Below are 72,089 nucleotides of genomic sequence, written 5' to 3'. Positions count from 1 at the left end.
TGGCCACATCCCAGTTTTTTTGTGATTTGCCAAGTAAGTCGCTTTGTCGGGCCTGTTGAGCTGCAAATCTTTCAAGACGAGGAGAGCTTCATTCGGCTGGCCGAGAAAATGGCCTAGCAGTAATGAGAAATAGGTTGTACATTTTTAAAACACATCAAACCAGCAATTAGTTTAGATTTCTTTTTTCATTTCGAGATTTTAAATTGCATTGATTTTTATGCGTGGACAATTTGCTGGATTCTATATTGATATACATTTATTTTTAAAATCAGTTTGAATGTGACTCGAAATTTCAGGATTAAAAACAGTTCGGACCGCACCGAAATATGCAAAATTTCGTATAATTGTTTTAACCGTGGCCACAATAAGGGCTGTAATGCTAACAAAAAGAATATGGGCTCCAAAAAAACCCTTAAGAATTAGCAAATGGTGTAAATTACTAGAAATAATGGCAGATGTGTTGTATGATGTTTTCCACAGATTTGAGGCTTTCCTAAAAAAAGGTTGACGCATAAGCAGTGACTGTTGGATGTCCATCCAACGGACGTCGTGCTTCTTCAATCTCTGCTCTTCCTACTCCAGCCGCTCAAACAAGCACCGGCGGGACTGCCTGCTCCCTCCTCCCCGCGGCCAGCTGTGCTACCGCGCAGGCCTCACCGCCCCACCGTACTCCCATCGCTGGCCTAGCCATCCCTCTACTCACCCACACTAGTTGTTATTCTCCGGCGACGGCAGATGAACCAGTAAACCCTCGTACAGTCATACTCCCCTCTGCGTGGGAAACAACTGACGCGTCTTCCATGCCTCCGTGTCATTCCCTTCCTAGGCCTCGCCGTCGTCCACCGCCCTGGTGCTCTCAGCGCGGCCAGGTCAACATGGTCAACGACCGACATGCATCTGAAGTGGACTGTACATGGAGAGGCTGACAGCTGGGTCCACGGCTGCACGCAAGGAAATGTCTCCTTATTACATGCAAAATAATGATTCCTCCACCTGACATCTGGGACCCACCGAAAGGGCCTCTGTATTTCGCGAAAAAAAACATTACCGCCACTGACAGCTTGGACCCACCAGCTATATCTTCACATGCAAGGAAGTGCCTCCTTATTACGCACACAAAAATGAATACTCCCCTGCTAGCTGGCACCCAGTATAGTGGCAGGCTGACTTGTGGGCCTACTAAATTGACAGGGATGGAGGGCTTTGTCAACTTACTCAATATGCACGTTCTAGCTCCACTGACCGTACGATGTCCATCCAACGGCCGTAGTGCTTCTTCAACCTCTGGTCTTCTTGCTCTAGCCGCCCAAACTAGCGGCGGTTGTGCCTCGTGCTCCTGCCTCCCGTGGACGGCTCCGGTGCGGCGGAGGCCTCACCGCCCCCTACTACTCCCACCGCTGGCCAGGCCATCCCTCTACTCACCCACACCCCCTGTTATTCTGTGGCGACGACAGCCTCACACCGCAGCGAACCAGTGAACCCTCATACTCCTCTACGCGTGGGCATCCACTGCCACGTCTTCCCTGGCTCCGCGTCGTCCCCTTCCTAGGCCTCGTCTCGTCCACCGCCCTGGTGCTCTCGGCGCAGCATGGTCAACGTGGTCAAGGAACGGCTTCCATCGGACGTGGACTGTACGTGGAGAGGCTGACAGCTGGGTCCACAGCCGCAGCAAGAAAGTGCCTCCTTATTACATGCAAAATAATCATTCCTCCACCTGACAGCGGGGACCCACCGGACGGGCCACCGTATTTTGCGAAAAAACGTTTCCCCTGACTGCTGGGACCCACCAGCTACATCTTCGCACGCAAGGAAGTGCGTCCGGGCCAAAAAAACAATTCGCCCCCTGACTGCTGGGACCCACCAGCTACATCTTCGCACGCAAGGAAGTGCCTGATAGTCGGGACCCACCTGGTCGAAGCGTACGTAGCGTTGTCATTCTGGTCGTGAACGTGTACGTACATATTGGTCGATGTAGAGGCGCACACGTAGCATGTACACGTACATATAGCGGCCAGTGTGCAAGAAAGAAAATACGGCCATGTACGTACATACGGGCAGGGTCTCGAACGCCTACTCGCGCATACGTACGGCCAGGGCTCGTGTACATGGCTGGGTCGGAACGGAGAAACAGCATCGCCGTCATGTTCATGGGGAGCCAACTGGCTGGGTCGGAACGTAATGCGTTGTCGTGTTCATCGGGAGGGCTTGGACGGAACAGCCGATGGAAACGAGGCCTGGCGTACCGTAGAACGGAGGAAACGGCCTTGTGTTCGACCGGCCACGTTCAAAACGGGATCCTGTTCATCGGGAGGGGTCTGGCGTATCGCAAAACAGAGGAAACAGACCTCCTACAGTCGAAACGGGGGTCCTGTTGATCGGGAGGGGTGTGGCGTACCGCAAAACGGAGGAAACAGACTTGTGTTGGAGCGCTACGGTCGAAACGGGGGTCCTGTTCATCGGGAGGGGTGTGGCATACCACAAAACAGGACTCCACGGGATATTGTTCATCTCCACCGTCGACCCCCTCCAGCCTCCACAGGCTACTGTTCATCCACCGTCGACCTCCTCCAGCCTCCACCTGCGACTGTTCATCCACGGGCTCCTGGTCATCCAGCCTCCACTGCGCACTACTCCACCAGCTACTGTTCAACCAGCCCTCTCCACGGGCTCCTGTTCAACCACCCCTCCACGGGCTACTGTTCATCCTGCCCTCTGATAACCCACAAGTATAGGGGATCGCAACAGTTTTCGAGGGTAGAGTATTCAACCCAAATTTATTGATTCGACACAAGGGGAGCCAAAGAATATTCTCAAGTATTAGCAGCTGAGTTGTCAATTCAACCACACCTAGAAACTTAATATCTATAGCAAAGTATTTAGTAGCAAAGTAGTATGATAGCAGTGGTAACGATAGCAAAAGTAACGGTAGCAAAAGTATTGTTTTTGGTATTTTGTAGTGATTGTAACAGTAGCAACGAAAAAGTAAATAAGCAAAGAACAATATATGGAAAGCTCGTAGGCAATGGATCGGTGATAGAGAATTATGCCGGATGCGGTTCATCATGTAACAGTCATAACCTAGGGTGACACAGAACTAGCTCCAATTCATCAATGTAATGTAGGCATGTGTTCCGAATATAGTCATACGTGCTTATGGAAAAGAACTTGCATGACATCTTTTATCCTACCCTCCCGTGGTAGCGGAGTCCTAGCGGAAACTAAGGAATATTAAGGCCTCCTTTTAATAGAGTACCGGACCAAAGCATTAACACATAGTGAATACATAAACTCCTCAAACTACGGTCATCACCGGGAGTGGTCCCGATTATTGTCACTTCGGGGTTGCCAGATCATAACACATAGTAGGTGAATATATACTTGCAAGATAGGATCAAGAACTCACATATATTCATGAAAATATAATAGGTTCAGATCTGAAATCATGGCACTCGGGCCCTAGTGACAAGCATTAAGCATAGCAAAGTCATAGCAACATCAATCTCAAAACATAGTGGATACTAGGGATCAAACCCTAACAAAACTAACTCGATTACATGATAAATCTCATCCAACCCATCACCGTCCAGCAAACCTACGATGGAATTACTCATGCACCGCGGTGAGCATCATGAAATTGGTGATGGAGGAAGGTTAATGATGACGATGGCGACGGATTCCCCTCTCCGGAGCCCCGAACGGACTCCAGATCAGCCCTCCCGAGAGGTTGCAGGGCTTGGCGGCGGCTCCGTATCGTAAAACGCGATGAATCCTTCTCCTCTATTTTTTTCTCCCCGAAAGCAAATATATAGAGTTGGAGTTGAGGTCGGAGGAGCTCCAGGGGGCCCACGAGGTAGGGGGCGCGCCCAGGGGGGCAGGCGCGCCCCCCACCCTCGTGGCTAGGGTGTGGGCCCCCTAGTCTTCATCTTTTGCAATGATTTTTTATTATTTCCAAAAAGACGTTTCGTGAAGTTTCAGGTCATTCCGAGAACTTTTGTTTCTGCACATAAATAACACCATGGCAATTTTGCTGAAAACAGCGTCAGTCCGGGTTAGTTCCATTCAAATCATGCAAGTTAGAGTCCAAAACAAGGGTAAAAGTGTTTGGAAAAGTAGATACGACGGAGACGTATCAACTCCCCCAAGCTTAAACCTTTGCTTGTCCTCAAGCAATTCAGTTGACAAACTGAAAGTGATAAAGAAAAAGTTTTACAAACTCTGTTTGCTCTTGTTGTTGTAAATATGTAAAGCCAGCATTCAAGTTTTCAGCAAAGATCATAAACTAACTACATTCACAATAACGCATAGGTCTCATGTTTACTCATATCAATGGCATAATCAACTAGCAAGCAATAATAATAAATCTCGGATGACAACACTTTCTCAAAACAATCATAATATGATATAACAAGATGGTATCTCGCTAGCCCTTTCTGAGACCGCAAAACATAAATGCAGAGCACCTTTAAAGATCAAGGACTGACTAGACATTGTAATTCATGGTAAAAGAGATCCAGTCAAGTCATACTCAATGTAAACTAATAGTAATGAATGCAAATGACAGCGGTGCTCTCCAACTGGTGCTTTTTAATAAGAGGATTATGACTCAACATAAAAGTAAATAGATAGGCCCTTCGCAGAGGGAAGCAGGGATTTGTAGAGGTGCCAGAGCTCGGTTTTGAAATAAAGGTGAATAATATTTTGAGCGGTATACTTTCATTTTCAACATAACAACCAAGAGATGGCGATATCTTCCATGCTACACATATTATAGGCGGTTCCCAAACAGAATGGTAAATTTTATACTCCCCCTCCACCAACAAGCATCAATCCATGGCTTGCTCGAAACAACTAGTGCCTCCAACTAATAAGAGTCCCAGGGGGAGTTTTGTTTGCAATTATTTTGATTTAGTTTGCATAAAGCATGGGATTGGGCATCCTGGCGACTAGCCACTTTCTCGTGAGTGAGGAGAGGAGTCCACTCCTCTTGAGAATAACCCGCCTAACATGGAAGATATGGACAGCCCTAGTTGATACATGAGTTGTTCGAGCATACAAAACAGGATATTTATTTGAAGGTTTAGAGTTTGGCACATACAAATTTACTTGGAACGGCAGGTAGATACCGTATATAGGTAGGTATGGTGGACTCATATGGAATAACTTTGGGGTTTATGGGATTGGATACACAAGTAGTATTCCCGCTTAGTACAGGTGAAGGCTAGAAAAAGACTGGGAAGCGGCTAGCTAGAGAGCGACAACCGTCATGAACATGCATTAAAATTAATCAATACTGAATGCAAGCATGAGTAGGATATAATGCACCATGAACATAAATATCGTAGAGGCTATGTTGATTTTGTTTCAACTACATGCGTGAACATGTGCCAAGTCAAGCCACTCGAATCGTTCAAAAGAGGATACCACCCTATCATACCACATCACAACCATTTTAATAGCATGTTGGCATGCAAGGTAAACCATTATCAAGCATGGCACAAGAAACTATGATCTCTAGTTGTCATTGCAAACATGTTTATTCATAATAGGCTGAATTAGGAACGATGAACTAATCATATTTACAAAAACAAGAGAGGTCGAGTTCATACCACCTTATCCCATCTCAATCAGTCCATCATATATCGTCATAATTGCCTCTCACTTGCACGACTGAACAATGTGAATAATAATAATAGTGCATGTGCATTAGACTAAGCTGGAATCTGCAAGCATTCAAGAAACAGGAGAAGACAAGGCAATATGGGCTCTTTTGTCAGATCAACAATAATGCATATAAGAGCCACTTCAACAACTTAATTATGGTCTTCAACTATCGACCTCCAAAGAAAATAAAAGAAATAAAACTATTTTGTAAGTGCACCTAGTGCCACCCCTAGTTGGTTTTGGAGTATTGACGACAAACCTAGTTGAGGGACTAATGTGTTTGTGAGAATTGCAGGATAACACAGGTAGAAGTCCCTCATTGATTCGGTTTTACTACCAGAGATGACCCCTAAAACTTTATGAAGACATTGAAGTCAAAGGTGGTATATGAAGATATTCACATTGAAGACTATGACAAAAGAAGACACGATATGAAGCCAATGGAGCTCGAAGACTTAGATCTTTTGTAGTTCTTTTTCTTTTGTGTTGAGTCATAGGAACCACCGTACTGTTAAGTGGGGTCCAAGAGAACTAGTCAGAATGACTGAAGTGATGCCTAAACCAAAAACCTATGTCTTCGAGTGAAGATTATGAGAGCGAATCTTGTCTAGAGTCGGACAAGTCAGCTTTGCTTGTAGCCCAAGTAAAGTTGCCGTGTGAGTTTGAAATCTGACCGTTGGGACACGTATCAGTTCCTTAGTGACCCAGGGTCATTTCGGACAAATCAGGTCGGGTTGCCAAGTGGCTATAAATAGCCCACCCCCTACAACCATAAACGGTTGGCTGCTCGGATTGAAAGTACGGCTTTTGTCGTTTGAGAGCAACCCACCTCGAACCCTTTGAGAGAGAATTCCCTGCGAGGATAAAGCCCTAACCACCAGAGCCAGAGAGAATTGGGCATCACTTAAGTCTTCTTGTCTGTGTGATCTGAAGACTTATTACACTTGAGGACTGTGCATCCTCCAGCCGGTTAGGCGTCGCGTTCTGAGCATCCAAGAGACATTGTGGATTGCCGGTGAACGAAGTCTGTGAAGGTTTGGGAGTCTACCTTGAAGACTTACCAGAGTGATTGGGCGAGGTCTATGTGACCTTAGCTCAAGGAGAATACGGTGAGGACTGGGTGTCCTGAGCTGCGTGTTCAAGACTGTGTGTCCTAAGGTTTAAATACCTAGCCGCTCCAACCAGACGTACAGTTGTCACAGCAACTGGAACTGGTCCAACAAATCATTGTCTTCAACGAGTCACTGGTTTCATCTTCACTTCACTTTACTTACTGTTACTCCTTGTGAAGTCATTGTATGTTTGCTCTATCATTTGTCTTCACTGAGTGACTGTGTGTTCTGTTTGGCTTCACAATATCTTCCTACCTGATCCTTACTACCTAGCTGCTATTAGTCTTTGTGCTTTCAGTTCATTGAATACTTGACTATGGTTTGCCTAGTGTAGCCTAGCTTCCGCTGCATGGTAATAGGTTTAATTTTATTGTTTGTCTTCAAAACTTCCATGTTCTGAAGACTTTCATAAAAATCGCCTATTCACCCCCCTCTAGTCGATATAACGCACTTTCAATTGGTATCAGAGCAAGGTGCTCCCTTGTTCTGTGTGATTCGGTTTAACCACCTAGAGTTTTAGCTATGTCGACTGCAGGGATAATTAAAGTCTCCGCTGCGTGCCCCGTCTTTGATGGAACTAAATATCCCTACTGGAAGAATAAGATGCGTATGCATCTTGAAGCCATTGACGTCGACCTATGGTATGTCGTCGAGAACGGCGTTCCCAAGGCTGGAGAAGGTGTCACTGCTGCTGATGTCAAGAAATTCGTTCAACTGGACTCTACTGCCAAGAATATCATCTGTGGTCATCTGACCAAAGGATAGTATGGCCGTGTGAGTGCTTTAAAGACATCCAAGCTGGTCTAGGACTGGCTCTCCAAGGTCAATGAAGGCATCTCAACCCAGAGAGATCAGAGAATCAGTGTCCTTCGCAACCTCTTCAACCGCTTCAAGTGAAATGACAATGAGAATGTCCAGCACACATTTGACCGACTCACTGACATCACAAATGAGCTTCAAGCCCTCGGCGCCACTGAGATTACCAAACACGAAGTCGTCAAGACGCTGCTAAGATCACTTGATAGTTCGTTTGACATCCTCGCCCTGATGATTCAAGAACGTCCTGATTTCAAGACACTCGATCCGTCTGACATACTTGAGAGGCTCAACACACATGAGTTTCAGCTTTCGGAGAAAAGAGAGATCTACGGTCCAAACTATGGGCGAACTCGTGCCTTGAAGGCAAAAGCTGTCTCCTCATCTGAAGAAGAATCTGAAAGCAGTTCTGATGACCCTGAAGACATTGGAAGGGAACTTGCTATGCTTGTCAAGAAGTTCCAAAAATTCACCAAGAAGAAAGGCTTCAGAAAGTCTTCCCGATCAAGTTCAAGGAATGATGAAGCTCCTGCTCATGACTACAAGAAGAAAACATGTCACAGGTGCAAGAAATTTGGCCACTTCATCTCTGAGTGTCCACAGTGGGACAATGAGAACAAAAAGAAGAAGAAGATCAAGGAATATGACTCTGACGACAAGAAGAAGAAGAAGAAATACTCAAAGTCTTCTTCCAAGTCTTCCTCAAAGTCTTCATCACTCAAGAAGAGCTCATCTGGCAAGGCACGTGCGTTTGTTGGCAAGGAAATGGATTCAGAGGAGGAGTCTGCTTCTGAGGAGGCGGAGGTGGAATCTGAGGAGGAATCCGACTTAGGCGTCGCAAGTCTGGCTACAGCATATGTTGCCAAGTCCATCTTCAACACTGAAGACAATGACTTCATCACCGACACCGATGCAAATGACAAGGACTACTCCACTTCTACCTACTGCTTCATGGCACGCGGTGCCAAGGTAAACACACGCACTACTCACTATCAAACATCTAGTGACGATGACTCTCATTGTGGTTCAAAACCTAGCTACAAAACACTTGCTAAAATTGCAACTGAACAACAGAAAGCTATGGAACATATTCAAAAACTGTTAGACAGAAGCGATGATCTGTTAGGTGCTGAAATGACTCGATCTAAATCCTTAATTGAAGACATAAAAAATCTTCACGTTAAGTATTAGGAACTTGAAAGTCGTCATGAAACTCTCTCAACAACTCATGAAAAGCTTTCCTATGATTATCTTCAAAGGAAGCAAGATCTTGAGAAATTGAGAGCGGTTCATGAAGATCTTCAAACGGAAAATGAGTCACTTCGCGCCAAACAGATCGGTCCCGCTCAGGAAGGATTTGAACCACCATGTCTTAAATGCATTGAGCGTGATAATGCTACTTCTATTGCTAAATGTTCTACTGCTACTGCTATTGCAATATCTTCAATTGTTGATGCGGTAACTAACCCCTCTGCTGAGGATACCACCGCTATTGCTGATGAGAATGCTAGGTTGAAGACATTGCTTGAAACAGGGATGTACAAAAGTCTTAAAGGGCATCAAACGCTATGTGATGTCCTGAAAAAGCAGATTCTGAACCGAAACCCTAGGAAAGAGGGTGTAGGGTTCGTAAGGAAAATGAATGTAGATGGCTCTTACTGGAAACCTGAGTAGTACCCCAAAACCATGTGGGTTGCTGCAAAGGAACCTTCAGCAGATCCATCCAATCTATCTGGCTTCACTTGTGCTAACCCCATTATCATTGATGAATCCTTTGATGCAAACTATATACTGTTTAAGAATCAGAATGGTGAAGTGTTTGCCAGGTACATTGGTACTAACTGCAGGAATGGACCGCCTATGAAGAAGATCTGGGTTCCGAAAAGGTGTCTGGAGAGTCTTCCTGTGAATGTCATCATGACACCTCACGTGAAGAAGATAAACCTCAGACCAAAGGCTTCATACGGTCCAAAGGCTTCATACAGACAGAGGACTCACCTGAGTCGCACTAACACAAATGTTTTGCAGGAAAATCATACTCAGGCATATGAATATGAGAGCGGTTCATCAAACCGCCATGTTCATAAGACTAAGAACTATTCTGCTTATTCTTATGAGTACTATTGTCCGCCTGCAAGACTGTTAGCTAAGGCTTCAAAGCCAAAATTCTCAGATGCTGCACTTAGCTTATTGCTTCTAAGCCACCCTTGAAGATGTGGGTGGTTAAGAAGGCTTAACTCTCTTTAGCAGGGAAAGGTCTCCAGAAGAAAACCAAAATCGTCTGACGCTATTGCTGGGGACCTTAAACATCTTGTAGGGCGCAAGATCAAATCCCCAAATGGTCTTACTATGTACTTCGTACCTGAATCGCTTGCTACTCTCCCTATTAGTCCTAACCTGGATCTAAGCTTTCATAACCCACTGGTTCATCAAATGTTTTTGCTTCACAATGCTCTTGGTGAAGCCTATCCCCCTAACTGCACTGTAGGGTACGACACCAGCGTCTTCAGAATGGATTATTGACAGTGGGTGTACAAATCACATGACTGGCAAAAGAAGTCTTCTTATGGACTCAACATTATGTCCATCCGACAAGAGCCACATCACATTTGCTGACACTGGTAAAAGTAAGGTATTGGGTCTAGGTAGAGTTGCAATCTCAAGGGATCAACACATGGATAAAGTCATGCTTGTTGAATCCCTTGGCTTCAACTTAATGTCTGTCTCAATGCTTTGCGATTTGAACATGATCGTAATGTTTGGAAAATATCGTTGCCTTGTACTAATGGAATCTGACAAGTCTCTAGTGTTTAAAGGGTATCGAAAAGATGATTTGTACGTGGTAGATTTCTCGGCAGGGCCACAGCTTGCAGTATGTCTTCTAGCAAAGGCTTCAGAATGTTGGCTCTGGCATCGGAGGCTTGGACATGCTGGCATGAGGAACCTCCACACCCTTGCAAAGAAGAAGCATGTCATAGGCATCGAGGGCGTCAAGTTCAAGAAAGACCACTTATGCGGTGCCTGTGAAGCAGGGAAGATGACGAGGGCCAAACATCCCTCGAAGACAATCATGACTACTACTCAACCCTTCGAACTGCTTCACATGGATCTTTTCGGTCCCACTCATTACTCAACTCTAACTACTACTGCTTGCCTCTATGGCTTCGTTATTGTTGATGATTATTCTAGATATACTTGGGTGCACATAATTCTTTACAAGATTGAAGTGCAGGATGTCTTCAGACGCTTCGCCAATCGAGCTATGAACAATTTTGGCGCCAAGATAAAGCACATCAGAAGTGACAATGGCACTGAATTCAAGAACACTGGCCTTGATACATATCTTGATACCTTGGGCATCACACATGAATTCTCAGCCCCGTACACGCCACAGCAGAATGGCGTCGTCGAACGCAAGAACAGAACACTAATTGAGATGGCCAGAACTATGCTAGATGAATACAAGACCCCAAGAAAATTCTGGCCCGAAGCCATTGATACTACATGCCATACAATCAATCATGTTTATCTTCACAAGCTACTGAACAAGACATCTTATGAGCTCCTTACTGGCAAAAAGCTAAATGTCAGTTACTTCAGAGTATTTGGCGCAAGGTGTTGGATCAAGGACCCACATCACACCTCAAAATTTGCACCAAAAGCACATGAGGGTTTTATGCTTGGATATGGAAAGGATTCGCACTCCTACAGAGTCTTCAATCTCTTTCATTACAAAGTGGTTGAAACAGTGGATGTGCGGTTCGATGAGACCAACGGTTCACAAAGAGAGCAGCTGCCAAGTGTGCTAGATGAAGTTCCATCCAGTGAATCAATCAAGCTAATGGGAACTGGAGAAATTATACCTTCTGAAGCTCATCCTGAAGAAGAACTTATCATTTCAGCACCTGACCAACATGAAGACAATGCTCAGCCTGAAGACATTCCTTCCAACAACGACAATGAACAGCAAGAGCAAAGTCTTCGCCCTATACATCCTCGCGTTGCCAATGAAGTGCAGATTGAAAGAATAATTGATAGCATCAATGCACCTGGTCCACTCACTCGTTCAAGGGCAACTCAGCTAGCAAATTTCTGTGGGCACTTCGCATTCGTCTCAATATCAGAACCCAAGAAAGTTGAAGAAGCCTTCATGGAACCTGAATGGACTCAAGCTATGCAAGAAGAGCTTCAACAGTTTGAGCTGAATAATGTATGGGAACTAGTTAAGCGTCCTGATCCACGGAAGCACAATATAATAGGCACCAAATGGATATACCGCAACAAGCAAGATGAGCATGGTCAAGTTGTCAGAAACAAAGCTCGTCTCGTTGCTCAAGGATATACTCAAGTGGAAGGCATTGACTTCGATGAAACATTTGCTCCTGTGGCTAGACTTGAAGCCATACGCATACTGCTGGCCTATGCAAATCATCATAACATACTTCTATATCAAATGGATGTGAAGAGTGCCTTTCTCAATGGCAAGATTGAAGAAGAAGTGTATGTTGCACAACCGCCTGGCTTTGAAAATCCAAAACATCCTGACATGGTATACAAGCTCAACAAGGCACTGTATGGCCTCAAACAAGCCCCTAGGGCCTGGTATGACACACTCAAATACTTCCTGAAGAGCAAAGGCTTCATACCTGGTTCCCTAGATCCCACTCTTTTCACGAAGACATATGATGGTGAACTGTTTGTGTGCCAAATATATGTGGATGACATTATCTTCGGCTGCACCAATCAGAAGTACAGTGAAGAGTTTGGATATATGATGCAAGAGCAATATCAGATGTCCATGATGGGGGAGCTGAAGTTCTTCCTTGGTCTTCAAATATGACAACAACGTAATGGCATCTTCATATCTCAAGAGAAGTATCTCAAAGATTTCCGGAAGAAGTTCGGTATGCAAGACTGCAAAGGCTTCACAACACCAATGCCAGCCAAACATCATCTGGGTCCTGACGACAATGGTAAAGAGTTCGATCAAAAGGTATACCGCTCCATGATTGGTTCTTTACTTTATCTATGTGCATCTAGGCCAGATATTATGCTTAGTGTTTGCATGTGTGCTCGATTTCAAGCGGCACCAAAGGAGTCGCATCACTTAGCTGTGAAGCGAATTCTTCGATATTTGGCTCACACCCCAACTCTAGGATTATGGTATCCAAAGGGCTCAGAGTTTGATCTGGTTGGATTCTCGGATGCTGATTATGTTGGTGACAAAGTTGATCGCAAGTATACATCAGGCACATGTCACTTTCTGGGACGATCACTTGTTTGTTGGTCTTCAAAGAAGCAGAACTGTGTATCTCTCTCCACTGCTGAATCTGAATACATTGCTGCTGGATCTTGCTGCCCTCAGCTTCTCTGGATGAAGCAAACACTCAAGGACTATGGCATTCATTTGAAGCAAGTGCCACTTTACTGCGACAACGAAAGGGCCATCAAGATTGCCAACAACCCAGTTCAGCACTCGAAGACAAAGCACATTGAAATTCATCATCACTTTCTCAGAGATCATGTTGTGAAGGAAGACATTGATATCATACACGTCAACACTGAAGAGCAATTGGCAGATATCTTCACCAAGCCCTTGGATGAGAAGAGGTTTTGCAAGTTACGGTGTGAGCTAAATATCCTGGAATCCTCAAATGTCCTGTGATCAGGCACACATCCTAACCCATATGCATATTGATGACTCAGATGTGCAACACACGAAGTGAAGTATATCTTCAATCAATGAAGACATACATTCTAAGTGTGAATACATTAATGTGGAATTTGACTTCGGAGCGCCACGATAATTGTGCGCCGTGTCTGGGTCTAATACTTCCTATACGGTGGGTAACGCCAGCACCAAACGTTCTATTTTGAAGTGTTTCACTCATGGCATTACCTTGCAATGTCTTCACATTTGGTTTGGCTTCGAACTCAACATATTTTCATGATTATCTTCACTATGTTGATTATATATATATATATATATATATGCTAGTGTTCTGTCCTCTACAGCATTCACTTGTAGCTATGTCTTCGTGTTGAATCTTTTGAACTAAGTGAATGTGATCGGACCCCAACTTCTCTATGCTTTCTATCTCAAACTCTATCTCTCCAAGTCATATGCATTCTATTGAAACTGTCGAATGTCTTCTCTGCGTCCTTGTCAGCAGAAGATACAGAGACAACCATTAAGTCCGTTTTCAATGCTCATTCCTCCACATGAAATCCGGAGAAGTAGGAACGACCGCCCGACAATCCAGGCGTGCGTGGGATGTGGAACAAACCCCAAAATTCCGCATACTGGCCACGTGTTCCTCATATGCGAATCGCCAGGGGCACCTGTGTAATAGCACAGTGCCGCCCCTGTGCTTATAAGTACACACTCACAGCAGTCATTATCTCTTCTTCCACCCTCGCACGAACCCTAGCGCCACCGCTAGCTCTCGACGACGCCGGCGACGAAGCGCTTCGCTGCCGCAACCTCTCCGACGCCGTCTTCACGCCGACCGCGGACATCATCCTCTCCGCCGTCACCGTAGGTCTCCTCCGTCGCCAAGTTAGGGCACGGAAGAGTGAACTGCTCGGCCTCATCTCCCACTCCGTCTAGCAGTTCTTAGTGTGGTAAATAAAATTCCCTTTTTACAGCACCGTTTATCCTATTGATCTGTCACTTTCTACCACAAGCAGTTTCTGTTCACACAACCTAGATCTCTCTCATACTGCATCTCATAACATGCCTAGTATATTCACTTGTGCTTCACAAAGTAGTTAGATTCCTCACTTGTACTGATCTGTGGATTCGTACAAATCTGGAACCAACTTCTTATCTATGAGTGAATGTCTTCGCACGATGAGGTCAATGTCTTCTAAACTGATTTATCTTCAAAATCTTCTGAGAATGCATATGACCTCTTCCCCTTCCCTCGCACCTTAATGCTGTCACAGGTACATGTCCGTGGGAGAATCCTTTGGTTCTCATAGTCTGCATTCATTTGCAGAATTCTTACAGCATCACATCAATTCTCCCGAAGCCAGTTCCTGTTGGTCCAGCAAACGAAAACCTTTGAAGTCGTTGAACGTCTTGAAGCCTCTCAAGTTAAAGTTTATGGCTTCAGAGAAAGCAGCAAGGAAGGGGGCAGACAATGTCATGGCAGAACATCCAGAGATCTGCCTGATGAACTCACAGAAATGTATAAGACAGATCCTGAAGAGGATTATAGTCAGCACAAGACCCGAATCCAATGGATTCGACGCTATTGGGCAGAACAATGGTTCAAATACCGCTTCACAACCCAAGAGTATGCTGAGAAAAGTGCCATCAAAAGACCGTGGGGAGACATCTTATACAAGAATCTTCTACCCAGGTCCAGAGATGAAGCTATTGCCCAAAGCTTCTATCCATGCATGGTTCGTGGGCCACAGCCTGATGATGCACATCCGTTGTCACTACTCTGGTGTCGTGACGACAATCTGTTCAAGCACAACTTCCAGTTTGCCCAAAACTCAGCGAAGCAGAACAAGAAGAAATTTGGGTTAGACTTCAACCCTGGTCCCTCAGCACCAAGGGCAGATGGCACACGAGAAGCAGAACCCAATGTCATTGGTCCTTATGCTAACCTTGAAGGCCTCATCACCCGCATCTGAGTTCAAGGGACCGCAGTCAATGAGCCTCCAGCTGACTCTGAATCAGAAGAAGCTCCTGCAGTGCTGAAGCCAAAGAAGATGAAGAAGCCTAAAGCTTCAAAGCCTGCCTCTTCACCAAAAATCTCAAGGGCGAAGCCTCTTGCAACTGCACCTCCTGAAGACAGTGTGCAGTCTGAAGATTTATCACGCGTCTCCAAGCCCCAGAAGGCCAAGATGCCTCTGTCTCACACTGGCAAAGAGCTAACAGCTGCTGCCATTCTGCGCAACGACGACATTGATCTATCAAGTGATGAAGATCTTGCAGATGACGCTCTTGAGCAACTCATCAAGAGCAAAGAAGAAGCAGAAATCTTCAATGATCTGCCTCTCTTTGATGTCACCATCATCCACAACTTCATTGACGAGTGGTTTGACACGCCAAACATCAGCTTTGAAGATCTGCAGCTACCCATTGGCCTCAGTGTCGCCTTCCAAGGCGCCATTGCTTCAGAACTTGCTATTGCCCAGCGCATTGTTGAGCTGAAGCAGAAGATTGACTATGAAAAGGCTCAGTTCAAGAAGCATATGGCCAAGCTCAGCGTGCAAAACGTGAAGAACTTCAAGACAATGATGCACGAGCTCAAGGAAGCCTTTGTGAAGAAGCATGCAGAAGCTCAGGGTTCGCGTGAGCGCATGAAGACTCTGGCTGACAGATGTGTGCAAGCCTATAATGAGGCTGAGAAGCGCAAGGCACTTGGGCGTCCTGGCATCGACCCCAGGATGGCCGCAAAGAAGAAGAAGAAGCCTGCTATGGCTGAAGCTGATGCACCAAGGCAAGAAGCAGTTCCGATTGTCTTCCAAACAAGAATGACTGGCTCGAAGCCAAAGAGCCGGTCAACAGCTTCAGAGCTCAAAAAGACAAGAACTACTGAGGCTGAAGCCAGGAAGAGGATGTTGGAAATATGCCCTAGAGGCAATAATAAAAGCATTATTATTATATTTCCTTATTCATGATAATTGTCTTTATTCATGCTATAATTGTGTTATCCGGAAATCGTAATACATGTGTGAATAACAGACACCAACATGTCCCTAGTAAGCCTCTAGTTGACTAGCTCGTTGATCAATAGATAGTCATGGTTTCCTGACTATGGACATTGGATGTCATTGATAACGAGATCGCATCATTAGGAAAATGATGTGATGGACAAGACCCAATCCTAAACATAGCACAAGATCGTATAGTTCGTTTGCTAGAGTTTTTTCCAATGTCAAGTATCTTTTCCTTAGACCATGAGATCGTGTAACTCCCGGATAACGTAGGAGTGCTTTGGGTATACCAAACGTCACAACGTAACTGGGTGACTATAAAGGTAGACTACGGGTATCTCCGAAAGTGTCTGTTGGGTTGGCATGGTTCAAGACTGGGATTTGTCACTCCGTATGACGGAGAGGTATCACTGGGCCCACTCGGTAATGCATCATCATAATGAGCTCAAAGTGACCAAGTGTCTGGTCACGGGATCATGCATTACGGTACGAGTAAAGTGACTTGCCGGTAACGAGATTGAACGAGGTATTGGGATACCGATGATCGAATCTCGGGCAAGTAACATATCGATTGACAAAGGGAATTGCATACGGGGTTGATTGAATCCTCGACATCGTGGTTCATCCGATGAGATCATCGTGGAGCATGTGGGAGCCAACATGGGTATCCAGATCCCGCTGTTGGTTATTGACCGGAGAGTCGTCTCGGTCATGTCTGCTTGTCTCCCGAACCCGTAGGGTCTACACACTTAAGGTTCGGTGACGCTAGGGTTGTGAAGATATGTATATGCAGTAACCCGAATGTTGTTCGGAGTCCCGGATGAGATCCCGGACGTCACGAGGAGTTTCGGAATGGTCCGGAGGTAAAGAATTATATATAGGAAGTGCTGTTTCGGCCATCGGGACAAGTTTCGGGGTTATCGGTATTGTACCGGGACCACCGGAGGGGTCCCGGGGGCCCACCGGGTGGGGCCACCTGTCCCGGGGGGCCACATGGGCTGTAGGGGGTGCGCCTTGGCCTAGATGGGCCAAGGGAACCAGCCCCAAAAGCCCATGCGCCTAGGGTTCCACTTAAGGGAAGAGTCCCAATGGTGGAAGGCACCTCTAGGTGCCTTGGGGGGGGGAGGGAAACCTCCCCTTGGCTGCCGCACCTAGGAGATTGGATCTCCTGGGCTGGCACACCACCACCCCTTGGCCCTCCTATATATAGTGGGGGAGAGGAGGGACTTCATACCTCAGCCCCTGGCGCCTCCCTCTCTCCCCGTTACGTCTCTCTCTCGTAGTATAGGCGAAGCCCTGCTACTGTGACGCCCTGCATCCACCACCAAGCCGTCGTGCTGCTGGATCTTCATCAACCTCTCCTTCCCCCTTGCTGGATCAAGAAGGAGGAGACGTCTCCCGTCCCGTACGTGTGTTGAATGCGGAGGTGCCGTCCGTTCGGCGCTTGGTCATCGATGATTTGGATCACGTCGTGTTCGACTACATCATCACCGTTCCTTGAACGCTTCCGCACGCGATCTACAAAGGTATGTAGATGCATCCGATGACTCGTTGCTAGATGAACTCCTAGATGGATCTTGGTGAAACGAGTAGGAAAATTTTTGTTTTCTGCAACGTTCCCCAACAGTGGCATCATGAGCTAGGTCTATGCGTAGTTCTTCTTGCGCGAGTAGAACACAATTTGTTGTGGGCGTAGATTTGTCAACTTTCTTGCCGCTACTAGTCTTTTGTTGCTTCAGCGGCATTGTGGGATGAACCGGCCCAGACCAACCTTACACGTACGCTTACGTGAGACCGGTTCCACCGACTAACATGCACTAGTTGCATAAGGTGGCTGGCGGGTGTCTGTCTCTCCCACTTTAGTTGGAGCGGATTCGATGAACAGGGTCCTTATCAAGGGTAAATAGAAGTTGACAAATCATGTTGTGGCTTTAACGTAGGTAAGAAGACGTTCTTGCTAGAACCCTAATTCAGCCACGTAAAACTTGCAACAACAATTAGAGGACGTCTAACTTGTTTTTGCAGCAAGTGGTTTGTGATATGATATGGCCAAAGTTGTGATGAATGATGAATGATCTATATGTGATGTATGAGATGTTCATGCTATTGTAATAGTAATCACGACTTGCATGTCGATGAGTATGACAACCGGCAGGAGCCATAGGAGTTGTCTTTATTCTTTTATATGACCTGCGTGTCATTGAGAAACGCCATGTAAATTACTTTACTTTATTGCTAAACGCGTTAGCCATAGTAGTAGAAGTAATAGTTGGCGAGCAACTTCATGGAGACACGATGATGGAGATCATGATGATGGAGATCATGGTGTCAAGCCGGTGACAAGATGATCATGGAGCCCCAAGATGGAGATCAAAGGAGCTATGTGATATTGGCCATATCATGTCACGTTTATTATTTGATTGCATGTGATGTTTATCATGTTTTGCATCTTGTTTACTTAGAACGATGGTAGTAAATAAGATGATCCCTCATAATAATTTCAAGAAGTGTTCCCCCTAACTGTGCACCGTTGCGACAGCTCGCTGTTTCAAAACACCACGTGATGATCGGGTGTTTTATTCAGACGTTCACATACAACGGGTGTAAGACAGATTTACACATGCAAACACTTAGGTTGACTTGACGAGCCTAGCATGTACAGACATGGCCTCGGAACACAGAAGATCGAAAGGTCGAGCATGAGTCGTATAGAAGATACGATCAACATGAAGATGTTCACTGATGTTGACTAGTCCATCTCACGTGATGATCGGACACGGCCTAGTTAACTCGGATCATGTAATACTTAGATGACTAGAGGGATGTCTAATCTAAGTGGGAGTTCATTAATAATTTGATTAGATGAACTTAATTATCATGAACTTAGTCTAAAATATTTTACAATATGTCTTGTAGATCAAATGGCCCACGTAGTCCTCAACTTCAACGCGTTCCTAGAGAAAACCAAGCTGAAAGACGATGGCAGCAACTATACGGACTGGGTCCGGAACCTGAGGATCATCCTCATAGCTGCCAAGAAAGATTATGTCCTACAAGCACCACTAGGTGAAGCTCCCGTCCCACAAAACCAAGACGTTATGAACGCTTGGCAGACACGTGTTGACGACTACTCCCTCGTTCAGTGCGGCATGCTTTACAGCTTAGAGCCGAGGCTCCAAAAGCGTTTTGAGAGACATGGAGCATATGAGATGTTCGAAGAGCTGAAAATGGTTTTTCAAGCTCATGCCCGGATCGAGAGATATGAAGTCTCCGATAAGTTCTTCAGCTGTAAGATGGAGGAAAATAGTTCTGTCAGTGAGCACATACTCACTATGTCTGGGTTACATAACCGCTTGTCTCAGCTGGGAGTTAATCTCCCGGATGATGCGGTCATTGACAGAATCCTCCAGTCGCTTCCACCAAGCTACAAGAGCTTTGTGATGAACTTCAACATGCAGGGGATGCAAAAGACCATTCCTGAGTTGTTCTCAATGCTGAAATCAGCGGAGGTAGAAGTCAAGAAGGAACATCAAGTGTTGATGGTCAATAAAACCACTAAGTTCAAGAAAGGCAAGGGTAAAAAGAACTTCAAGAAGGACGGCAAGGAGGTTGCCGCGCCCGGCAAGCAAGCTGCCGGGAAGAAGCCAAAGAATGGACCCAAGCCCGAGACTGAGTGCTTTTATTGCAAGGGAAGCGGTCACTGGAAGCGGAACTGCCCTAAATACTTAGCAGACAAGAAGGCCGGCAAAACAAAAGGTATATGTGATATACATGTAATTGATGTGTACCTTACTAGTGTCCGTACTAGCTCCTGGGTATTTGATACCGGTGCAGTTGCTCACATTTGTAACTCAAAGCAGGGGCTGCGGAATAAACGGAAACTGGCAAAGGATGAGGTGACGATGCGCGTCGGGAATGGTTCCAAGGTCAATGTGATCGCCGTCGGCACGCTACCTCTATATCTACCTTCGGGATTAGTTTTAAACCTTAATAATTGTTATTTAATGCCAGCTTTGAGAATGAACATTGTATCGGGATCTCGTTTAATTCGAGATGGCTACTCATTTAAATCCGAGAATAATGGTTGTTCTATTTATATGAGAGATATGTTTTATGGTCATGCTCCTATGGTGAATGGTTTATTCTTTTTGAATCTCGAACGTAATGCTACACATGTTCATAATGTGAGTACCAAAAGATGTAAGGTTGATAATGATAGTCCCACATACTTGTGGCACTGCCGCCTTGGTCACATAGGTGTCAAACGCATGAAGAAGCTCCATGCAGATGGACTTTTAGAGTCTCTTGATTATGAATCATTTGACACGTGCGAACCATGCCTCATGGGTAAGATGACCAAGACTCCGTTCTCAGGAACAATGGAGCGAGCAACCAACTTATTGGAAATCATACATACTGATGTGTGCGGTCCAATGAGTGTTGAGGCTCGCGGTGGCTATCGTTATGTTCTCACGCTCACTGATGATTTAAGTAGATATGGGTATATCTACTTAATGAAACACAAGTCTGAAACCTTTGAAAAGTTCAAGGAATTTCAGAGTGAGGTTGAAAATCAACGTGATAGGAAAATCAAGTTTCTACGATCAGATCGTGGAGGAGAATACTTGAGTCACGAATTTGGCACACACTTAAGAAAATGTGGAATAGTTTCACAACTCACGCCGCCTGGAACACCTCAGCGTAACGGTGTGTCCGAACGTCGTAATCACACTCTATTAGATATGGTGCGATCTATGATGTCTCTTACCGATTTACCGCTATCTTTTTGGGGCTATGCTTTAGAGACTGCCGCATTCACTTTAAATAGGGCTCCGTCGAAATCCGTTGAGACGACACCGTATGAATTATGGTTTGGGAAGAAACCTAAGCTGTCATTTCTAAAAGTTTGGGGATGCGATGCTTATGTCAAGAAACTTCAACCTGAAAAGCTCGAACCCAAGTCGGAAAAATGCGTCTTCATAGGATACCCAAAAGAAACTATTGGGTACACCTTCTACCTCAGATCCGAAGGCAAGATCTTTGTTGCCAAGAATGGGTCCTTTCTAGAGAAAGAGTTTCTCTCGAAAGAAGTAAGTGGGAGGAAAGTAGAGCTTGATGAAGTATTACCTCTTGAACCGGAAAATGGCGCAACTCAAGAAAATGTTCCAGAGGTGCCTGCACGGACTAGAGAGGAAGTTAATGATAATGATCAAGATACTTCTGATCAAGCTCCTACTGAAATTCGAAGGTCCACAAGGACACGTTCCGCACCAGAGTGGTACGGCAACCCTGTCTTGGAAATCATGTTGTTGGACAACGGTGAACCTTCGAACTATGAAGAAGCGATGGCGGGCCCGGATTCCGACATATGGCTAGAAGCCATGAAATCCGAGATAGGATCCATGTATGAAAATGAAGTATGGACTTTGACTGACTTGCCCGTTGAACGGCGAGCCATAGAAAATAAATGTATCTTTAAGAAGAAGACAGACGCGGATGGTAATGTGACCATCTATAAAGCTCGACTTGTCGCTAAGGGTTATCGACAAGTTCAAGGGGTTGACTACGATGAGACTTTCTCACCGGTAGCGAAGCTAAAGTCCGTCCGAATCATGTTAGCAATTGCCGCATTCTACGATTATGAGATATGGCAAATGGACGTCAAAACGGCATTCCTTAATGGTTTCCTTAAGGAAGAATTGTATATGATGCAGCCGGAAGGTTTTGTCGATCCTAAGAATGCTGACAAGGTGTGCAAGCTCCAACGCTCGATTTATGGGCTGGTGCAAGCATCTCGGAGTTGGAACATTCGCTTTGATGAGATGATCAAAGCGTTTGGGTTTACGCAGACTTATGGAGAAGCCTGCGTTTACAAGAAAGTGAGTGGGAGCTCTGTAGCATTTCTCATATTATATGTAGATGACATACTATTGATGGGAAATGATATAGAACTCTTGGACAGCATCAAGGCCTACTTGAATAAGAGTTTTTCAATGAAGGACCTTGGAGAAGCTGCTTATATATTAGGCATCAAAATCTATAGAGATAGATCGAGACGCCTCATAGGTCTTTCACAAAGCACATACCTTGATAAGATATTGAAGAAGTTCAATATGGATCAATCTAAGAAGGGGGTCTTGCCTGTGTTACAAGGTATGAAATTGAGCTCAGCTCAATGTCTGACCACGGCAGAAGATATAGAAGAGATGAGCGTCATCCCCTATGCATCAGCCATAGGTTCTATTATGTATGCCATGCTATGTACCAGACCTGATGTAAACCTTGCCGTAAGTTTAGTAGGAAGGTACCAAAGTAATCCCGGCAAGGAACACTGGACAGCGGTCAAGAATATCCTGAAGTACCTGAAAAGGACTAAGGAAATGTTTCTCGTTTATGGAGGTGACGAAGAGCTCGTCGTAAAGGGTTACGTCGACGCTAGCTTCGACACAGATCTGGATGACTCTAAGTCACAAACCGGATATGTGTATATTTTGAATGGTGGGGCAGTAAGCTGGTGCAGTTGCAAGCAAAGCGTCGTGGCGGGATCTACATGTGAAGCGGAGTACATGGCAGCCTCGGAGGCAGCACATGAAGCAATATGGGTGAAGGAGTTCATCACCGACCTAGGAGTCATACCCAATGCGTCGGGGCCAATCAAACTTTTCTGTGACAACACTGGAGCTATTGCACTTGCCAAGGAGCCCAGGTTTCACAAGAAGACAAGGCACATCAAGCGTCGCTTCAACTCCATTCGTGAAAATGTTCAAGATGGAGACATAGAGATTTGTAAAGTACATACGGACCTAAATGTAGCAGATCCGTTGACTAAACCTCTCCCTAGAGCAAAACATGATCAACACCAGAATTCCATGGGTGTTCAATTCATCACAATGTAACTAGATTATTGACTCTAGTGCAAGTGGGAGACTGTTGGAAATATGCCCTAGAGGCAATAATAAAAGCATTATTATTATATTTCCTTATTCATGATAATTGTCTTTATTCATGCTATAATTGTGTTATCCGGAAATCGTAATACATGTGTGAATAACAGACACCAACATGTCCCTAGTAAGCCTCTAGTTGACTAGCTCGTTGATCAACAGATAGTCATGGTTTCCTGACTATGGACATTGGATGTCATTGATAACGAGATCACATCATTAGGAAAATGATGTGATGGACAAGACCCAATCCTAAACATAGCACAAGATCGTATAGTTCGTTTGCTAGAGTTTTTTCCAATGTCAAGTATCTTTTCCTTAGACCATGAGATCGTGTAACTCCCGGATAACGTAGGAGTGCTTTGGGTATACCAAACGTCACAACGTAACTGGGTGACTATAAAGGTAGACTACGGGTATCTCCGAAAGTGTCTGTTGGGTTGACATGGATCAAGACTGGGATTTGTCACTCCGTATGACAGAGAGGTATCACTGGGCCCACTCGGTAATGCATCATCATAATGAGCTCAAAGTGACCAAGTGTCTGGTCACGGGATCATGCATTATGGTATGAGTAAAGTGACTTGCCGGTAACGAGATTGAACGAGGTATTGGGATACCGACGATCGAATCTCGGGCAAGTAACATATCGATTGACAAAGGGAATTGCATACGGGGTTGATTGAATCCTCGACATCGTGGTTCATCCGATGAGATCATCGTGGAGCATGTGGGAGCCAACATGGGTATCCAGATCCTGCTGTTGGTTATTGACCGGAGAGTCGTCTCGGTCATGTCTGCTTGTCTCCCGAACCCGTAGGGTCTACACACTTAAGGTTCGGTGACGCTAGGGTTGTGAAGATATGTATATGCAGTAACCTGAATGTTGTTCGGAGTCCCGGATGAGATCCCAGACGTCACGAGGAGTTCCGGAATGGTCCAGAGGTAAAGAATTATATATAGGAAGTGCTGTTTCGGCCATCGGGACAAGTTTCGGGGTTATCGGTATTGTACCGGGACCACCGGAGGGGTCCCGGGGGCCCACCGGGTGGGGCCACCTGTCCCGGGGGGCCACATGGGCTGTAGGGGGTGCGCCTTGGCCTAGATGGGCCAAGGGCACCAGCCCCAAAAGCCCATGCGCCTAGGGTTCCACTTAAGGGAAGAGTCCCAATGGTGGAAGGCACCTCTAGGTGCCTTGGGGGGGAGGGAAACCTCCCCTTGGCTGCCGCACCTAGGAGATTGGATCTCCTAGGCTGGCGCACCACCCCCCCTTGGCCCTCCTATATATAGTGGGGGAGAGGAGGGACTTCATACCTCAGCCCCTGGTGCCTCCCTCTCTCCCCGTTACGTCTCTCTCTCGTAGTATAGGCGAAGCCCTGCTACTGTGACGCCCTGCATCCACCACCACGCCGTCGTGCTGCTGGATCTTCATCAACCTCTCCTTCCCCCTTGCTGGATCAAGAAGGAGGAGACGTCTCCCGTTCCGTACGTGTGTTGAATGCGGAGGTGCCGTCCGTTCGGCGCTTGGTCATCGATGATTTGGATCACGTCGTGTTCGAGCACATCATCACCGTTCTTTGAACGCTTCCGCACGCGATCTACAAAGGTATGTAGATGCATCCGATGACTCGTTGCTAGATGAACTCCTAGATGGATCTTGGTGAAACGAGTAGGAAAATTTTTGTTTTCTGCAACGTTCCCCAACAGAGGAAACACTCTGAAGCCTCTCCTTCTGTCCCCACCAAGAAAAAGAGAAAGACCAAGAAAGCTCGGGCTGCTCCCATAGAGCCCTTGATAGTTGAACCCATTTCTATGGTTCATCCTGACGCAGAACGTCAACTGACAGTTCATGAGCCTGCTTCCACAAAGGCTCCTGAAGCTGAAGACATTCCAACAGCTGATCCCATTGCTGCTGAAGACATTGGTCATCATGACAATGTAGAAGATGATGCAGTCCTTCCTCAGTTTGAAAACAGCGAACTCATCAGCAATGGTCGTCCACTGACGCCAATTGCACAGGATGCTTCATGGGCGGATCGCCCACAAGAGGAAGAAGACTATGAGGCCCAGCCCACTCCAACTCCACAGGCGTCGTCTGCGTTCCGCAGGCTTCACAGAGGTCCAAGGCCTCAAGTCTATGCGGAAGACATTCCGGTTGCATCAGCCGCAGAAGAAGAAGTACCACAAGATCCCATTCCCTTACTCCACCAAGAAGTAGTTCTCCAGGAGAACGTGCCTGTGACCGACCCTCCAGCTAGTCAAGTGGAGGATGAAAATCTTGAGGCTGCCACAACCAACACCGAAGCTAATGTGGAGCCCTCCCCAGCAAAAGCTTCAGAAGACAGCGAAGCCACTTATCCCGCCACTTTTGTTCCTGAGTCTGCTGCCGGTCCCCAATTCAACTATCACGTTGAGCACAGGACTCAGGTCCAAAAGCTAATCCCAAGACTGCCAAGGTTTCCAGGTCCTGCATCAGCACCTGGCTCCTTCAACATCAATGGCTTCAGGGCAGACAACACGTTCTTCAATAGCTCCAGGAACCCCTACTCAAGGGAACGAATATCATCTGATCGGTTCTGGAGCTATCCTCAGCGCAGCTATTACTCTTGCATTCTTTACAACCAAGGTCGCATCTTCCCACACAAGCGCCTTGACGTTGAAGCTATCGCTGGTCTGCCCTATCTAGAAGAAGCGTTGGATTGCTTCAAGCAAGTGGGTCTGCTGCAATTTGTTACTGCTGAAGAGCATTGGAATGAAGAGCTCCTGCTACAATTCTATGCCACATTTCACATCAAAGGATACAGCAGAGATCCGAAGACTTGGGTCCTGGAGTGGATGACTGGCAACGTTCATCATGAAGCCAAAGCATTTGACATCATTGAGCTCACTGGCTTGCCCACTCCTGGCGATCTCTTCGAGCAAGGGTGTCAGCTGCATGCTGAAGCTATTGAGAGCATCTTTCAGCGGCCAGAACCTAATATGAGCAAATGCTCAGCATGATGAAGCCATTGCCTCTAGATGCTGCGTATCCCACAGAGTTCTTCGTTGAAGACCTAGAGTACCTGCCCAGAACCATCTATCACATCATCAGGCGAACTCTCTGGCCTATCAAAGGGCACTCTCCAAATGCCAAGCTTCAGGGTGCAATGAAGACTTTGGTCTTCTATATACTTAATGGCAAATGCTTCAATGAACAGGACTTCTTCATACGCCAACTTGCTGCATCAGGCATTGATCTGTTTGGTTTGAAGTTCTATGCCCCTTGGGTCATGCGGTTGATCAAGATACACTCCGCAATCTCTTATCAGCCCTCAGCCCGCAACCATCGGATCTTCTTGCCTAACGTGGACATGTCTACTGAAGCCATATATTCTGAGCCTGCCAAGCAACCTCTAAGTCTTCAGAATGCAGAACATCAAAGTTTTACACAGAACGTTGAAGGCGTTGAAGCAGTTTCTCGGGTGTATCCTTTGGCTGGCACTACACGTGCACCACACCCTGCTTCAACTGAAGCCACTGACAGTGACACTGCTTCAAGACCCAAGAAGCGCACTCGTGTTCTCAACGACCGAGAGCTTCTTGTGGCCCTACATCAGAAACAAGATAGGCATCATGACTGGCTGAAGCGTCAGATGAAAAGCCTCCTGGTGGATGTTAATCACACTCGAAATCTTGCAACCAAGAATGCTTTCGTTGCCCATGAAAGCTGTCGCCGCACATGGAAAGGGCTAACGATGATGCTTTCTGAAGCGGATCTTCAAGAGGATGGCTTCACTGAGAGATTCAAGTTTGACTCCACACCTCCTAGAAGGGCTGTGCTGCTAGGAACTCCATCCCTTGAAGACTCTGAGTTCTCTTCCTCTGCTGCCATAGTCATTGCCAGAATTATTGAGGAAGAAGACGATGCTACTTCACCACCACCTCCTTCAGCACCTCCAAGCTCTTCTGCACCGCCAAACAACACCAACAACCCTGCTACTTCACCTACTCCTCATGGGAACGAGTAGAGGCTCTATGTCTTCAAACCTTTTTGGTCATTACTGACAAAAGGGGGAGAAGCATATGAGATTGATAGTCTTCAAGCGGGTTCATATGGGCGGGTGCCTTATATTTTTCTTCGTGCTTACAACTCTCATTTTTTTGTTCTTATGAGTTGTAACACTTAAACTAGATGGTCGTCTGCTTCTTATTTGCCACCTTGTTTTGCGAAGATAAATTCCGCATGTGCGACGATAAATTCCGCACTTGGCTCATTCTGCAGACGTCCATTTTCCATTATGCATGTCATTATCTTCATATACTTTCACATGCATAGTGGATTGTCATCATAAGTTGAAGTGGATCTCCACAAGTACAACCTGCCATGTGCATTTGCATTCCAAAAGCAAATTAACTTATATGCACATCTTCAGGGGGAGCCCTTGCAACTTATGAAGACAATTCCTTATCCTTTACAATTTCACACATTGTATTCCCCGTTGAAAACTTCAACTAGTTTGTCATCAATCACCAAAAAGGGGGAGATTGTAAGTGCATCTAGTGCCACCCCTAGTTGGTTTTGGAGTATTGACGACAAACCTAGTTGAGGGACTAATGTGTTTGTGAGAATTGCAGGATAACACAGGTAGAAGTCCCTCATTGATTCGGTTTTACTACCAGAGATGACCCCTAAAACTTTATGAAGACATTGAAGTCAAAGGTGGTATATGAAGATATTCACATTGAAGACTATGACAAAAGAAGACACGATATGAAGCCAATGGAGCTCGAAGACTTAGATCTTTCGTAGTTCTTTTTCTTTTGTGTTGAGTCATAGGAACCACCGTACTATTAAGTGGGGTCCAAGAGAACCAGTCAGAATGACTGAAGTGATGCCTAAACCAAAAACCTATGTCTTCGAGTGAAGATTATGAGAGCGAATCTTGTCCAGAGTCGGACAAGTCAGCTTTGCTTGTAGCCCAAGTAAATTTACCGTGTGAGTTTTAAATCTGACCGTTGGGACACGTGTCAGTTCCTTAGTGACCCAGGGTCATTTTGGACAAATCAAGTCGGGTTGCCAAGTGGCTATAAATAGCCCACCCCCTACAACCATAAACGGTTGGCTGCTCAGATTGAAAGTACGGCTTTTGTCGTTTGAGAGCAACCCACCTCGAACCCTTTGAGAGAGAATTCCCTGCGAGGATAAAGCCCTAACCACCAGAGCCAGAGAGAATTGGGCATCACTTAAGTCTTCTTGTCTGTGTGATCTGAAGACTTATTACACTTGAGGACTGTGCATCCTCCAGCCGGTTAGGCGTCGCATTCTGAGCATCCAAGAGACATTGTGGATTGCCGGTGAACGAAGTCTGTGAAGGTTTGGGAGTCTACCTTGAAGACTTACCAGAGTGATTGGGCAAGGTCTATGTGACCTTAGCTCAAGGAGAATATGGTGAGGACCGGGTGTCCTGAGCTGCGTGTTCAGGACTCGGTGTCCGGGACTGTGTATCCTAAGGTTTAAATACCTAGCCGCTCCAACCAGACGTACAGTTGTCACAGTAACTGGAACTGGTCCAACAAATCATTGTCTTCAACGAGTCACTGGTTTCATCTTCACTTCACTTTACTTACTGTTACTCCTTGTGAAGTCATTGTATGTTTGCTCTATCATTTGTCTTCACTGAGTGACTGTGTGTTCTTTTTGGCTTCACAATATCTTCCTACCTGATCCTTACTACCTAGCTGCTATTAGTCTATGTGCTTTCACTTCATTGAATACTTGACTATGGTTTGCCTAGTGTAGCCTAACTTCCGCTGCATGGTAATAGGTTTAATTTTATCGTTTGTCTTCAAAACTTCCATGTTCTGAAGACTTTCATAAAAATCGCCTATTCACCCCCCCTCTAGTCGATATAACGCACTTTCATATTTACACGGGAAGCTCCCAACAAGCAAAAGGAAGAACATGAAATCTTTTTGGGTTTTCTTTTTAATTACTACTACAAGCATGGAAATTAAAACTAGTTAAAAGCTACAACTAATTTTTGTTTTTCTTAAGGTTTATTAAACACACAAGAAGAAAGCATAAAAAATAAATAAACTATCATGGATGATACAATGAAAAAGTATGAGCACCGACATCTAACAATGAGTGTGTGAGCATAAATGTAATGTCGGTGAGAAATACGTACTCCCCCAAGCTTAGGCTTTTAGCCCAAGTTGGTCTATGGCCACGGCTGGCCGGGCGGATATCCATAATAATAGTTGGGGTCGTAGTGTGAAGAAGAAGACTCCGATTGCCACTAGTTGGCAATCATCTCCGGATCCCACTGGTAATTAGACTGTCATGGAGGATCAACTTGTGGTTCCGACTCTGGCTCTGTGGCTGATGTAGGGTTTGAAGGAAATATGCCCTAGAGGCAATAATAAAGTTATTATTTATTTCCTTATAATCATGATAAATGTTTATTATTCATGCTAGAATTGTATTAACCGGAAACATAATACATGTGTGAATACATAGACAAACAAAGTGTCACTAGTATGCCTCTACTTGACTAGCTCGTTAATCAAAGATGGTTATGTTTCCTGACCATGAACAATAAGTTGTTATTTGATTAACGAGGTCACATCATTAGTTGAATGATCTGATTGACATGACCCATTCCATTAGCTTAGCACCCGATCGTTTAGTATGTTGCTATTGCTTTCTACATGACTTATACATGTTCCTATGACTATGAGATTATGCAACTCCCGTTTGCCGGAGGAACACTTTGGGTGCTACCAAACGTCACAACGTAACTGGGTGATTACAAAGGAGCATTACAGGTGTATCCAAAGGTAGATGTTGGGTTGGCGTATTTCGAGATTAGGATTTGTCACTCCGATTGTCGGAGAGGTATCTCTGGGCCCTCTCGGTAATGCACATCACATAAGTCTTGCAAGCACATCAACTAATATGTTAGTTGTGAGATGATGTATTACGGAACGAGTAAAGAGACTTGCCGGTAATGAGATTGAACTAGGTATTGGATACCGACGATCGAATCTCGGGCAAGTAACATACCGATGACAAAGGGAACAATGTATGTTGTTATGCAGTCTGACCGATAAAGATCTTCGTAGAATATGTAGGAGCCAATATGGGCATCCAGGTCCCGCTATTGGTTATTGACCGGAGACGTGTCTCGGTCATGTCTACATTGTTCTCGAACCCGTAGGGTCCGCACGCTTAAGGTTATGATGACAGTTATATTATGAGTTTATGCATTTTGATGTACCGAAGGTTGTTCGGAGTCCCGGATGTGATCACGGACATGACGAGGAGTCTCGAAATGGTCGAGACGTGAAGATTGATATATTGGAAGCCTATATTTGGATATCGGAAGTGTTCCGGGTGAAATCGGGATTTTACTGGGTTACCGGGAGGGTTACCGGAACCCCCCGGGAGCCATATGGGCCTTCATGGGCCTTAGTGGAAAGGAGAAAGGGGCAGCCCAAGGTGGCTGTGCCACTTCCCCCTCCCCTAGTCCTATTAGGACTAGGAGAAGGTGGCCGGGCCCCCTCTCCCTCTTTTCCCTTTTGGGGAATCCTAGTTGGAATAGGATTGGGGGGGAGTCCTACTCCCGGAAGGAGTAGGACTCCTCCTGCGCCTCTCTCTCTTGGCCGGCGCCCCCTCCCCCCTTGGCTCCTTTATATACTGAGGTAGAGACACCCCAAAGACACACAAGTTGATCCACGTGATCTATTCCTTAGCCGTGTGCGGTGCCCCCTGCCACCATATTCCTCGATAATACTGTAGCGGAGTTTAGGCGAAGCCCTGCTGCTGTAGTACATCAAGATCGTCACCACGCCATCGTGCTGACGGAACTCTTCCCCGACACTTTGCTGGATCGGAGTCCGGGGATCGTCATCGAGCTGAACGTGTGCTCGAACTCGGAGGTGCCGTAGTTTCGGTGCTTGATCGGTTGGATCGTGAAGACGTACGACTACTTCCTCTACGTCGTGTCAGCGCTTCCGCAGTCGGTCTGCGTTGGGTACGTAGACAACACTCTCCCGTCTCATTGCTATGCATCACATGATCTTGCGTGTGCGTAGGAAATTTTTTGAAATTACTACGTTCCCCAACAGGGTTCCGGTAAGCGTGAATGTCCTCCGGCGAGACGAGGTACTGGCCTGTAGATAAATTAAACAAGGAAGGAGCAGGCAAGGTGATAGTCTCAGGATGACGTTTATCAAAGAACAATTTGTATTTAAGCTCCCCTTCCCTATTCTTTATAATAAAATCATGTGCTACCATACTCTTATAATCTAAATAAACAGTAGGCAGCAATTTTTATTCTTTTTCATAGTGCCTAATAGGTATGTTATAGTATGCAACAAGGCGTGAAGCATAGATACCACCAAAGATGAGGCCCTTTGTACGGTTCAGACTTAACCGTTTAGCAATAATACCGCCCATACTAACAGAGTCATCACGGAATAAACCATGGGACAAAATAAAAATATCAGGAACACTAAGGTTTCCACAGTTTCCGCGACCAATTCAGCAACGACTAGCAAATATTGCAAAGTAGCGTAAAACAGGAAAATATATGCTACTGATTCTTGCATCGGAAACCTTCCTAGTTCCCCTACAGTGATAGTGTCAATAAACCCATCCACATCTTTACGATGTGGTTCCTCTAAGCTACCCTCGAAAGGTATTTTGCAAACCTTGCAAAATTCATATAGTGACATCTTTTTAACCACATCATATAAATGAAACTCTACTAAAGGAGGTGATTCCCTAGGATAATAGTAGAAGTTTTGCACAAAAGTATTGGTGAGTAAGAGATACTATTCGCGTTGGTCGTGGAGGAAGTCGGTGAGGCCTGCATTCTTAGCCAATTCATAAAAATCCTCATAAATCCCGGTTGCTCTGAAGAAATCATCGGAGGGCCATTCACACGGCCTAACCTCCACAGTGCGAGGAAAATTATATTTGGGATTCTTTGCTTCTTCATTTTGCTTTTCCTTCGAGCTTTGGCTCGATGAGCCCCTCAAAAATCTCTTCATTATTTTCTGAAAAATTCTGAAAATTTTAGTAACTTGAAATAAAAGTAAACCAAACTCAACAAAATTGATAGCAACTATTCCTACAAGTGCCTAGAGCCTATATCATGCATCAAAACTACTTGGAACCATATAAATTTGACATGCAAGCTCAAGAACAGGGTCACCTAGGCAGCACAAATTTGCAATGAATAAAGCACTAGAAAAAAACTAATTGGACCAATGGAGGAGTCACATACCAAGGAACAATCCCCCCCCAAGCAGTTTTGTGAGAGGTGCTTTGAGCAAGAAGATCGAAAATGGCAGCAAAATGAGCTTGGACTCGGGTTTGAACTGGATAATTGTGTTTGTGGGAGGAAGAAGGAGTGTGTGGGCGCAGGAATAAGTGGAGGAGGGCCACCATGGGCCCACGAGGCAGGGGACGCGCCCAGGGGGTAGGGCGCGCCCTCCACCCTCGTGGCCAGGTGGATGCCCCCTGCTGTGTTCTTAGTGCCAAATATTCTCAAATATTCCAGAAAAAAATCATATTTAAATTTCAGGGCATTTGGAGAACTTTTATTTTTGGGGTATTTTTATATTGCACGGATAATTCAAATAACAGACAGAAAATACTATTTTTATTTTATTTAATATAAATAACAGAAGGTAAAAAGGGGGTACACAGAGTTGTGTTTTCCAAATTCATCCATCTCATGATCATCAAAAGGAATCCACTAACAAGGTTGATCAGGTCTTGTTAACAAACTCATTCCGAATAACATGGAACCGGAGAATTTTCGAATAACACTAGGTTACCTCAACGGGGATATGCACATCCCCAACAATAAGAATATCATATTTCTTCTTGACAGTAGGAAGAGGAAATTCAAAACCTCCAAAAATAATCGATGGAATTTTTCAAGTAGAATTGATACTGTGGACTTTGAGGTTGTTTCCTCGGAAAGTGTACCGTATGATCATTACCATTAACATGAAAAGTGACATTGCCTTTGTTGCAATCAATAACAGCCCCTGCAGTATTCAAAAAGGGTCTTCCAAGAATAATAGACATACTATCGTCCTCGGGAATATCAAGAATAACAAAGTCCGTTAAAATAGTAACGTTTGCAACCACAACAGGCACATCCTCACAAATACCGACAGCTATAGCAGTTGATTTATCGGCCATTTGCAAAGATTTTTCAGTAGGTGTCAACTTATTCAAATCAAGTCTACGATATAAAGAGAGAGGCATAACACTAACACCGGCTCCAAGATCACATAACGCAGTTTTAACATAGTTGCTTTTAATGGAGCATGATATAGTGGGTACTCCTAGATCTCCAAGTTTCTTTGGTATTCCACCCTTAAAAGTATAATTAGCAAGCATGGTGGAAATTTCAGCTTTTGGTATCTTTATTTTATTAGTAACAATTTCTTTCATGTACTAAGCATAAGGATTCATTTTAAGCATATGAGTTAATCGCATATGCAAAAAGATAGGTCTAATCATTTCAGCAAAGCACTCAAAATCCTCATCATCCTTTTTCTTGGATGGTTTGGGAGGAAAAGGCATGGGTTTCTGAACCCAAGGCTCTCTTTCCTTTCCGTGTTTCCTAGAAACAAAGTCTTTCTTATCATATCTTTGATTCTTTGACTGTAGGTTATCAAGATCAATAGCAGGTTCAATTTCTATATCATTATCATTGCTAGGTTGATCATCAACATGAAGATTATCATTAACATTATCACTAGTTTTAGGTTCATTACCAGATTGTGTTTCAGCATCAGAAATAGAAATATCATTTGGATTCTCGGGTGTTTCAGTAATAGGTTCACTAGAAGCATGCAAAGTCCTATCATTTTTCTTTTTCTTCCTTTTAGAAGGTCTAGTTGCATCTATATTATTTCTCTGAGAATCTTGCTCAATTCTCTTAGGGTGGCCTTCAGGATACAAAGGTTCCTGAGTCATCTTACCAGTTCTAGTAGCCACTCTAATAGAATAATCATTATTCTTACTATTCAATTCATTGAGCAAATAATTTTGAGCTTTAAGTGCGTCTTCTACTTGAGTGGTAACCATAGAAGCATGTTTACTAATAATTTTAAGTTCACCTTTGACATTAGCCATATAGTCACCCAAGTGTTCAAGCATATCAGCACTGCGTTTTAATTCTCTACCAAAATAAGCATTGAAGTCTTCTTGCTTAACCATAAATTTATCAAACTCATCTAAGCATGGGCTAGCAAACTTAGTAAATGGGATTTCAGCTTTATCATATCTATAGAGAGAATTTACCTTTACTACCTGTGTTGGGTTATCAAGACCATGTATTTCTTCAATAGGAGATGGATTAAAATTATGCATTTCTTCGACAGGCGGTAAATTAAGACCGTGTATTTCTTCAATAGGAGGTAAATTCTTAACATCTTCAGCTTTAATACCCTTTTCTTTCATGGATTTCCTTGCCTCTTGCATATCTTTAGGACTGAGAAATAGAACACCTCTCTTCTTTGGAGTTGGTTTAGGAATAGGCTCAGGAAGTGTCCAATTATTTTCATTAGTCAACATATTATTTAATAGAATTACAGCTTCATCTGGTGTTCTTTCCCTGAAAACAGAACCAGCACAACTATCCAGGTAATCTCTGGCAGCATCGGTTAGTCCATTATAAAAGATATCAAGTATTTCATTTTTCTTAAGAGGATGATCAGGCAAAGCATTAAGTAATTGGAGAAGCCTCCCCCAAGATTGTGGGAGACTCTCTTCTTCAATTTGCACAAAATTATATATATCCCTTAAGGCAGCTTGTTTCTTATGAGCAGGGAAATATTTAGCAGAGAAGAAATAAATCATATCCTGGGGACTACGCACACAACCAGGATCAAGAGAATTAAACCATATCTTAGCATAACCCTTTAATGAGAACGGAAATATTTTAAGGATATAAAAGTAACGAGTTCTCTCATCATTACTGAACAGGGTGGCTATATCATTTAATTTAGTAAGATGCGCCACAACAGTTTCAGATTCATAGCCATAAAAAGGATCAGATTCAACCAAAGTAGTTATATCAGGATCAATAGAGAATTCATAATCCTCTTGAGTAACACAAATAGGTGAAGTAGCAAAAGCAGGGTCAGGTTTCATTCTAGCATTAAGGGATTGCTGCTTCCATTTACCTAATAACCTCTTTAGATCATATTTATCATTGCAAGCTAGAATAGCTCTAGTAGCTTCTTCATCCATAACATAACCCTCAGGAACAACATGCAATTCATATTTATTAGGGGGAGAATCTTCATCATCACTTTCATCAATATTATCAGTTTCAATAATTTCATTCTCACTAACCCTAGCAAGTTGTTCATCAAGAAATTCACCAAGTGGCACAGTAGTATCAAGCATAGAAGTAGTTTCATCATAAGTATCATGCATAGCAGAAGTGGCATCATCAATAACATGCGACCTATCAGAATGAATAGCAGAAGCAGGTTTAGGTGCCGCGGGCTTACTCAAAACAGAAGGTGAATCAAGTGCAGAGCTAGATGGCAGTTCCTTACCTCCCCTCGTAGTTGAGGGATAAATCTTGGTTTTTGGATCTCTCAAGTTCTTCATAATCATAAGCAGATATAAATACCAAGTGACTCAAAGAATAGAGCTATGCTCCCCGGCAACGGTGCCAGAAAATAGTCTTGATAACCCACAAGTATAGGGGATCGGAACAGTTTTCGAGGGTAGAGTATTCAACCCAAATTTATTGATTCGAAACAAGGGGAGCCAAAGAATATTCTCAAGTATTAGCAGCTGAGTTGTCAATTCAACCACACCTAGAAACTTAATATCTGCAGCAAAGTATTTAGTAGCAAAGTAGTATGATAGCATTGGTAACGATAGCAAAAGTAACACTAGCAAAAGTAATGTTTTTCGTATTTTGTAGTGATTGTAACAGTAGCAACGGAAAAGTAAATAAGTGAAGAACAATATATGGAAAGCTCGTAGGCAATGGATCGGTGATAGAGAATTATGCCGGATGCGGTTCATCATGTAACAGTCATAACCTAGGGTGACACAGAGCTAGCTCCAATTCATCAATGTAATGTAGGCATGTATTCCGAATATAGTCATACGTGCTTATGGAAAAGAACTTGCATGACATCTTTTGTCCTACCCTCCCGTGGCAGCGGGGTCCTAGCGGAAACTAAGGGATATTAAGGCCTCCTTTTAATATAGTACCGGACCAAAGCATTAACACATAGTGAATACATGAACTCCTCAAACTACGGTCATCACCAGGAGTGGTCCCGATTATTGTCACTTCGGGGTTGCCGGATCATAACACATAGTAGGTGACTATATACTTGCAAGATAGGATCAAGAACTCACATATATTCATGAAAACATAATAGGTTCAGATCTGAAATCATGGCACTCGGGCCCTAGTGACAAGCACTAAGCATAGCAAAGTCATAGCAACATCAATCTCAGAACATAGTGGATACTAGGGATCAAACCCTAGAAAAACTAACTCGATTACATGATAAATCTCATCCAACCCATCACCGTCCAACAAGCCTACGATGGAATTACTCATGCACGGCGGTGAGCATATCATGAAATTGGTGATGGAGGAAGGTTGATGATGACGATGGCGACGGATTCCCCTCTCCGGAGCCCCGAACGGACTCCAGATCAGCCCTCCCGAGAGGTGTTAGGGCTTGGCGGTGGCCCCGTATCGTAAAACGCGATGAATCCTTCTCCTCTATTTTTTTCTCCCCGAAAGCAACTATATAGAGTTGGAGTTGAGGTCGGAGGAGCTTCAGGGGGCCCATGAGGTAGGGGGCACGCCCCCCACCCTTGTGGCTAGGGTGTGGGCCCCTGGTCTTCATATTTTGCAAGGATTTTTTATTATTTCCAAAAAGACGTTCCGTGAAGTTTTAGGTCATTCCGAGAACTTTTGTTTCTGCACATAAATAACACCATGGCAATTCTGCTGAAAACAGCGTCAGTCCGGGTTAGTTCCATTCAAATCATGCAAGTTAGAGTCCAAAACAAGGGCAAAAGTGTTTGGAAAAGTAGATACGACGGAGACGTATCACCCTCCACCGTCTACTGTTCATCCTGCCCTCCACGGGGTGGTCCTGTTCATCCTGCCCTCCACGGGGTCCTGTTCATCCAGCCCCAACCAGCTCGATCGATCATGGTATTGTTCATCTAGAGGTAACACCACGGGGTCATGTTCATCCACCCCCCCCCCCCCCCCCCGCGCAACGCTCACTGTTCATCCAGAGGCAGTATCGATCGGCTTCAGTTAGCAGCAGTAGCGAAGGAATCGCTCGATCGGGTTCAGTTAACAACTATCGATCGATCGCTCGGGTTCAATAACGCGTAGCCTGCAGTGCAATCGCATGGTTTCAGTTAGAGCCCAACACCTCGCTCGGGTTTAGTTAGAGCCCAACGCCTCGCACCCACGTGTGTGCGTGTACGAGAGAAACGCGCATCGCTCGGCCCCGACCAACCACCGTAACCGGGAACACCCCGATATTTTCCTTGCACTCGCTTCTACCACGGTTTTTTTTGTCATGGACGGCCCAAAGAATGTCATGCAGCTATGTCTCTGGCACGCCCAGGACGAAAAGCCCATTTTCTGTCATGATTTTTTGTCATAGAAGTAGGACCCCACCACATCTATGATGATACCGGGTTTTGTCACAATTATCGTCATAGAAGTGTCATAAGTATGACAGGAAAAAATTTTGTTCGGCCCAAAATATCACAGATGTGTCTTTTTTTTGTAGTGTTTATAGCCTCATATTTCTTCTCCTAATATTTGGTTTAATTAGGCCAACTAGATTTGATTTTTCTTGCAAAGGGAAGAGGTGCTTTGTGGTGGGTTCGATCCTGCGGTGTCCTCTCCAAGTGAAAGAAGGGGCAGCGAGGCACGCATGTATCATTTCTATTAAAGATAACAAGATGGGGACTTTTCCAACATGAATAGATCTTGTCTACATCATGTCATTGTTCTTATTGCATTACTTTGTTTCTCCATGAACTTAATAGACTAGATGCATGCTAGATAGCGGTCGATGTGTGGAGTGCTACATCTTGAGCTTGCATTGGTTTTTCCCTTGAAGAGGAAAGGGTGATGCAGCAGAGCAGAGTAAGTATTTCCCTCACTTTTGAGAACAAAGGTATCAATCCAGTAGGAGACAATGCACAAGCCACGGAATACCTGCACAAACAAACACCAACTTGCACCCAACGCAATAAAGGGGTTGTCAATCCTTTCACTGTTATTTCCAAAGTGATATCTGACATATATGGATAAACGGTAAAGTAATATTTTTGGTATTTTTAATTTATGGAACAGAAAGTAAGATATTGCAAGTAAATAGGAAACTAAAATTGTAGATCGGAAACTTATATGATGGAAAGTAAACCCAAGGGCCATAAGTTTCACTAGAGGCTTCTCTCAAGATAGAAAATATTACGGTGGGTGAACAAATTACTGCCGAGCAATTGGTAGAAAAGCGCAAATTTATGACAATATCTAAGGCAATGATCATGAATATAGGCATCACGTCTGTATCAAGTAGACCGACTCCTGCCTGCATCTACTACTAGTACTCCACACATCGACCGACTCCTGCCTGCATCTAGAGTATTAAGTTCATAAGAACAGAGTAACACATTAAGTAAGATGACATGATGTACCGGATAAACTCAAGCAATATGATGAAAACCCCATCTTGTTATCCTCGATGGCAACAATACAATATGTGTTGGTTCCCCTTCTGTCACTAGGATCGAGCACCACAAGATTGAACACAAAGCTAAGCACGTCACCCATTGCAAGAAAAACCAATCTAGTTGGCCAAACCAAATCGATAGTTCGAAGAGACTTGCAAGGATATCAAATCATGCATATAAGAATTCAGAGGAGATTCAAATAATATTCATAGATAAGCTGATCATAAATCCACAATTCATCGGATCTCGGCAAACACACCGCTAGAAGAGTATTACATCGAATAGATCTCCAAGAACATCGAGGAGAACTTTGAATTGAGAATCAAAGGGAGAGAATAAGCCATCTAGCTACTAGCTATGGACCCGTAGGTCCATGGTAAACTACTCACGCTTCATCGGAGAGGCAATGGTGTTGATGTAGAAGCCCTCCGTGATCGAATCCCCCTCCGACAGGACGCCGAAAAAGGCCCTAGATGGGATCTCATGGGTACAAAAGGTTGCGGTGGTGGAAAAGTGGTTTCATGGCTTCCCTGGAAGGTTTTGGGATATTTGAGAATATATAGGCGGAAGAAATAGGTTGGTGGAGTCACGAGGGGCCTACAAGGGTGGGGGCGCACCCTACCCCCCTGGGCGCGCCTCCCGACCTTGTGGACGCCTCGTGGCTTTCCTGACATGCACTCCAAGCCCTCTGGATGTCTTCTGGTCCACGAAAAATCATCGCGAAAGTTTCATTCCGTTTGGACTCCATTTGGTATTCCTTTTCTGCGAAACTCTAAACCAAGGAAAAAACAGGAACTGGTACTAGCCTCTAGGTTAACAGGTTAGTCCCAAAAATCATATAAAATAGCATATTAACGCATATAAAACATCCAAAACAGATAATATAATAGCATGGAACAATCAAAAATTATAGATACGTTGGAGACGTATCATGGAGTAATAGTATTAGATACAGGAAGGAGTCGGTCTACTAATCTTGGACGTGATGCCTATATATTGAACATCGCCTTGGATATCATCATAATTATTTGTTCTTCTATCAATTGCGCAATAGTAATTTGTTTACCTACCGTGTGCTATTTCCCGAGAGAAGCCACGGTGAAATCTACGGCCCCCGGGTCTATCTTTATCATATTTCCTTCCCGGTCTATCTTTTGTCATATTTATTTTTAGATCTATATTTCCAAAATCCAAAAATACCTTGCTGCATTATTTATTTACTTATTTATTTTATTTCGTGTGTTATCGAGATCTATTTATCCAATCTATCACAAAACAATTTATCTTTTTACCGAGGAGGGATTGACAACCCGTCTTACGCGTCGGGTTTCAAGTATTTGTTCTTTGTGTGCAGGTACTGTTTACATAGTATTAATTGGACCTCCTACTTGATTGATACATTGGTTTCATAACTGAGGGAAATACCTAGTGTAGCTGTGCTGCATCATCCTTTCCTCTTTGGGGAAATACCAACGTAGTTTCAAGCTGCATCATATACAACCAACCCATTGCAAAACCAAAGACACAAATCCCGCAGACATAAAGTGCCAACAAGAAGTAAGAGGGAAAAACAACAAGTTCGGAGTCCCAGCCAGGACTTTAGGAAAGGAAAACGAATGTAAGCCTATCTAAAGCCTCAGAGAAGATTCTTGCCAGGCAATCCTAAGCAGCTCGCCCCACCGATGATCCATCGGTCGTAGGCATTCGAGTAATAGAGTTGCTTGAGCATCGAAACATGAGATATACGATTGATGAATCAGAGAAATGAGCAAACCCAGGATCCACATCACACTTTGCCATTTTCGCCCCTGAAATAAAAATTCATTGCGTAAACGCCATAAGCCCCACAAGATGGCAGATGTAACAAAATTAATTGCAGCATATTTTCCTTTATGCCTCCAGAAAGAGTGCAACAAATCAAATGAACACGGAAGAGTAAGTTTGCGTTGGAGAACATATAGTTGCATTAGAGAATTAGTGTCCTCTTATGAAAAAATGGTGTCGTTCCTCTAAAGCCAAAATTAGCAACATAGGACCGCATCCCGGCTAGAATACGAGTCCTGAAATTTATATTTAATTATTTCAACTGATTACCAAACATGTTAGCAATGATTTGTGGAGGACATAAGTTAATTAGGTGCCACCCTGGACGAGTAAATTACAGTAAAAATGATTTTCAATAGTCCCACTATAGTTGCAGAAGCAACATTTCGAGATGGAGCTCATGAGGTGTCAGGCAGGAGTAGAACTCATCAGCGATATATACACACTGCCCTATCCCTGAGTTTGTGCAAGAGATGGATATCTTATTCCTTATTTTCTGTTTCTCTCCATATTTCCATTATCTATTTGTCCTACTAGTGATGTCTTCTCATTCCTCAAAGATCTCAATGTTGCATAGAAGGAGGGAAATGAATAATTGGTCTTTCTAGAGTACTTGATAGGTGGGTGGTGGTTGATACAATGTGCCGCAGCTGCAACGCGTGGGAAAATTGATGCACACTTACCACAAAAAATTACTTTGTTATAACCTGGTCGATCACCACAAGATAAGATTAACTAGTAAAAATATCAATTAGACTTCAACAATATTTCATATTTTGGTATAGCTCATTTTATAATTTTATAATTTTTGTTTCTATGTCTATTTATAACGCTTGGAAAAAAAATCTTTTCTAAATTATTCATGACTCATTCAGTTAACGTATGAACTTTATTAGTAGATTTATATATTACACTTGGCAAAATTAACTACATTTTATACTTCTTCATAACTTATTTGTCGGAGTAATGGGCCACGGGTAGGCCAACCCGAGCCCCATAACCTTTCAAGACATCGGGGCAGGCTGCGCCCCTCAAGACCACAGGGCGAAGAGCCGCCTCCTGGGGAGTCTACGGCAAGGCGGCCGACTGCCCGCCCATGGCCGAGTCCCAGGGGCGACTTCCAGAGAAGCCGGCTTTGGGGATTCGGCCGGCGACTCCGACAAACCGCGACCTCATCGAGGGGGACGGGGCAGGGGCATGGCTACAATGAAGCCCACTCCCCGTCCCTTACCAAGGGCGGGCATGGCTACAGCACGCCGTACTTGGGAAGATCTCCCTGCGGCGTGGCACTGTTGCCCGGCCGGCCCAGACATCAGCACCACTATACCGGGTCCTGCACCCACGATGGCTTGTCTATACGGCCTGGAGGCAACGGGGCCCACCAGTCAGCGAGACCTCGGGAGACGGCGGAAGAACCGCCAGTTGGACCCGTCGGGAGTCGGCCCGGGGGAGTCGGCCGAGCCCTCCCCTGGGGCCCACGCGCCATTAATCAAGAAGAGATGGGGAGTGGCCACAGTGATCGCCCGCCAGGCGGCGGGGCTGTTGCCATGACCCCATGACCGAGCTTGCGTCATCAGGAGCACGGCTACAGTAATCAGCAGCCGGCAAGACCCGCCCGCGGCGGACGCGGCCTGTCGGCTCCGTACCAGACCAGTCGGCGGGGCCCACCAGTCAGCGGGCCCCAGCAGTCGGCGGAGAAGTCGGAGGTCGGAGGCACTGACGGCTGGGCCCGCGCCCAGTCGAATTACCATTGTACCCCTGGGGGGTAGGCCTATATAAACCCCCAGGGCACCCATGCAAAGGGTGGGATCCCAGTAGTTCTAGACCATACCAGATAGAAGGAGGGAGCTAGCCTTGCCCTCTCCTACCGCCAAACACAGCTCAAGGAGCAACCGTGTAAACACTTGACCATAGTGATCATGCGGAGACCTCGCAGAGCAGCAGTAGGGGTATTATCTCCCCGGAGAGCCTCGAAGCTGGGTAAGATTCGCCGGCGTGCATGTCTTCGCCTCATCCCGTTTCCAGGCACCGGCGACGTTCTACTCGCCCCCACCATGATAAGCCATCCGTTGGCATATGTCGCACCAAACCCCCGACATTTGGCGCCCACCGTGGGGCATGGTGCACCGCCGTCCGGAGATCTGTTCTGGACGGGAACCCTTTTCCTCCCTGGCGAGCGCAGACAGCCAGGCACGCCAGACGAAGTTTGCGTTGACGCGCTGCGCGGTGTTGAGAACGCCTGCGCAGCCAGCTCCTTGGCCGAACTTGTCAGCGAGGTCCGCCTCTCCGACGAACCTGCGTCCAACGCAGGCGCAGGCGGCCCCGAAAACCTCCTCGCGGGCCTCCTCGATCAACTCCACGTTTCCGGCGAGCCTGCCGTAGACTTGGAGTCCGTAGGCTCCACCGACCCGATGCTGGTCGACTCCGACACCGCGTTGGTCGACGCGTTCCCCACCAACGTGGTGGTCTACGACGAACCTCTCCCCCACGCGGAGAGCGACGGAAGCACCGTCACTGAGGTGCTGGTCATCAGTCATGACGAGTTCCCTGGCGGAGGGGCGCCCGACTCACTCGGCGCGGCGCTGCAAGACCTAGCTGCGCCCATTCCGGAAGATGCTGACGCAGACACGTTAGAAGCGTGCCGCCTTCAGCTTGTTGAATGCGTGAAGAAGCTGGCCAGCATGAGACGCTTGTCAGAAGCTTACCAGCGGGAGAAGGATCGCGCTGTTGGCGGCTCGCCAGCCCCGGTAGGGCCCAGCCGCCTTGGCGCGGTTCAGCAGCGCGGCGTAGCCATCGCCAGCCTGTTTGGGGCTAGCCGCCCTGTGTATGCCACGCCAGCGGAGAACATCCGAGCCGCCCAGGCAGTGGCGGACGAGCTGGACAATTTCAAGGGCGAAGAGCGCCGCCTCATGATGGAGCGAGTCCAGCGGCTCCTCGACGCGGTCGCCGCGCAGAACGAGGTCGGCTGCCCCACAGAGGCGCCGCAGCGGCCAAACGATGACCCGCACCAAGATCAAGGCGTGACGTCTCGGACACCGACTGGCGGTGCCCGAGGAAGGAAGGACAAGGAGCCGGGTGTCAGCCACAGTCAGACTCGGATTACCATAGAGCGCGACCGAGACGGCCGCCCGAGAGCAGTGGAACGACGGGACGACTGTCCGCCTCCCCCTCCCCGCAAGGAGAGGCGAGTCTCCCCACCGCCTGTTGACCATCTGACTCTCGGTGACCACCTTGGCCGCCGAGAAGGAGTTGGAGAGAATGACGCCTGCCACCGGATCGACCGACTTCACCGGTCCTTGGCGCTGGAAGAAGAAGACGAGCTGGGTCCGCCTTGTTTCAGGCCCCGCATTTGGGACGAGCCCTTTCCTAGCGGGTTCACGCTCCCAAGAGACACGCCCAAGTATACCGGCTCCGTGAAGCCGGAAGACTGGCTAGTCGACTACTCCACGGTTGTCAGCATAGCAAACGGCAACAAGCGTGTCGCCGTAAAGTACGTTCCGCTCATGCTCGAGGGCACAGCCCGGACATGGCTGAACAGCCTAAAGCCCTGCAGCATCAATAGCTGGGTCGACTTCACTGAAGCATTCGTCCGCAACTTCACCAGCACGTACAAGCGTCCTCCCAAGCCTCTTCAGCTCTCCTTGTGCGTGCAAGGTCCTGACGAGTCGACTCGCGACTACCTCACACGTTGGGCTGAGCTCCGGAACTCCTGCGAGGGCGTGCACGAGGTGCAGGCCATCGAGTACTTCACAGCCGGGTGCCGAGAAGGCACCCTCCTCAAGCACAAGCTCCTCTGCGACGAGCCAAAAACCCTCGACGAGCTACTGATCATAGCGGACAAGTACGCTACGGCCGACTCCTCCATGAAGACGGAAATTCAAATCAGCACGACTGGCAAAGTAGCTCCTCAGGCTCCAAGAACTCCGGCGGCAGACGCTGACCGACGACAACAGCAGGGCGACAACAAGCGCAAGGCCCCGCAGCCGGCTTCCAGCAGCCGGCAGGTCACGACCGTTGAAGCCCAGCAGCCAGAAGAGCAGCCTCCGCCCAAGCGATAGAAAGGCGGCAAGCCGAACTGGTTGATGGCCTTCTCCTACGAGCAGACCTTGGATGGACCTTGCAAGTTCCACAGCGGCGCGAAGCCGTCGAATCACACCACCCGGAAGTGCCACTGGCTCACCAGGATCGCCAAGGGAGACGGCCTGCTGCCACCCCCGCCTGATGGGCAGCTGCCTCCGCCTCCGCCCTAGCAGCCGGCGGTCAGGCCAGTCGGCGCAGTACAAGACGAATACCCTGAAGAGCACGGAGCCTACGTGGTGTTCACCAGTGTGGCTGATGATCGACGCAGCAGGCGGCTGCAGCGACAAGAGGTGAACGCAGTAGCCTCAGAGACGCCAGAGTTCATGCACTAGTCTGAGAGGCCCATCAGCTGGAGCAGGGCTGACCATCCAGAAGTGATGCCGAGTCCGGGCTCCTACGCCTTGGTCCTGGACGCCACCTTTGCCACGGACAAATGGGCCGCGCGTTTCTAGCGAGTTCTGATAGATGGGGGCAGCAGCATCAATATCATGTACAAGGACACCATGGAGAAGTTAGGAATCAAGCAGAGACAGCTTCAAAACAGCCGGACTGTGTTCCACGACATTGTTCCTGGGCTTTCCTGCTCACCAATCGGCAAGATCCTGATTGACGTCCTCTTTGAGGACAAAGATCACTTCCGAAGAGAGTCTGTTTGGTTTGAGGTAGTGGACCTCGAGAGCCCATACCATGCGCTACTTGGCCGGCCCGCCTTGGCCAAGTTCATGGCGGTTCCCCACTACGCCTACCTCAAGATGAAGATGCCCAGTTCCAGGGGAATTCTGACTATGGCCGGCGACTACCGGAAGTCGTCCGCTTGCGCGGCCGAGAGCAGTCGGCTGGCCGAGTCCCTGGTGATTGCAGCCGAGAAGCGACTCCTTGAGCGAGTTGTGGCGATGGCTGGCAAGCAGCCGGAGATATCGCCCGACCCGAAGGAGTCGGAAGCCGAAGGTTCATTCAAGCCGGCCAAAGAGACAAAGAGGATACCCTTGGATCCGGAGCACCCAGAGAGGTACGCCATCGTAGGTGCAAACCTCGACAGCAAATAGGAAGGCGAGCTCGTCGATTTCCTCTGTGAGAATCGGGACATCTTCGCATGGTCTCCCAAGGACATGCCAGGTGTACCGACGGATTTCGCCGAGCACAAGTTACACGTCCGATCTGATGCAAAGCTGGTCAGGCAGCCCCTGCGCCGCTTATCAGAAGAGAAGAGAAGAGTTGCCAGAGAAGAGATAGCCCGACTCCTAGCAGTCGGCTTCGTTATGGAAGTTTTCTTCCCAGAGTGGCTGGCAAATCCGGTCCTGGTGCTAAAGAAGAACAAGCAATGGCGAATGTGTATTGACTACACGAGCCTCAACAAGGCCTGCCCCAAGGACCCATTTGCTCTACCAAGAATTGACCAGGTGATAGACTCCACAGCCGGATGCGAGTTGTTGAGCTTCTTGGATGCATACTCAGGATATAACCAGATCAAGCTGAATCCGGCTGACAGATTGGAGACCGCCTTCATCACGCCGTTTGGAGCATTCTGCTGCCTCACCATGACGTTCGGCTTAAGGAATGCCGGCGCCACCTTTCAGCGTTGCATGCAGAAGTGCCTCCTCAAGCAGCTCGGCAGGAACTCCCACGTTTACGTGGACGACGTGGTGGTGAAGACGGAAAAGCGAGGAACACTGCTGGAAGACCTCAAGGAGACCTTTGAGAACCTGCGCCGGTTCCAGATCAAGCTCAACCCCGAGAAGTGTGTCTTCGGAGTACCAGCCGGCCAGCTGCTAGGTTTCCTGGTCTCTGAACGTGGCATAGAATGCAACCCAGTAAAAATCAAGGCCATCGAGAGAATGGAGGTACCCAGCCGACTGCTGGATGTGCAGAAGTTCACCGGCTGCTTGGCGTCCATCAGCCGATTCATCAGTCGGCTGGGCGAGAAAGCTCTCCCCTTATACCAACTCATGAAGAAGACCACTTTTTTCGAGTGGAACCATAAGGCGGACGAAGCTTTCCATCAGTTGAAGAAGATGCTGACTACTCCACCTGTCCTGGCGGCTCTGACTCCCAAGGAACCTGTGCTCCTGTACATCGCCGCCACCAGCCGAGTAGTCAGCACAGTCATTGTAGTAGAGCGCAAGGAGGAAGGCAAGGCGCTACCTGTCCAGAGACCAGTATATTACCTGAGCGAGGTACTGTCGACCTCCAAACAGAAATACCCCCACTACCAGAAGATGTGCTATGGCGTGCACTTTGCTGCCAAGAAATTGAAGCCTTACTTTCAAGAGCATCCAATAACAGTGGTTTGCACGGCTCCACTTGCCGGGATCATCGGTAGCCGAGATGCCTCTGGTCGAGTGGCCAAGTGGGCCATAGAGCTGGCTCCTTACACCATCTACTACCAGCCCCGCACCGCTATCAAATCACAAGCACTGGCCGACTTCCTCGTCGACTGGGCCGAGACCCAGTACCTGCCTCCAGCGCCTGACTCCACTCATTGGCGGATGCACTTCGACGGCTCCAAGATGCGCACCGGCTTGGGAGCCGGCGTCGTCCTCACCTCTCCCAAAGGCGACAAGCTCAAATATGCACTGCAAATCCATTTTGCCGCCTCCAACAACGTGGCCGAGTATGAGGCGCTCATTCATGGGCTCCGGCTTGCCAAAGAACTTGGCATCCGCCGGATCTTGTGTTATGGCGACTCGGACTTAGTGGTCCAGCAGTCATCTGGCGACTGGGACACGAAAGACGCAACCATGGCGAGCTACCATTTCCTCGTGCAGCAACTCAGCGGGTATTCGAAGGGTGCGAGTTCCTCCATGTACCAAGAAACGACAACGACCAAGCAGACGCCTTGGCACGAATCGGCTCTACCCGCCAAGCAATACCATCTGGCGTCGCCCTTCAATGCCTCCTCAAGCCGTCTGTCAAGCCTTCACCAGAATCAGACTCCATTTTTGTGCCGGCTCCTCCCGAAGACGGCGGATCCGACTCCAGAGCTCCGGCAGTCGGAACGGGGACTTTGGCGGGCAACCCCAAAGTTGCCACAGTCGAGCCCGGCCCGGGGACTGCGGTGACGGACTCAAAGATTCCAGAACTCGGCCCAAGGACCGCGCCGGTCGGCCTGGGGACTTCATCAGCCCAAGTGGCTATTGACTCCAGCCCACCGCCTCCCAGCCCAGCCGCCGTCGTCCAAGTCGCAGTTCTGGTAGTCGAAGAAATAGCAGCACCCTCATGGGCCCAGCCCATCCTCAAATTCCTGGTGAACAAAGAGCTACCAACTGATGAGACCTCAGCTCGGCAAGTACAACGTCGGGCGGCAGCCTATACCATAATCAACAGAGAGCTGGTCAGGCGCAGCGTCACTGGTGTCTACCAGCGCTGCGTAGAGCCAGAGCAAGGCCAGGCGATCCTCAAATACATCCATCAAGGCGAATGCGGCCACCATGCGGCTTCAAGAGCACTCGTCGCCAAAGATTTTCGGCACGGTTTCTTTTGGCCGACTGCCTTGGAAGAGGCCAAGGAGTTGGTCCAAAAATGCAAAGGGTGCCAGAAGTTCAGCTCCAAGCCGCACCAGCCGGCTTCCGCGCTCAAGACCTCCCCATTGCTTGGCCTTTCGCGGTTTGGGGTCTAGACATGGTGGGACCATTCAAGACAGCACGAGGTGGTCTAACTCACCTACTTGTTGCAGTGGACAAGTTCACCAAGTGGGTGGAAGTGAAGCCAATTAAGAAACTGAACGGTCCGACTGCCATGACCTTCATCACCGATATCACAATTCGGTACGGCATACCACACAGCATCATCACCGACAACGGCACAAATTTTGCCAAAGGCGCCTTGGCCCGTTTCTGCGCAACACAGGGCATCCGACTGGACCTAGTGTCCGTCGCCCACCCGCAGTCAAACGGCCAAGTGGAGCGAGCAAACGGCCTCATCCTGTCCGGCATCAAGCCTCGGTTGATCGAGCCTCTAGAGCGCTCGGCTGGCTGCTGGCTCGACAAGCTGCCAGCCGTCCTATGGAGTCTGTGCACGACTCCAAACAAGTCAACCGGCTTCACACCCTTCTTCCTCGTCTACGGTGCCGAAGCCGTCATCCCAATGGACATAGAGTTCGACTCCCCATGAGTCACCATGTACATCGAGGAGGAAGCAGAAGAAGCACGACAAGACGGTGTCGATTTGCTGGAAGAGGGCCGGCTGTTGGCACTCAGCCAGTCCAGCATCTACCAGCAGAACCTGCGCCGATACCACAACAGGAAGGTTAGGCCAAGATCTTTCCAAGAAGGCGACCTTGTGCTCCGGCTGATCTAGCGAACGGCCGGCCAGCACAAGCTGTCGCCGCCTTGGGAAGGCCCTTTCATCATCAGCAAAGTACTAGGCAATGATTCCTACTGCCTGATCGACGCTCAGAAGCCCCGAGCACGCAAGAGGGACGACTCCGGCAAGGAGACAGAGCGGCCATGGAATGAAAATCTTCTCCGAAGATTTTACAGTTAACGCAGTATGTACCACGCTACCTTTTGTATTAAAAGTACCAAGACTTCGGGCCCCCTGAGACGAGCTCGGGGACTGCCCTCTTTTGTCTGTATGATAAAAATTATGCCTACAAGTATGTTACTCTTTGTCATGCCGCTTGGCACCGGGCTCGACAAGTCGGCCTGGGGACTTGCCGCCTTGCACTATGAAATGCTTCCTGCAGCCGGACAAGTAGTGTGTAACACCTAAGCCGTCTTCTGTCAGAAGCCGTAGCTCGCAAAGCGACTATACGGTGGGCAGAGGTAAGGTAGAATGGGTGCTCACACGAAAAATGGCGAAGGACTCAAAGCGTAAAACATAGCTCAAGATGGCTTCCAGCCTTTCTCGCAAACTGACTCTCGGACAGTCGGATTGTCGTTTTCTATCCAACTTGCTCAAACAATCTTGAAATCGGCTAAGTACTTGCTTTCCCAAAGTAGCCTAGCACTTGATCCAGCAACAGTCCGCAGAGCGGCTGTCCGATTGGCAAGGCAGGAAACTAAGAGAAAGCGGTAAAGGAAAATAGCCAAAAGAACAATGAGCAAGAAACGATATATATATAACATAGGCCCTTGGCCGAATTGACGAGTAGAGGTTCAAAATACACCTCGCGGGTGGAATTGTGCGAATTAACAAGTTCTTCAAAAGACTACTGAAGCAGATAAAACAAAAGACACAGCGGCAGCTTAGGAGGCGGCAGACGGATTCGGGGGGTCGGAGGAGGCGCCAGCGTCAGGCGTCGGGGCGGTCAGCCGGCTAGTCTCGGCTTGATCGCCTCCGGCAGCAGTCGGGTCGGTCGCACGCGGCTCGTTGCTGGAGGCGCGGTCGGGCTGAGGCTGGCCGTCTGCTCCGTCTTCTGGTGCCTCCGCCTCGCCCTCATCCTCCGCCTCGTCCTCCTCCTCGACGTTGGAGCCAATCACCTCTGCCGAGTCTTCGCCGTAGTCTGGGTTCACCCCAAACCACTCCGGCGGTACCTCCTCGCCGTCTTCAGACCGCTCGGGGACGAAGATGCTCGTGTCGGTGTACTCGATGATCGCCGCAGCACGCTTGACGAGGGTGTCTTTCGCAGCTGCCAACTCCGGCTGGGCCTCCGACCGAAGCATGGCCAACCGGTCTAGATCCAGCCCCGGGTACCACGCCTTGACGAACTCCAAGGCCCGGCGCGCTCCAGCCCGAGCCGAAGAGCCCTTCCAGGCCTCGAGGCGACCAGCTGCGACCTCCAACCAGTTGGCCGTCAGGCTAGGGGTGCACGGAGCCTGCATATCCGGCCAAAGGGCGGAAATCGCCTGGGCACCGACGCGCTGAAGCCGGCACAGCATCCGGTGAGCCGGCCGGAGGCGAGCCTTGATGCTCAAGATGTGCTCATCAAGAGTTCGGGGGGCATCGGCGGCGATCTCCGCGCCCTCCGCCCTCCGACTTTCACGATCGGCCTTGATGGCTTGGATAGCGGCCTGCGATTGCCCAGGGAAGAAGTCTGCAAAAGACACGAAGAAACGAAAAAGGAAGTCAAAAACCAGGAGTCGGCACGATCTAAGTCGGCAGCTCGAAGAAAGAAAATAAAGAGACTCACCATCAACGATGTCTTCAATCTCGTGGAAACCGGAGGACAGCAGCGCCTCCTTGTCAGACCAGGAGGAGCGCTCGCTCGCGAACTCGGCCAAGAGGGCGGTTTCCGTCTCCTCCGCCTCCCTCTGCGACTTCACAAGCAGCTCCTTCTGCTCTGCCAACTGAGTGGCCAGCAGATCGCGCTCTGTGGCGAGCCTGCTGCACTCCTCCCCTTTGGCGAGTAGGGTGGAGTTGGCTTCGCTCAGCTGCTATTGAAGAGCAGCGTTGGCTCCTGAAGGAAAGGAAGAAAGACAACAGTCGTCAATAAAGTAGGTCGCCGAGGAGATCCGGCCCGACTGCTCAGCAGTCGGCCCGAATCTCGGGGACTACAGCCCACGGGTGCACTAGCACGCCCCCGCAGAGAAGAAAAAAGAGGGAAGGACTTACTCCGGCTCTCCGCCAAGTCGGCGGTCCGCTTGCCCACCTCTTCAACATTACGGTTGAAGGCAGTGACGCGGAGGTTGTGGTAATCCTGCAACAAGCATCTCAGACAAAGTTAGTACCCAGAAGTTCATCAATTGGAATTCCGGGGCCGCCTGCTCAGCAGCCGCCCCGAAACTCGGGGACTACACCCAATGGGTGCGCAGGCGCGCCCCCACAGAGAGAACAAGAAAAAGAAAGGCCCAAAGAAAAACATACCCGGACGGCTGCCCGCGACGCTAGGAACGCCTTGGTGCAACTCTGGAGGGCGTCGCCCTCAGCGCGGAGCTTTGCCTGGACGTCCAGGAGCGCCCGATTCAGCGGCCCTGTGCCGCCTCCTCGCACCCACCCAACAGGTGCGGCGCTCGTCGCTTCGGCGTCTGGAGCCGCCGAGCTAGCGGTGCCGGCTTCCAGGGGCGGGGTGCCGAAGTCGCCTTCTCCAGAAGACGGCGCGCTGGCGAGCCGACCTGGAGGAGTAGCCTCACCACGGCCTCATCTTCGGTCGGCGGCACCGGAGGGTCCGCTGGCTGCTCGCCTTGCACGCCTTCAGACGGCAGCGGAGGCAGTGGCGGAACGTTCGCTCCCGGAGTAGAGGGCTCGCCGCCTTCCCTCTCCTCAACGAGGTTTCCCCCGCTAGCTTCTCCAGTCTACCCCGTGAACTCCGGGGGCGGCGGCGCAGAGTTCAGCGGGGTAACAAGCAAGGCCGACTGGCGGCGTGCGGCTTCCTCAGCCTGCTGCTTCGCCGCGACGGCGGCTTCGGCCTCCGCTAGTTTCTTCTTAGCGGAGGCCTCCGCCCTATCGGCCTCTGCCTTCTCCAGGCGGAGGGCTTCTTCTTCATTGCGCTTCTCCTGCGCATTCCGCTCCATCGCCTCCCGGAGGTCGGCAGCGGGGTCTATCCGCCGAGTGGTGGCGGGCGTCTCCGCTGACCCCATGATGGAGGCGGCAGCGACCTGCTCAACAGAGAGGGGAGCCCTGAAGAAAGAGGGGCGAGCAGAGACTCAGACAAAACGCGAAGAAAGAATAAACTTTGAAGACAGAACACTTATGCAGAGACCAACGGCGGCTTCTTCACTTCCTTACGGAAGCGGATGGCCTTCGCGGCTACCTCGTCCCGCCGGGTCGCCGCAGCCGAGCCCTTGGGCTTCTTCGGCCAGCTGCCGAACAAAGTCGGCACAGCCCGGCGCTTCTTCCCGCCGCCTGGAGCGCCCGACGCGGCAGAAGAGCCCGCGCCCGGCTGGCTGGCTCCTGGCCGATGGCGAGGGGCGACTCCTCCCTCGGCGTCGTCTTCAGGCCAGTCGGCGAAGGTAGCCGAGGGCCTGAAGTCGCCTATCGTCCCTCCTCCTCCCTCGGTGTCGTCTTCCAAAGCCGCCGCCCCCAGATCGGGGTCGTCGACGTCGCTCTCCGCCCGGTCGGCGGCGAACTCACGGGCCGGCCCCGAGGTGTCGGCTGGTGGGTGAAGAAGGGGATTCTAACCAAAGCCGACTGATCAGAACAAAACTCGGCAAGAAGAAGACAATTCAAAGAAAGAAAAGAAAGGCGACTCACCACGGGCGGGGGGTTGGCGCAGGAGTATGGCTCCTTGTCGAATTGCCAGTCCTCCGGGAGCCTGCTGTCCGAGAGGTAGTTCACCATAAGGGCCACCTCTTCGTGAGGCATGTCCTTGGTGCACATCCGACTCGGGTTGCGGCCCCGCTCATCTGGCATATCATGTGAGGGCGGCCTTGGAGTGGGAGAACTCGGCGCGAGACCAAGGCGGACAGCAGGTCCGGACCAGTCAGACCCTCCGACTGCGTCAGCACTCGGAGTCGCGTGATGGCGCCGGCTCCCGCAGGCGTCAGCGACCTGGCCCGGTACGACCAGTTGGGCAATCTGCCAGCCGGCAGGCTGGCTTCGAAAGTCGGCAGATTGACCCAGTCGCCCCTCGTGGCGACGTTCCTGACGTAGAAGTAGGACCTCTGCCACATCTTCACCGACTTCAACAGCGAGATGGAGGGGAAGTGGTTGTCGGCTCATGTCCTTCGCACGGCGATGAAGGCGCCGCACTAAGCCGGCACGCCCGTGGCCTGGGTGCCGAGCTTGGAGAAGAAGAACTCCCTCCAGAGCTCGAGGGTGGGGAGGACTCCAAGGAAACCTTCGCACAGAGCCACGAAGGCGGACAGCAGCACCACTGTGTTGGGGGTGAGGTGGTGCGGCTGGAGGCCGTAGAACTCCATGAATGACCGGAAAAAGCTGCTCGCCGGCAGCCCCAGCCCGCGCAGGCAGTGCAAGCGGAAGATGACCCGCTCGCCCTCCTGCGGGGCGGGGGAAATCTCCCCCTCCGGCGCAAGACGCACCTGCACGCGGTCTTCGCCGGGAAGCCGACGGGTCCGGCGGAGGAACTCGATATGGTCTTCGTGGACTTCGGAGCCGTCACAGGTGCCGGAGCGCACTGGGGGAGGCGCGGCAGCGGAGGAAGAACTCATCGCGAGCTGTCACCGCAGCGTTCGCCGGAGCCTGGGCGTGCGGCAGAGCGAAGAAGAGAAGAGGAAGCAGGAGAGCGAGGAGCTGCGAGGAGGAAGAAAGCAGGGGGTGGTGGGAAGGAGGGGCGCGCGTGCCCCCCTCTTCCCCCTACTTATAGCCCCGTGGGCTGCGAAGCCGAGGGCGCGGACGTGGGGATTTACTACGCTTGCAACCCCACGACCCCCACGATCCACGTAAAGTTACTACGCGCAGTAACTTCACGGGAATCCCAACCGTCCACTGGGGCCGCAGCGGATCCGCTCGGGCGCCGTGGCGCGGTAGTGGCAGGCCCCGCCTATGGGCCTGTCCCGTCGCGCGCGTGGGCTGGCAGGACGGCCTGGCCACGTGCCCTCGCGTGACAGGCCAAGAACGGGCGGCGGCCTGGAAGCTTAGCTAGCACGCCACTTGAAATCCCGCCGCGACGTTCGAACTACTGAGCAAGTCGGAATTGAGTGAGTCCGAGTTGGGCGAGTCCGACTCCTTCTAGTCAGCCCGGCAGAAGTCAATCAAGACCATGTGTTGAGCACCCAGAAAGAGAAACTGATGAGGCTTCTCGGCCGATCGTCCGCGGCGCCTCAACAGCTTCGGGGACTACTGTCAGAGTAATGGGCCACGGGTAGGCCAACTCGAGCCCCATAATTCAAGACATCGGGGCAGGCTGCGCCCCTCAAGACCACAGGGCGAAGAGCCGCCTCCTGGGGAGTCTACGGCAAGGCGGCCGACTGCCCGCTCACGGCCGAGTCCCAGGGGCGACTTCCAGAGAAGTCGGCTTTGGGGAGTCGGCCGGCGACTCCGACAAACCGCGACCTCATCGAGGGGGACGGGGCAGGGGCGTGGCTACAATGAAGCCCACTCCCCGTCCCTTACCAAGGGCGGGCATGGCTACAGCACGCCGTACTTGGGAAGATCTCCCTGCGGCGTGGCACTATTGCCCGGCCAGCCCAGACATCAGCACCACTGTACCGGGTCCTGCACCCACGACGGCTTGTCTGTATGGCCTGGAGACAGCGGGGCCCACCAGTCAGCGAGACTTCGGGAGATGGCGGAAGAACCGCCAGTCGGACCTGTCGGGAGTCGGCCCGGGGGAGTCGGCCGAGCCCTCCCCCGGGGCCCACGCGCCATTAATCAAGAAGAGATGGGGAGTGGCCACAGTGATCGCCCGCCAGGCGGCGGGGCTGTTGCCATGACCCCATGACCGAGCTTGTGTCATCAAGAGCACGGCTACAGTAATCAGCAGCCGGCAAGACCCGCCCGCGCCGGACGCGGCCTGTCGGCTCCGTACCAGACCAGTCGGCGGGGCCCACCAGTCAGCGGGCCCCAGCAGTCGGCGGAGAAGTCGGAGGTCGGAGGCACTGACGGCTGGGCCCGCGCCCAGTCGAATTACCATTGTACCCCTGGGGGTAGGCCTATATAAACCCCCCAGGGCACCCATGCAAAGGGTGGGATCCCAGTAGTTCTAGACCATACCAGATAGAAGGAGGGAGCTAGCCTTGCCCTCTCCTACCACCAGACACAGCTCAAGGAGCAACCGTGTAAACACTTGACCATAGTGATCATGCGGAGACCCCGCAGAGCAATAGTAGGGGTATTATCTCCCCGGAGAGCCCCGAAGCTGGGTAAGATTCGCCGACGTGCATGTCTTCGCCTCATCCCGTTTCCAGGCACCGGCAATGTTCTACTCGCCCCCACCATGATAAGCCATCCGTTGGCATATGTCGCACCAAACCCCCGACATTATTATATCAAAAACCAAGGCTAGCTCGAGTGGCTAGGATTGGGCTGATGCACCCAACCTTCCAGAATTTGATCCCACTCTGGAGGAGTTCTGGTATTATCCCTTTCTAATTAAAAACCTATTCTACGAGTTTACTACTTGAGTTAATAGATTTTACTATTACAAGTAGCAAAAATGATCACATTTTCTACCTTTTCATAACTCATTCCACTAACATATTGTTTAAATTAGTATAGTTTTATATTACACTATGCAAAATTAACCACATAATGTTGCAAATAAAATTTAAGATTAGACTTTTCTTGGCATACTTTTTTGTTGTTTATCGTTACAATTATACATGCTTGAGCTTAAATTCATAACTTTTAAGGAATGTTAGATTAATTACTTCTTTTCAACACATTGTCACTTAAAAATTATTGAAGTCAATATTCTTAGTATGAGAAAGAAAAAGAGCAAATCACATCTCCCCATGGATTAATTTATGCATCAGATGAATTATATATAACTGTTTGAGAATATGGTCTAACAAATCTCTATGTAGAGGTTTCTAGAGTAAATGATGGTCAATTTTAGGTGCAAGCCAATAGAAAATTCAAAAGTGTACCTATCGTTAACAAAAAAATGATTTGTCCTCAAATAGTTGACAATACTTTTTCATTGCTTCTGATATGTGGTTGAATTAGCGTCCTTTATGTTCTAGTAATACACACATGTTCTATATTCAATCGTATGGTATAAATGTTTTCTCGTGATTTGATCTACCATATGCAGAAAACAATGCAAGTTGACCTATGTAATATTTAGTGACCACATCTACCTCTTAAGCCACTTGAAACCAACTTACTAAATGACCAAAATTTGTGTATCCATGTGTTGATTAGAAAAACCACCTATATTTCCCATCTAATTCCATTGAAGTTGGTTCTCGTTAGTGAAATTGACACCCTGGCGACACGAGTAGAGAAAATTATATGTTTTGTTTTTGCATAATATAAGCTTGTGTAATCTTTATTTTGAATAGGAGTATCGAAGTAGACTAATGTTTATGTATATTGTGATTTTATTGAAAATTACATCCAAATGAATCTAGCTCATCGATCAAATGGATGTCAGAATGGTGGGAACAAACGTAAATGCAAGCCGCCACTTTTGTTCCGGTTAGGTCTCTATGGATGACAAATTGGCTTCATTTTCTGCACCTTAGCCAAAGAGGAATGCTTGTTTTAAATAGTGCTTAAAATTACAGCGTACTGATCTTTGAATGTGTTATTACATAGTCACATTTATCCTCTCAAAGTATCAGTTGAAAGCATTCCTTAATCGAGAAGGTACACCAATACGGAAAAATAAATTTATTTGGTCTTTTAAGGCCATCCCAAAGCCAAGAGTCATCATGCTTGCACAAGGAGAAGGGGCTTGTGTTCAAAATGGAACATAATAAGACTAGTTATTAAGGGAAAAATGACTTTAGTTGTTTGATGATAGAATCAATATGGGGCATTTTAAGAAGAATTTTGGTGAGATCTCATGCTCCCTAGAATGAAGGAGGCATTTTAAGATGAATTTTTGTGTGATATCATGTTCCCTACAATGAAGGGGAGTCTTGGCGCAATGGTAAAGCTGCTTCCTTGTGACCATGAGGTCACGGGTTCCATGTCCTGAAAAAAGCCTCTTACAAAAATGTAGGGAAAGGCTGTGTACAGTAGACCCAAAGTGGTCGGACCCTTCCCCAAAAACTGCGCAAGCAGGAGCTACATGCACCGAGCTGCCCCCCCCCCCCTAGCATGATCCCTAGAATGAATGATACTTGTTGGTAGCACATGCTCATTTGTTTTCCATATGCCCACTTTGAATATCCTCAAAAATACGAAATATTCAGGTAGATGTGGTAATTCACCATGTGGGTTTGCTCACTTAGATTACATTTATGTGAGGTAGAAACATCTTATGTGGGGTAGTCGTTATGCATCAAACCATGCATGAGTAACACATGAAAAGGTTAAAAGAAGAACTCTTAAGATTGATTCAGAGAATGCCTACAAAAGTTAAATGGTCTTTCCTTCAACAAATACTCCGGGTGAAAGGTTTCTCTCCCACATGGTGCTAGCGGATTTATAGGTTTGTTGTTAATGGTAACATTGCCATAAATGTTTGAAAAGTAAATCTAGCATCACAATTGTAGGTTTTTGTTGATTATTGACCAAAAACATAAGAAACTAATCATTCTATCAAGTATGTAAGGTTTTAGTACTTTGCTTCGTGACTCCTAAAAATGAGAAAATCCATGTGAATGAGTATGTATTTAATAGACTTTTGATGGAATCAAACCCATATCATGTCGTGTGGTTTCCACAAGGGCACCTCAACTTAATCTAAGTCTTATCATATTTCCAAAATCTTCAATCCATCCCTCGAGATTTCTTGTGATAATCTCTCCAATCCACAACTTTAATTGTGCTAGTGTCAGCAACATGTTGGTTGGAGGGTCTAGTCGTGGCCACTTCAGATCACCTGGCCAGAGCTTCGACTATAAATAACACCTACTCTCGTAGAGAGCAAGTGGTTCCACGAGTGAAATTTCACCGAGTCACCAACAACATTCCTTCCTTATGATGATTTCCCAACCAATCTGAAGTGTGCCACAAGATCTACTTGTTTCCTCCCTATTGTAGGGTCGGACATTGAGTCGGAACATCCGAACCAGTATCCAATATGTGTCTAGTAGCTACTAGATAACCTCGGAGGCTGTCTCAGAGCATTTCTCAGAAACTCTGGAAGGTCAGAACATACAACATGGTTGGAACATCTGACTTTACTGAGTGGGCTATAATGGGAAGATTTTATCTTTGATTGTAAATGGCCTCTTCTTCCACCTTTGGAAGGTGACGAACACAGCGCTTCTCACACAATTGATCCAAAACCTTCAATCTTTGATTCCTCCCTCTGCAGCCAACCAATCCACTCCATATTTTAGAGAGAGCAAGAGGAGCACCCGATCTATACTTCCATCCAACCAAAACTCAAGTCCTTAGATGCCTCATGAGATCCTTGCAAGTCTTGTTATTCTTGGGTCCATGGTGAACCCTAGACAGTTGTGGTTTCCCAGGCGCTTCCAAGTCACGCGGTTGTGCCTCGGGATCGTTTGTGAGAGTTTGGAGCTCACCCAAAGAGCTACCCCTAATGGAACAGAACCAAATCATTTGTTGCTTGTGGTTCTCGGAGAAGAAGGTGAGGCACTCGTTGTCATGGGAGCATTCGTTGTTCCCCCTCTCCAACGGAGATTAGCACACCCCAAGTGTGTGAACTTCAAATTACATCATTGTCTCCACCACTTTCGGTTGTCTCTTTACCTAACATTACTTGTTGTTTCTACTTGCTTGTGTGTTACCTTCTGTGTAGCTTACTAGCTTGTTGTAACACATCATATAGGGTTGTATCACCTAGTTGCATTTCTAGAAAACTTACATTACTGCACTTGACTCTAAAATCAACTAGAAAAAAATCAATTTGGTAGCCACCTATTCACCATCCTCTAGGCGACATTATTATCATCTTTGATCCTTCGCAATAGTTTCAACTTGGAATGAAATTATTCATGTCTTAACCAAGCTATCTTTTCCTCGCAATATTTATGTTCTGTAACTTGATGTGTTTTGAGGAATTATTCTTTGTGCTGGACTTTACCGTTTTTCTATCTAGTTCTGTAGCCGTTGTGGAGACTATGTTTCAGCTCCAATCTTTTTGTTAGGTACTTGTGTGCTCAATTCATGCAAAGACTTTGCCTCTGTTCTACTAGTTAAATCCGTTATCATCTACTTGATCTATTTTACTACTTTCCTAGTATAATTTAGTATTCACTTAGTAGGGCTGGTTCGAAGTGTACACCAAACCTAATTGCCCGCACGCGAGTGATACTTCACCTTCTTCCGCCACATGCTTGCATTATGTTTTTGGTAGCTTGATCCTCCATACAGTTTGCACTGACATAGAAACCCACCTGCAGCATGACCACCAAGACCCACCAAATTACACACCATTAATGGCGCTCCTGAATACTCCAATTCCGCCACGCCATATCATCACATGTCGTCGCCGAATATAAAAGCCCGGTGGTGACGCACTCTCCTCGCAACTGTAACCCTACAATCGCCTTGTCTCCTCAGGTTATGTGACCTCGACTAGTAGATGTAGCTAGTAGTGTTGAATAGCGACATTGCCTATGTTTAGTATTTTATTCAGTGTTTGAACTCTTAAAACTGAAACTAGGCATTTCGAGCAAATGAAAAAAATGAAGGTTGCGGTTTGGCAATTATGTGTTTGTGCATAGGCCTATAAGCCTCAAAACAATTATGGAGCGCCCTCCATGCAGCTTGACTACTCCTTTTTTGGTGATCTTTGGCGGCTCAACTAAAGTTGTTGTTAAAGGATAAACTTACAGGTTTCCATTACAACTGATTCGTGGTTTCGGGATATCTTGTGGGCACATACATCACAAGCCATGCTCAGTTGATAGTGGGGCAGGTAGCGACCAAATTAGGTTTCACAAACTCCATGATGCTTATTTCCATCATCTCAACCATCGATCACATATGCTACTGATACGACTCCAACGTATCTATAATTTTTGATTGCTCCATGCTATATTATCAACTGTTTTGAATTTTATGGGCTTTATTATACACTTTCATATCATTTTTTGGGACTAACCTATTAACCCAGTGCCAGTTTCTGTTTTTACCTTGTTTTAGGGTTTCGAAGAAAAGGAAAATCAAATGGGGTCCAATTGACCGGAAACTTCACGGAACTCAATTTTGGAAGGAAAGAAGCACAGAAGACTTGAAGTGCATGTAACGGAAGCTTCGAGGAGGCCACGAGGTAGGGGGGCGTGCCCTCCACCCTCATGGGCCCCTCATGGCCTCCCTGACGTACTTCTTCCACCTATATATCTCCATATACCGTAAAAACATCCGAGAGCACAATACATCGGGAGTTCCACCGCCAGAAGCCTCCGTAGCCACCGAAAACCAGTCTAGACCCGTTCCGGCACCCTGCCGGAGGGGGCAATCCCTCTTCGGCGGCCATCTTCATCATCCCGGTGCTCTCCATGATGAGGAGGGAGTAGTTCTCCCTCGGGGCTGAGGGTATGTACCAGTAGCTATGTGTTTGATCTCTCTCTCTCTCGTGTTCTTGAGGTGATACGATCTTCATGTATCGCGAGCTTTGCTATTATATTTGGATCCTATGATGTTTCTTCCCCCCTCTACTCTCTTGTAATGGATTGAGTTTCCCCTTTGAAGTTATCCTATCGGATTGAGTCTTTAAAGATTTGAGAACACTTGATGTATATCTTGCCATGCGTATCTGTGGTGACAATGGGATACCACGTGATTCACTTGATGTATGTTTTGGTGATCAACTTGCGGGTTCCGCCCATGAACCTATGCATAGGGGTTGGCACACGTTTTCGTCGCGATTCTCCGGTAGAAACTTTGGGGCACTCTTTGAGGTCCTATGTGTTGGTTGAATAGATGAATCTGAGATTGTGTGATGCATATCGTATAATCATACCCAAGGATACTTGAGGTGACATTGGAGTATCTAGGTGACATTAGGGATTTGGTTGATTTGTGTCTTAAGGTGTTATTCTAGTATGAACTCTAGGGCTGTTTGTGACACTTATAGGAATAACCCAACGGATTGATTGGAAAGAATAACTTTGAGGTGGTTTCGTACCCTACCATAATCTCTTCGTTTGTTCTCCGCTATTAGTGACTTTGGAGTGACTCTTTGTTGCATGTTGAGGGATAGTTGTGTGATCCAATTATGTTAGTATTGTTGAGGGAACTTGCACTAGCGAAAGTATGAACCCTAGGCCTTGTTTCAACGCATTGTAATACCGTTTACGCTCACTTTTATCATTAGTTACCTTGCTGTTTTTATATTTTCAGATTACAAAAACTATTATCTACCATCCATATACCACTTGTATCACCATCTCTTCGCCGAACTAGTGCACCTATACAATTTACCATTGTATTGGGTGTGTTGGGGACACAAGAGACTCTTTGTTATTTGGTTGCAGGGTTGCTTGAGAGAGACCATCTTCATCCTACGCCTCCTACGGATTGATAAACCTTAGGTCATCCACTTGAGGGAAATTTGTACTGTCCTACAAACCTCAGCACTTGGAGGCCCAACAACGTCTACAAGAAGAAGGTTGTGTAGTAGACATCAAGCTCTTTGCTATCGCCGTTGCCGGGGAGGTGAGTGCTTGAAGGTATATCTTTAGATCTTGCAATTGAGTCTTTTAATTTCTTGTTTTATCACTAGTTTAGTTTATAAAAGAAAACTACAAAAATGGAATTAAGGATGCCTCATATGCTTCATCTTTTTAATGTCTTTCGTGAGAATAAGGATTCCGATAATTGTGCTCAAGTGCTATAAGAAGAATGCATTAGAATGTTTGGCACTAAATATTTGAATGATGAGCATGATTGCAATGTTGTTAGTATGAATTCCTTGAATACCTATGATGCTAATGATATGCAAAACCACAAGCTTGGGGAAGCTATGTTTGATGAAGATGATATTTTTTGTCCCCTAAGTTTTGATGAGCAAATTTATTATGATGAAATCATGCCTCCTATTTATGATGATTATATTAATAAAAGTGGATTTGGAGAGGTCATGACTTTATTTTGTGATGAATCCACTATTTCGGAAGAAGTTCCAATTGATTATGAGAACAAAGTTGCTATCTATGATGATTATTGTGATGAATTGTATGCTATAAAGAATAATGATATCCATGAAACTTGTCATCATGATTTTAGTTTTCAATTGGATTATGCCTCACATGATAGTTATTTTGTTGAGTTTGCTCCCACTACTATTCATGAGAAGAAGTTTGCTTATGTGGAGAGTAATAAAAATTCTATGCTTGTAGATCATGAAAAGAATGCTTTATGTGATAGTTATATTGTTGAATTCATTCATGATGCTACTAAAAATTATTATGAGGGAGGAACATATGCTTGTAGGAATTGCAATAATATCATGTTTCCTCTCTATGTGCTTAAAGTTTTGAAGTTATGCTTGTTTTGCTTTCCTATGCAAGTTTATTCTTGTTCCCACAAGTTGTTTTCTCACAAAATCCCTATGCATAGGAAGTGGGTTAGTCTTAAATGTGCTAGTCATATTCTTCATGATGCTCTCTTTATGTTACAATTCTTATCCTTTATGTGAGCATCATTGAAATCATCATGCCTAGCTAGGGGCGTTAAACGATAGCGCTTGTTAGGAGGCAACCCAATTTTATTTTTATTCCTTGCTTTTTATTCCTGTTTAGTAATAAATAATTCATCTAGCCTCTGTTTAGATGTGGTTTTATTCTTTTAATTAGTGTTTGTGCCAAGTAGAACCTTTGGGAAGACTTGGGTGAAGTCTTTATGATCATGCTGTAAAAAACAGAAGTTTTAGCGCTCACGAGAATTGCTGCCATTTTTTATTGGAGAGTGCTATTTAGTTAATTCTTTTTTCAGATGATTAATAGATAAATTATTCAGGTCCAGAAATTTATTTGATAATTTTATGAGTTCCATAATTATATGTTTGATCCAGATTACTACAGACTGTTCTGTTTTTGACAGATTCTGTTTTTCATGTGTTGTATACTTATTTTGATGAATCTATGGCTAGTAAAATAGTTTATAAACCATAGAGAAGTTGGAATACAGTAGGTTTAACACCAATATAAATAAATAATGAGTTCATTACAGTACCTTGAAGTGGTGATTTATTTTCTTATACTAACGGAGCTCACGTGTTTTCTGTTAAGTTTTGTGTTGTGAAGTTTTCATGTTTTGGGTAAAGATTCGATGGACTATGGAATAAGGAGTGGCAAGAGCCTAAGCTTGGGGATGCCCAAGGCACCCCAAGGTAATATTCAAGGATGACCAAAAGCCTAAGCTTGGGGATGCCCCGGAAGGCATCCCCTCTTTCGTCTTCGTTCATCGGTAACTTTACTTGGAGCTATATTTTTATTCGCCACGTGATATGTGTTTTGCTTGGAGCGTAATTTTATTTTATTTAGTTTTGCTTGCAGTTTGAATAAAATACCAAGATCTGAAATTATTAAATGTTAGAGAGTCTTCACATAGTTGCATAATTATTTGACTACTCATTGATCTTCACTTATATCTATCGGAGTAGTTTGTCATTTGCTCTAGTGCTTCACTTATATCTTTTAGAGCACGGTGGTGGATTTGTTTTATAGAAACTATTGATCTATCATGATTCACTTATATTATTTTGAGAGTCTTAAATAGCATGGTAATTTTCTTAAAATCCTAATATGCTAGGTATTCAAGATTAGTAAAATTTTCATATGAGTGTTTTGAATACTAAGAGAAGTTTGATGCTTGATGATTGTTTTGAGATATGGAGGTAATAATATCAAAGTCGTGCTAGTTGAGTAGTTGTGAATTTTAGGAATACTTGTGTTGAAGTTTGCAAGTCCCGTAGCATGCACGTATGGTAAATGTTATGTAACAAATTTGAAACATGAGGTCTTATCTGATTGTCTTCCTTATGAGTGGCGGTCGGGGACGGGCGATGGTCTTTTCCTACCAATCTATCCCCCTAGGAGCATGCGCGTAGTACCGAGGTTTTTGATGAATTGTAGATTTTTTGCAATAAGTATGTGAGTTCTTTATGACTAATGTTGAGTCCATGGATTATACGCACTCTCACCCTTCCATCCTTGCTAGCCTATTCGGTACCGTGCATTGCCCTTTCTCATATTGAGAGTTGGTGCAAACTTCGCCGGTGCATCCAAACCCCGTGATATGATACGCTCTATCACACATAAACCTCCTTATATCTTTCTCAAAACAGCCACCATACCTACCTATTATGGCATTTCCATAGCCATTCCGAGATATATTGCCATGCAACTTTCCACCATCCCGTTTATCATGACACATTCATCATTGTCATATTGCTTTGCGTGATCATGTAGTTGACATCGTATTTGTGGCAAAGCCACCATTCATAATTTTTCATACATGTCACACTTGATTCATCGCAATCCCGGTACACCGCCGGAGGTATTCATATAGTCATACTTTGTTCTAGTATCGAGTTGTAATCATTGAGTTGTAAATAAATAGAAGTGTGATGATCATCATTTTCTAGAGCATTGTCCCAAGTGAGGAATAAAAAAAGAAGAAAAAATAGAAAGGCCATAAAAAAAAGAAGGCCCAAAAAAAGAGAAAGGCCATAAAAAAGAGAAGGCCCAAAAGAAAGAGAAATGCCACAAAAAAATAAGAGAAAAAGAGAGAAGGGAGAATGCTACTATCCTTTGCCACACTTGTGCTTCAAAGTAGCACCATAATCCTCATGATAGAGAGTCTCTTGTTTTGTCACTTTCATATACTAGTGGGAATTTTTCATTATAGAACTTGGCTTGTATATTCCAACAATGGGCCTCCTCAAGTGCCCTAGGTCTTCGTGAGCAAGCAAGTTGGATGCACATCCACTTAGTTTCTTTTGTTGAGCTTCCATACATTTATAGCTCTAGTGCATCCGTTGCATGGCAATCCCTACTCCTTGCATTGGCATCAATTGATGAGCATCTCCCTAGCCCATTGATTAGCCACGTCGATGTGAGACTTTCTCCTTTTTTGTCTTCTCCACATAACCCCCATCATCATATTCTATTCCACCCATAGTGTTATATCCATGGCTCGCGCTCATGTATTGCACGAAGGTTTATGAGTTTGAGATTACTAAAGTATGAAACAATTGCTTGGCTTGTCATCGGGGTTGTGCATGATGAGAGCATTCTTGTGTGACAAAAATGGAGCATGACTAAACTATATGATTTTGTAGGGATGAACTTTCTTTGGCCATGTTATTTTGAGAAGACATAATTGCTTAGTTGGTATGCTTGAAGTATTATTATTTTTATGTCAATATGAACTTTTATCTTGAATCTTTCGGATCTGAATATTCATGCCACAATTAAGAAGAATTATATTGAAATTATGCCAACTAGCACTCCGCATCAAAAATTCTGTTTTTATCATTTACCTACTCGAGGACGAGCAGGAATTAAGCTTGGGGATGCTGATACGTCTCCAACGTATCTATAATTTTTGATTGCTCCATGCTATATTATCTACTGTTTTGAATGTTTATGGGCTTTATTATACACTTTTATATTATTTTTTGGGACTAACCTATTAACCCAGAGCCCAGTGCCAGTTTCAGTTTTTATCTTGTTTTAGGGTTTCGAAGAAAAGGAAAATCAAACGGAGTCCAATTGACCTGAAACTTCACGAAACTCATTTTTGGAAGAAAAGAAGCCCAGAAGACTTGAAGTGCACGTAAGGGAAGCTTCGAGGAGGCCACGAGGTAGGGGCGCGCCCAGCCCCTAGGGCGCGCCCTCCACCCTCGTGGACCCCTCGTGGCCCCCCTGACGTACTTCTTCCGTCTATATATCTCCATATACCCTAAAAACATCTAAAAGCGCAATAGATCGGGAGTTCCGCCGCCAGAAGCCTCCATAGCCACCGAAAACCAATCTAGACCCGTTCCGGCACCCTGCCGGAGGGGGCAATCCCTCTTCGGCGGCCATCTTCATCATCCATGTGCTCTCCATGACAAGGAGGGAGTAGTTCTCCCTCGAGGCTGAGGGTATGTACCAGTAGCTATGTGTTTGATCTCTCTCTCTCTCGTGTTCTTGAGGTGATACGATCTTCATGTATCGCGAGCTTTGCTATTATATTTGGGGCACTCTTTGAGGTCCTATGTGTTGGTTGAATAGATGAATCTGAGATTGTGTGATGCATATCGTATAATCATACCCACGGATACTTGAGGTGACATTGGAGTATCTAGGTGACATTAGGGATTTGGTTGATTTGTGTCTTAAGGTGTTATTCTAGTATGAACTCTAGGGCTGTTTGTGACACTTATAGGAATAGCCCAACGGATTGATTGGAAAGAATAACTTTGAGGTGGTTTCGTACCCTACCATAATCTCTTCGTTCGTTCTCCGCTATTAGTGACTTTGGAGTGACTCTTTGTTGCATGTTGAGGGATAGTTGTGTGATCCAATTATGTTAGTATTGTTGAGGGAACTTGCACTAGCGAAAGTATGAACCCTAGGCCTTGTTTCAACGCATTGTAATACCGTTTACGCTCACTTTTATCATTAGTTACCTTGCTGTTTTTATATTTTCAGATTACAAAAACTATTATCTACCATCCATATACCACTTGTATCACCATCTCTTCGCCGAACTAGTGCACCTATACAATTTACCATTGTATTGGGTGTGTTGGGGACACAAGAGACTCTTTGTTATTTGGTTGCAGGGTTGCTTGAGAGAGACCATCTTCATCCTACGCCTCCTACGGATTGATAAACCTTAGGTCATCCACTTGAGGGAAATTTGTACTGTCCTACAAACCTCAGCACTTGGAGGCCCAACAACGTCTACAAGAAGAAGGTTGTGTAGTAGACATCAAGCTCTTTGCTATCGCCGTTGCCGGGGAGGTGAGTGCTTGAAGGTATATCTTTAGATCTTGCAATCGAGTCTTTTAATTTCTTGTTTTATCACTAGTTTAGTTTATAAAAGAAAACTACAAAAATGGAATTAAGGATGCCTCATATGCTTCATCTTTTTAATGTCTTTCGTGAGAATAAGGATTCCGATAATTGTGCTCAAGTGCTATAAGAAGAATGCATTAGAATGTTTGGCACTAAATATTTGAATGATGAGCATGATTGCAATGTTGTTAGTATGAATTCCTTGAATACCTATGATGCTAATGATATGCAAAACCACAAGTTTGGGGAAGCTATGTTTGATGAAGATGATATTTTTTGTCCCCTAAATTTTGATGAGAAAAATTATTATGATGATGCCACCGGCCCGCGTCGCCCATAGCCCATGCCGTCGGCTGAAGACGGACGCCAGATCAGGGCGGATCCCGATCCGCTGTCACCCCGTCGCCTGCACTATCCCCCACCTCGAAGCCCGCCGTGCACCGCAGGTCTCGAGCGCCGCTGCAGTGGGGATCCACCGCCACACCACCGCGACTACCGCTATCGCGGTGTCCCGACCTAGCTGCTCCGGCGCATGGCAGAGGCCCTACGCAAGAAGGCGAAATGTCCCGCTGCCGCTGTAGGCCAGGCTTTGGCTGGCCGCGCCCTCTGATGACGGTGAGGGAGAAGGGGGGGAGGGTGCTGGCGATGGCGGTGAAGCACCCTCCACGTCGCCCACGGAGCGACGTGGGAGGGTCAGATCTTTTTTTTCCGTCAGATTAAGAGAATTCTAGGCGGCAAAGAAAAGTGCAGAGAAATTAAGGGACATGATGCTTTGGATACCGTTAATCCGTGGCCTGGATGCTGGCTAAACCTGCAATTCTCTCTAATGTTCGTTATTGATCTGCCTGCGCGTGACAACACAAATTTAACTCGCTGTCCTCCGGCCCTGTATGTTTGTTTAAGCGCTTGCGCACGCCCTGTAATTAATGCCACTGTCTTATGATGGCGGACTATACTTGTCTGCATCCATGTCTGCCATTAATGCTGTAACACTCCAGTATCCTCTCTTTGTCAAGTTGATCTGTCTCGTCCTTAATTGCAAGTCAGGAATAACAAGCGTGCGTGCACATCTACGCGTCGACGGTGGAGTTAATCTGATTGCGGCCGCTAGGGTTATTTGTTAGTTTGGATCTATCCGTTGATTGACAGACTAACTCAGCCATGTACTACTTCTCCCATGCATCCGATTCCGTGCTGATTTAATTCGGAGGATCACAGAACATTTAATTCGGAGGATCACGGAACCACATGCCATATCCCCGATTTGCCATTTACAGCAAAATTGTTGGCTGCTACTCGGGCCTAAGACCTTTTCCAATACAAATATGTTTAGATGAGGTGCTAAATGCATTAAATAGCTTAGCAACTCAACTCATCAGTGTGTAGGTGCTTAACTTGTTGTTGCTAAGCATACTTTATTTAATGAGTTAGCACCTAAAGTTTTTCATGCATTTGTTAAATTGTTTTATTTAAGTGGGTTGCATAGATTCTGACATTTGACATTGGTTCTTCCTGAAATTATCAAAGTGCTCTCTCTTCTCTTTAAATGTTGTGTCATGTCATATTTTCACTTATGTCACATTCTTAGCACCTGTCTATGATGAAGCATTGGGAAAAACTTAACGATTTGCTATCACTAATTGTAGTTCAGATTAGAATATGGAAATCCTCGCGATCGAACAAGACATGGTACTAGCACGTAGCCCAAGCGCGGGCAAGCTTAAATACTATACCAGTATCTTAACTGTGCTGTTAAATGCTGGACAAACTGTGTTACTACAGGGGTACTATGTACGCCAGTCAAAATATAAATATATGCCGATCGATCTAGAGAGTCAAGAAATGACTTTTACCGCAGGGCTGTTTGGTCGGGCAACAGCATTTGGAGCTCTTCGCAGCCTCGCCTACGTGTAGGAAACTACTCAGATACTCTATGCATTATTGTCAACTTGGCATGACGGATCGACGAGGGATTAGGCAATTAATGGCGAGCGTGCCCAACCCAGCCAGGGTTTCCCTCTCAACTAATCCGCGCACGTGGAGTTCAATAATGAGCTAGGGCCCGGGGGACCAACCAACTAACCGCTCGAGTACATAATCTAGTTACCGATTTCGGCGGCTGGCTTTGCCGGCCGGGTGCAACCAGATCGATCGACTAACAGTGTCACTGAGCTCCCTTCTAGGATCCTCCCATGTAACCATGCTCTTAAGAATAGGATTCTCGCATTGCCCTGCATGGCAGCCCAAGGAGACAGCGATCGAGCCGACCGCCTGAGAGTTAACTAACCGAGAGCGCGCGTGCGGGCCACCCGTGCTGTCTGCTGCGCACCACACGTACGTGTGAAAGTACGAATAGTAATAAGAGGGTGCTACTATTTTTAGTTTGACTAAAAATAGTTTTTTTAGAGGCTAAAGTTTCAAGCACCCCTGACTAAAGAGAGGCTAGGATTAGTCTTAAGGCTAAAAAATTTCAGTCATAGGAAACCTATTAAAATATGTATTAGCCCTCTCTCTCCTCATTTAATTCCTCTCCTTTACCACATGCGAGTTCTGAATTGGAGGGTTTGGAGGATAATAAATGTTCAATAACTTGATTTTAGTCTCTTTAGTATTTGTATCCAAGTATGGATGAGGCTAGCAAATTTTAGTCCCACTACTTTTAGTCATGGAACTAAAACGTATCCAAGCACCCTCTAAGTAACTTAGCACAGTGTCCATTAATTCGTCGAACTGATTGTTCTGTCTGCACACGTGCAAGTACGCTTGCTCGGCCGCCCACCCGGGTCACACGTAGAGTGAACGATGGGTCTTTTAACCTGATCCGGCGAAAGGAAGGAGATCATAAATTGGTGGAGTGCGTGTAACTAGGCTAGGTCGATAATGCATGGGCGTACGTACGTGTTCTAGTTTGCAGCACTGCTACCGGAGTTCTTTGCACCACTACTTATGGATCGATAATGCATGGCCGTAGGGCATAATATTTTTATCAGGTTTGCTATTTCACATCTAGATGTGAAATAGTTATCTCACATCTAAGTCTTGGACCATTGGATCCTTATTGTCTTTAAGATTCATGCAATTGTTCTGTTTGCTCGCGCGCTGGCTCGCGCCTGGCGGGCCGTTGTCTTTTTTATTTTCGCGTTATTGGCCTGGTGAGCTGTTTTCTGTTTGTCCACAACGAGCGTTTTATTTTTCTAAAAAACAAATCTAAGTGAGTGTATCGTCCGTTGCTCAAAAAAAAGTGAGTGTATTGTCCATGAACTCTCCCTCCCCTCATCCACTAGTATTTCGTCACCCCGCTCACCCTTTCCTCTCCGGGGCAGTGATTCCTCCAGGCGGCCGCGATTCTCGTGACCGAAGATGGAGAGGAGAGAGCCGCAGCAGGTTTTTGCCCGTTCCCTTTCCCCCCATTCTTGTTTGATTCTTTGCTCCGCGCGGTGTTTGTGTGTACTGTCATCGATCTAGGGTTTGCCCAAACGAGAGTTTTCCTGTGTACAAATGCGAGGGAGATTTTCAAGATGGTAGTACTGGGTGGGAGGGGTGTAGATTTCGTGTCTAGATGTTCAGTTAGATGGTAGGATTCCGTTCCTTTTTTCAGCAATAAGTTGATTTTGATCTAGTGTTTTTCTGTCCAAATCGAACAGAGATTCATGTGGTTGTTAATTTTTAGGTCGTTAGGTTCAGCAGTGTGCAGCAGTGGGATTTCTTTTTCAGTGGTCTTATGTGTGAATATCAGTTACTAGTTTCGACAGGTTGGTCAGTGTTAGCATCTGTCTCAGACTAAATGTAATTTTTGCTAGCTATGTCCGTCAATGTAACTGCTTATCTGCTACATATGTCAGTACCAATCAATGGTTATATGTGATATCTTTTTATATGCTATCTATGTGAGTGTTTTTGTTCGAAATGCCTGAACCTTTTTTGTGTTTTTGTTGTAGAAGCAGGTGTAGTTTCTAGGTTTCTTTAGGGTTCTAGGTTTCCTTTTTGTGTTTTGGCAGTGAGCAGGTTCCAGTACCTTTTTTTATTGCAATCCCAATGAATTCCCTTTTTTCAGTACATTTTGTCCCTAATACCTCGGATCAGTGGGAATGCTCTCTGTTTTTTTAGTTGTTTTCACAGTAGATTTGTCCCCGTTTTCAAATAGGGGTTTCATCTTTCGTTTACAAGTGAATTTTCAGGTACAGGCAACATTACGTTCATGTATATTCTACTAACATTCTTCTTCTAGACTTCTGTTTTAGATGACAGATTGTAGCAAAACTAATCTGGGTTTTTGTAGATATTTTTTAATGGGAAATGTCCCTGGGTTTAGTAGTTGTTTGTTTTTTGGATTCAAGCACAATTCTCTACTAGAATGGGAAATGGTACAAAACTGGTATGTATCTCCATTTTTCATGTTTTTGCACGCAGAGCGATGGATGCTCCTGTGCAGTTGTATTCTGCATGCCTGGTGCTTTTTTGCTCATCCAAATGGGGACCCATCAGGCTTATGTCCTTTCTAAATATGTCCTATATAGTGTTTATTATTTACATGCATTTTATTTTTTTGTAACAAAAACTAAGTTTTCATTGTAGTCTCTGTGACAACAATTATCTTAATAACTTCAGTGAAAAGCACTAGTTTCTAGATAAATGCATACTCAGGGGTGATATCATATTATCATTTGGTAACAGAGACTAAGTTTTCTAGGATGATCTGAATTGTATACATTTTGTTATTCCTCTGCTGCAGTATATTGTGTTATATATATGCATCTGAATAATATATATTCTTTTATATATATATATCTAAAGTATATACTTTGTAGATATTGTGTTTAGTTGTTTTAGCCCA

General features: G+C 46.6%; 1 long non-coding RNA gene across 1 annotated transcript in view; it reads left to right on the top strand.

The window, feature by feature from the left end:
• The first annotated feature begins 70,340 nt into the window (after nucleotides 1-70,340).
• Nucleotides 70,341-72,089, top strand: part of LOC147965846 (uncharacterized) — a 7,504-nt gene continuing 5,755 nt past the window's right edge. The window contains exon 1 of the long non-coding RNA XR_015607562.1: nucleotides 70,341-70,639. This is a non-coding gene — a long non-coding RNA (uncharacterized LOC147965846). The remainder of the gene's footprint in view (nucleotides 70,640-72,089) is intronic.

The sequence above is a fragment of the Triticum urartu genome, chromosome 6A (genome assembly GCF_056163025.1).
Source record: "Triticum urartu cultivar PI428250 chromosome 6A, HENAU_Tu73, whole genome shotgun sequence".
Lineage (NCBI taxonomy): Eukaryota > Viridiplantae > Streptophyta > Magnoliopsida > Poales > Poaceae > Triticum > Triticum urartu.
The sequence above is the reverse complement of the archived record's forward strand: the minus strand, read 5'-3'. Positions and strand labels throughout refer to the sequence as shown.